This window comes from Mytilus trossulus, chromosome 14, assembly GCF_036588685.1.
Source record: "Mytilus trossulus isolate FHL-02 chromosome 14, PNRI_Mtr1.1.1.hap1, whole genome shotgun sequence".
Classification (NCBI taxonomy): Eukaryota; Metazoa; Mollusca; class Bivalvia; order Mytilida; family Mytilidae; genus Mytilus; species Mytilus trossulus.
The window spans coordinates 44,353,733-44,425,821 of NC_086386.1; the positions used below are offsets into that span (position 1 = coordinate 44,353,733).

The 72,089-nt window shown below is 32.6% G+C and overlaps 3 protein-coding genes across 4 annotated transcripts; all 3 read right to left on the bottom strand.

The window, feature by feature from the left end:
• Nucleotides 1-7,061: 7,061 nt before the first annotated feature.
• LOC134696206 (uncharacterized) lies at nt 7,062-15,322 on the bottom strand. Of its 2 annotated transcripts, XM_063557874.1 has the most exons (8): nt 15,134-15,322; nt 14,464-14,592; nt 10,577-10,756; nt 10,170-10,292; nt 9,237-9,462; nt 8,738-8,830; nt 7,807-7,902; nt 7,068-7,404 (listed from the first exon to the last, which is right to left on the bottom strand). In XM_063557874.1, exons 1-8 carry the CDS (start codon nt 15,298-15,300, stop codon nt 7,105-7,107), a joined length of 1,314 nt encoding a protein of 437 aa, XP_063413944.1. In that variant the 5' UTR covers nt 15,301-15,322; the 3' UTR covers nt 7,068-7,104. The 2 variants fall into 2 exon arrangements, with proteins under 2 accessions (XP_063413945.1, XP_063413944.1); XM_063557875.1 differs by lacking the exon at nt 10,170-10,292 and having other exon boundaries at nt 7,062-7,404.
• A 673-nt stretch (nt 15,323-15,995) lies between these two features.
• Nucleotides 15,996-16,721, bottom strand: LOC134697799 (uncharacterized). The gene has a single exon (XM_063560084.1). The coding sequence runs from the start codon at nt 16,719-16,721 to the stop codon at nt 15,996-15,998; it is 726 nt and encodes a 241-aa protein (XP_063416154.1).
• Nucleotides 16,722-24,238: 7,517 nt separating this feature from the next.
• LOC134697800 (uncharacterized) lies at nt 24,239-57,237 on the bottom strand. Its single transcript, XM_063560085.1, has 5 exons — nt 57,100-57,237; nt 27,956-28,181; nt 27,052-27,144; nt 25,548-25,643; nt 24,239-24,815 (listed from the first exon to the last, which is right to left on the bottom strand). The coding sequence occupies exons 1-5, from the start codon at nt 57,183-57,185 to the stop codon at nt 24,477-24,479; spliced, it is 840 nt and encodes a 279-aa protein (XP_063416155.1). The 5' UTR covers nt 57,186-57,237; the 3' UTR covers nt 24,239-24,476.
• Nucleotides 57,238-72,089: the final 14,852 nt, after the last annotated feature.

Below are 72,089 nucleotides of genomic sequence, written 5' to 3' on the forward strand. Positions count from 1 at the left end.
TTTGGAAAGGACCCCACCCAGAGAAGAAACTGTCATTACATGGTCCTCTTTGACAATCCGATCGATCGACAGCCCGTGGCCACCCTGGCACGACAGATGTACCCGGGTCGATCCGAACATTTCCTGCGACAATTCGACGAGGCCACGAGAAGACGACACGGTTATCTCCCCGTCGACGTCAAACCGGAGACCCCCGAGATGGAGAGACTGTACACGAACGTCCTGACGGGGGCGGGAGAGGAGGAGACGACCCAAACGGAAGAAACGACCACGAACGATCTGATAGCCTGCGAAGAATGCGGACTGGTCTTTGTACACCGCCGCGAACTGGAGGAGCATGCGTGTGGCAGGGAGGATGAGGAAAAGGTCTCCAAGGCGAGGAGGCTCGACAGCAGCGAGGATAACTCCGAATACGACACGGACGAAGACGCACTTCCCATGAGCAAAGCGGAACTAGAAGAAGCGATGGAAGGGTTACCGGTGGACGTACGTTGTGCCGAAGAGTTACCCGCAGACATCTCGCACCGACCGATGACCTATGTCGTCAACACGGATACCTGCGATGGACCGGGGAAGCATTGGGTGGCGTTTCACTTTCCATCCACGGGACCGGCAGAATTCTTCGATTCACTCGGACGTTCTCCGGAGTATTACCATCGTCGCTTCAGGAACGTGATCATCGCCAATGTACCTCAATACAGATTCAGTACGACTCAAGTGCAACCGGGATCATCCGATACGTGCGGACTCTATTGTGTACATTTCGTGAAGATGAGATATAGAAACATTAGCATGGAAGACATTGTGAAAGATTTTGCCCCTAGAGACTTGATTATTAACGACGACAAACTGCTTGCATTGTACGAATGAATGTAATAAATATATATGAAACTGACATCTGCGTTGGTATTTTTTTTCTATTTGCCCCGAACACGATACGATTAATCGGTGATTGACGTTCACACCATGAAGAGTTGCCTCCCTTTTTTGTACCAGAGTTCTTCGATACGATCACGTGACCTTGCCTCGAACGTTGAATTGTCACCCCACGAGAGAGATATATACAGAGTTGCTTCCCTTGTTTTGTACCAGAGTAAACGTTCCTCGATACGATCACGTCACCTGCTGTCCATATATGGTCATATATGTTTATTTTGATTTTTGAGTGAAAATATTTTTTTCCCCATATTTGGTCATGATTTCCAAATATGTTCATATGGTGTTTTGTCGATTCCATATACGATCATGTATGTTTATTTAGATTTTTGAGTGAACATAAGGTTTTTACCAAATTTGGTCATAATTTCCATAAATGGTCATAGGGTATTGTGGTCGCTTTCCATATATGGGATTCATCATATGGTTGTCCAAGAGTTATAATCCGACATCAAGTGCTTCCGTTTTGATATATAGCCCTTCAATTTCCTCGTTTCCTATATGGCTGGCGTGCATTCGGTATGACTCATGGTATTATCATGTAGTGAGTCATGCCCTGATCTTGCATCCTGATGATTCATGGTCGCACCACGTCATGACCAAATATGGCCGGCGTGCATTCGGTATGACTCATGAAATTGGCATAGTTTTACGTGAGTCATACTGTCCATATGACGTCAGCGCCTTAGCGCCTTGCGTTTTTATGGTGCCTCAAACGTCCCTCTCTCTACTACTAACAATAGTACACATGACACAACATAGAAAACTAAAGAATAAGGAAGACGTACCCCACCAAAAACTACGAGTGATCTCAGGTGCTCCTGACGGGTAGTCATATCATGTGGCACCCGTCGTGTTACTCATGTTATAACAAATCCGGTAAATAGTCTTATACGGAAGGTCACATGCATGAAAGGAAAGGGGATTGTAGAGATGATTATTACATGCAGCTTGTAAGGATTTGTCTTAACCATGGGTATGGATAAATGTATCATTCAATAGTATACTTCAACAGGTTATCTTCCTTTACGCAAGCTAGTTTTCAAAAACACGAAAATTTAGTGATACAGAGCTCGAGGCCAACAACCAAATTGAATGTAAATTGAATGCTTGTACGTTACATGGTATCTCATATCAGACATGAAATCGAATATTCAAGGGATGTTATGTAACCAATAGAACAACAGCATATTAAAAGTAATCAACAAATCAAGGAGTTTTATAAATGAACACCTCTTCGAACGTTTTTTACGTTAAGTATTGATAAAATATCAAAATAAAATAAAAACATACATCTGAAATACACATTTTCTGTGTATCCTGTTAGGAATCGTATTTGACTGTGTATAAGCTCAATAGTGTCCCTAATATAATTTACATTGCCTGTCAAGCAAATTGTATTTTTACTATTATATGTGTAACTATTTATTTGAACTAATAGCGTAATGTCTGGAAAAGGACAATTCATATATATTTTAAGACTAGCAAGTTGTCATACAATTGGGAAATATTTGTCGAATTATAAATATTTCAACAAGAGTAAGTTGCCGTACACTTGGCTTGATTGTTTTTTATAGAGATTCTTTAGAAAACAACTTTTTGATAGCGAATTTTAATTTTTATGAAGTCACACTACCATAACCTAACATTTGTCTGGAAAAGAATACGAAAATGGAATCTATGCAATAGAGTGATCGACTTATGGAACATAGCACACAATTTAGTCTGAGCGTGCTACATGGTGGCATACAGAATTGAAGCATTATATATCAGAATATCATTTCATAAGTGTAATCTCATAAAAAAAAACCTGAAGAAATGCTTCACATCAAAGTAATTTTTACCTTGTTTGCTTACTTTTTTCCTGTATTTCGCTTTGTTGGTACTCATTACCGATGGAGCTGATACTCAGTGTTGTCTAGATGTAAAATGAATCTACTTTTAATATATTATTAAGCGTATCGTCATTTAACCCTACATATCAATTACAAAATATTTGCATTGGCAATATCTAATCAATATTTTACCTTCATAACTTTTTTTTAACTGAAACTAGACTTTATGTACTGAAATTTAGTTGTTCTAAATCTGAATGTTTAATAGCAGGAACGCCCAATACCAAATAACAGAGATCAAGAAGATAAACCAGCCAAATCAGTAAAAATTATAATCAATCTAAATAAACTGAATATAGTATGGACAACCAACTGTCAAATGTATTTGATAGTGATATGTTTTGGTTGTTTTTTAATTTTACATTAATTATCCATTATTATATAAAACATATTAATTTGTATGCAGGTCACTTGATTAAGATTATTAATATACATATGATATGGACTATCTGTATACATATATTGACTTACTTGTAATTAGCCGAAAATCGCATTCTTCGATAACTGATGTATTTATCTTAACTAAATAGATAATCTCTACATTACTAACTGTCATAACGATGATAAACAAGTGTATGAATAATCTAAGGATTTGAATACACATATGATATGATAAGAAAGATATCTATGAAAAATATTTCCTCTTAATACGTAGATGCGATGTTGTATAAACTGCAAATGACTGTTTAACATTTCCAAGTAATCATTCATAATTTGGCTTAACCTATTTTTTTTTACCAGCCATACGATATCCTAAAATATGTACAAAAAGATATGCGAAGTTAACTTCATTGCAGAACATCTAGCAAAACAACAGCAATAAACTGTCGTTAGAATTATGTGTCTTGTGTATCATTGATAGTTATATCTTTAACGTCTAAATAACCTTCACATAGAAGGTTTTTTTTTAATTGGGTATAGTACTGAAAATGTGAACCCTCAAGGTGTATTAATGTATCCTAATCAATCACTGCATAGGCTCAATTTATCATACTTTTCCCCAAGACAATCACCGTTACGGTAGTGAAATTTGTAGTGACTTTTGTTTTGTACTATCCTTAATGTGTCTTCTCTACGTATTACCGTTTTTTTTTAATCTCAAACAAATTCAAGTAAGTCTCTATTTTTTTTCTGAATTAACAGACGTTTTCTAGAGCCAATATGTTGACCTGAATTCTGTACACTTAAATACAACTAACTTTATTATCTTGATTATGTATTCCTGTATATAAATAAACTCATACCGGGGCTAAATTTTGTATATAAGTTAAGTGTACAGTACAGACCAAAATATTTATTAAGTAAGTAACATTGTCCGTAGAATTCAATTTATTTATTGTAGAAAAATTAAAAATAAAAGGATACAAAACACTTTATTTTAACAGAGGGTAGATACAAACATGTGTTAAAACATCTTAACGTATGTATTTATGTGGCGACTAGTCATATTAGCTGATGTATGTTATATAATTTTTCACATTTGAATTGTCATCTAGGGATATCTCACGGCTTTCTATTCGGTATAAATTTTGTTTATTTTTGAATGCCGTACGATGACACTTAATAGAAAAAAATCAAATAATAAAAATACTGAACGATAAAAATTCAAAAAGAAAGTCCCTTATCAAAAAAACATGTGAAAAGCTCAACCACATCAATATAATGATAACAACTGTCATATTCCTGACTTGTTACAAGCATTTTCTCATGTCGAAAACGGTGGATTAAACCTGGTTTAAAAGTTTATTTAAAAAGCAGTTGGTTTCAAGTGGAAACCGGTCGTATTGGTAGTCAGGCCACTTTTTCACCTTTGATGAGAAAAACACATGTTACTTGCACAATTAAGTAGTGAAATGAAATATTTGTTGGAATTTAAAATAAATTCTGATCAAAACGTTGTTACTCTCAGAATTTGCAATTTCCTTGCATGAATCTTCAACTCCTTTTAATGTATCAATTATAAGCCAGCTGGTAAACTATTGTTAGCCATTTCCTTTGTTTTATATACTTATCGCTTTTTCAAATAGCATTGATGATGCATTTTGAATTTCAGAGGATGCAAAATATATGAGTGCGGTATTTCTCGCTGTGCTGAAGATCCGTTGGTTACCCTCGACTGTTTTCTGTTCTGTGGTCGGGTTGTTGTATCTTTGCCACATTCCTTATTTACATTCTCAATTTCATTTATGTAAATCTTAGTTCAACTTTGAATAATTCTATAATGATATATAAAAGAATTACTTTATGGCAATGAGACACACATTGACAGTGTATTAACGAGATTCCAAAAAGGGATTTAAGAAGGTCTTGCCGATCAAAACTTTAAACTGACGCGTTATGTCTACGTTATTTTAGATTCATCAATGGCACCCGAATCAAAAGCAGATGTAATGTCATAAAACATTAACTTCCAACAGTTCATAAAATGTTAAAATTTAAGAATTTCAACCAACAACTCCTTTTTTCTTCATCGTTACATATATATATATATATATAAGATGATAAGGTATTATGCCATAAGAAAACTCTCTATCGAAATCACAATTTGAAAAAAATAAACAATTATGCTAAATACAATACGGAGCCCCACAAATGACATGTTCAAAATGGGAAGAAATCAACGGTCTAATATATATATAAAAGAACGAGAAACACTTCCGAACCACATGTACACAAACAAATGACAACCTCTGAATATCAGATTCCTGATTTAGGATGGGTCCAAAAAATTGCAGCAGATTAAAATTTTGTACCAACTTTCGCCCTTTTCTGAAACAATAGTGTAATATCACAACATAAAAAAGACGAGCAATAGAATATCAATCAGCAATGGTTTAACTCAATCAATAGACATACTATCACAAATGAACTTCAACTAAACGATAAAATTTGACTTGACCAATGATTCAATGTAAATACAAAATCAATGAACTAAGGGGTCATATGTTCAACAATTTCAGAAAAAACAAAATGCTGCCAAATAGATTTATGTACACATGTAACTGAAAACAATTTTGTTGTAAGTTATACAGTATAATTGGAGAACGGAAATATATAGAAAATATTAAAAATATAGAGACGAGATATATTCATAATAAATAAAACATTCAATAACAAATTGTATCAATAGACATGAACACAGATACATAGACACTACGATCACCAGCCCAGTAGTCAATACTTTTGTGCTGACATGAATTACAATTGATATGGTCATATTGATAAATTAACTGTTAGAAAACTTTTGAAATTTTGAAATACTAAGGATTTTCTACATAAGGAATAGATTGGCTTCCCTGTGTTTGGCAAAATTTTTAGGAAATGCACTTCAACATCGAACTTTACATGGCCTTTTTAACCTTTTTTGGGATTCAAGCATCACTGATGAGTCTTTTGTATGCGAAACGTGCGTCTACCGTAAATTAAAAAAAAAATGGTATCTATGATGAGTTTATTTCAGCAAGCAACATCCAACCAATCAATAAATAAGTCAACTATACAATCATTCGACGATTTTCAGCAATTATTTGTTTTCAATGCTGTTCAACTTTATAATTTGGAATTGACAAAAACCCTAGCAAACATAAAACTTTCAAGATAAAGAGTTCAACTATACTTTTCAAACAAACTTAATAGCTATAGGCAGATGTTGTGTGAGTGTCAATGAGACGGCTCTTCATCCAAGGTCTGTTTATGTGGTTCATAAGTGTTTATCATTGCTGGTTGTTATATAGATTAAACCGTTTGTTTTCCCGTTTAAATGGTTTAACACTAGTAATTTATGGGGCCCGTTATAGCTTGCTGTTCGGTGTGAGCCAATGCTTCGTATTGGAGGCCGTACCTTAAACTATAATGGTTTACTTTTATAAATTGTTACTTGGATCGAGAATTGTCTCGTTGGCACTCATAACACATCTTACTATATCTGTTGATGGTACTTTTTCCGACAATGCTAGCAAGTTGTCCTGAATTAGAGCTCGGTTTTTTTTTCGATTTCAATTTTTGTTTTGAAGTTTTCCTTGAAATTGTAACAGACGTGTTCTGCTTTGATGTGGCCTTACTTTTTTTTATCATCAGCTGCCTAAAATCATTGATTGATTTTATTTTTCATATTGATGAGCATTCTTTAAAAATACTATTTTAATATTAGTCAATTTTTTTAATTTCTTAACAATATGTTTCAATAATTAATTCGGATTCGAATTTTCTTGACAATATTCATTAAAAATGTATATTCTTAGATTTCCTTTAAAGTATTAATTTTATTCTAATGTTAATTGTAGGCTTGCACAACTCCTTTATATAGTAAGGATCCATTTTCGTGTAAAAAGAGTGCTGGCCATACAATATATCCAACTTTATTACCACTTTTGACAAACTCTTTGTATTCATTCTTGTTAAATGTTTCCCCTGGTAGAAGTTTTTGATGTAAAAACATCATTGGCTCTTGAATACACATAAACCAACATAGGTGGACACATTTGTTAAAGAATGTTGTTTTTATAAGATGTTGCATTAATGTATCACTTTTGTTGCAGTATTCCCATTCCTTCAACACATTTCCACATAGTTTCTGAAAACGAAAAGAAATATTACTTTTTTCATGAATATCACACATAATATATTTTAAAAAAAATTGCAATATGTTTATCCCGTGAAATATATACATGATATAGTCAAAATCGCTGAATAACATCATCATTGTGACCTTTTATCACATTTATATGAACATTACATTGTGAACGCATTTAGGCTTACCTTAATTTTCAGAAAGAGACACCTTTAGTTTTGACTTTGTTGATTGTCATCATATCAACGTATTTTTCTTTCTCCTTGTATTGAGTGTAGCATTTACTTCGGTACCAAGCCAGGCCATGTATATTATGCCATATAACGACAGACTCGAGACACATAATTCAATTTGAGTGATTTAACTGATTAAACAAGTGTTTAAGTGCACAAGCATATCCCTTACCTGTTTCGATATCAATTGCTGTGCAAATTCCTCTCCATTCTGTTTTCTGAAAAGGAGAACTTCTTTGCATCCAGGTACATTTACTCCGTCCTTTTCCTGCAGAAAGGAAAAAACAACAAGTAAAACTGTGAGCTACGCCGATATATTTCAGTTAACATGAGGATGTTGAGTGATTGGTCTGAAAGCCCGTCACACAGTAAAGCTAACTTATATAAACCTTGAAACCAAATTTCAGAAATATTTGATTTGCAGTTCCTGAGAAAAATGTGACGAAAGTTTTAAATTGCCTTTCATATGTGAAATGATACAGGTTTTCGGACAACAAGATGTTTTAAGGGAAGAATTTGAAAATGTGTCACACAGTGTAGCTGACTAGTATACACACTGAAACCAAATTTTCAAAATCCTTGTATTGTTGTTACAGAGAAAACTAGGAGGGAATGTGTAGGATGATACAAATGTTAGGTAAACAGAAAGTTGTATAGAAATGAGTCTGAAAACGCATCACATGGTATAACTTACTTTTATAAACCCTGAAACCAAATTTCGGAAATCCTTGTCAAACAGATTACGAGAAAAATGCGACATGACTATTCATGGGACGGATAAACTGACGGATGGATATACAAACAGAGGTAAAACAGTACACTCCCTTTTTTAAGGATAATTTATTTTAGAATTCATATACAGAAACATACTATGCGTCAATTATAAGTTTTGTGCAGTCACGAGTTGAAGATTTATTGATATTCTAATCCTTCTGCTATCTCGTAATGTTTTTCTTACATTGCCATCAACTTAAACAGGTACAACAAATTAAAAGGATCTACATCATATATCTTTTTTTTTTTCCTTTTTAAATTTTCCTAGGAGTTCAGTTTCTGGTGATTTTACTTTTTTTGTATCTTTGATCAATTGTTTACATACATACCGATTCCGTATCAAGAAACAGGTTTTCTCCTATAGACTTCCGTATGGTCCTGATTTGATTTTCTGACATCATCTTGCATTCTTTGTAGCAGCACTTAAAAACAAGAACCATGGCAAAGAGCAATGTTTAAATTGACTATTTTCTTTTATCAATATTGATCAGTTATAGAAATTTGATAGACAATTACACAATCCTTATAGGTGACAATAGGATATGAGGCGTTCTCGTTGTTGAATGACGTACGGTTGCCTATAAATGTGTACATCTACTTTATTTAAACTTTGGTGTATAGTTGAAGTAGTCTCATTAGCAATCATGCAACACCATCTTGGTTTCATACAGTAGGGATAAAACATATTTAAGTCATTACAGATTTAGGGAAGGGATGTTTGTTTTGTCTAGCAGTTGTCATTTATGACTGTTGTTTAATATAGATAAATGTATGATATACAATAAAATGCAATCAATAAGTCTGAACTAACGACGTGGAATTACTTACCAACAACAGTCTGTACAAATGATGTATAACTATTTCTTCAAGCTCAGAGTGCTCTAAAGTTTCAAACTGGGGTTTAATTACGTCAGTACATTCCATGCAATCTGTCCATTCATTGTCATACAGCTCGCCGTACTTTTCACTTATTTTCATTGAACGGTTTGGGTCACCTAGGTCAGTTATTGATGGATTTCCTTTCGTTAATTTTTCTCCGGCTATACTACTTAATCTAAATAGCAATAAAAAACGATGATGCTGAAATTCCAATTTAAATTTTTTATTTTATTTTTTATCCTTCAAATCGTAACTTACTTACAAATTGGAAGATTTTGGGTTCGATATTAATCTATATAATCTATTTAGTATCTAGCTGTTTTACACGCATACATTTATCAGATTCTGAAATAAACGAACCTTAATATCATATTTTGAAAATATGTCCAAGAGATTAGAATAAGTAAACTAACACTCAGCTATCATAATTTGGCACAACTTTTTGGATCCTCAATGCTCTTTACCTTAGTACTTGTTTGGCGTTATGACTATTTCGATATGATGAGCGTCACTGATGAGTCTTATGTAGACGAAACGCGCGTCTGGCGTACTAAATAATAATGGTGGTACCTTTGATATTTTGCAATAAACTCGTTTTATTGTGCTAATTTTTCAACTATATCTTGTCGTTTGGTGCTAAATCTATATTTTGTTTTATTCTTTTGTACACAAATAAGTTCTTCAGTTTTCTTGTTTGAAATGTGTTACATTTGTCGGGTTGGCTGACTATTCAGTATTTGATTTGCTCATTATTGAAGAACACTGACCTACTGTAATAGTTGTTAAGCTCTGCGACATTTGATCTATGATGGAGCGTTGTAATATTTCATTCGTATCTATTGTAATTTTATATACCCAAAATCAGCTACGATATTTTGTTACCGTGTTTGTAATTCCTCTTTTTCATTGATAATAGATTTGATTATATTGTCTTTTTCTGTACCCAAACCTCGTAGTTGGTCGATTTGATTTTCTAAATGGGAGATCCTCTGAACACTTTTCAGCCTGCAATTTTAATAATCAACTGTAAACAATCATAACAGCATATATACATGTATAAGAAAGCGAGATTAAAATGTGAAATAATAAACCAGCTTTTCAGTAGTAGTTTCATTTTGATATTTGTTTATATTATTGTTTTAAATTTTGTTCAACATTTTTCTCTTTTTAGTGAGTGTGTTGTTATATCCCACATTGATGTGACGATAATTGTTTGAACATTATAGTTTTCTAGAAAAGTCACTTGGATGCAATACAGATTAGCACGAACAAAATGTTTCAATATTTACCTGTTTCGTAGGTCATCTCTTTCCATGCATACTTTCTTGTATTGCTCGTTGTTTTGCGCCATGATTTTTTGAAGGTCAATTATATCCTGCTGCAATTTTGATGTTTTGGAACCACCTAGCCCACTTACAAGACCTCGTTTGTTATCATCTTTAACTTTGGCCGACACTTCATATCTCTGACTACAAAAATCTAACTTTTAATCATATATGTTTGTAGGACTCAAATCTATGGCGGGATCCAAATCTATGGCAGATTCCTAATCTATGGAAAATGTGACGTTACAAACAACTCAAATCTATGGCATATTTTTGTTTTCAACAAATCTATGGCAGATCTTTAAATTGCGTCGCAATGGAACAACGCAATACTACATGGTCGCCGCCACAAACAATTACGAAGCTCATAGATTTGAACACGATCATAGATTAAGGTAAAATCCTGCGGATGGTTTAAAGGTAGATGTGACATATTATTCGGAGGAGGGTCCATATGTGCTGTACCAGACAAAGTCTGCAACAAGCTAGGGCACCACTTTTTGCGGTACCGGATTATGTAACTAGAGGCTCAAACGGCCTGTGTCGCTCACCTTGGTATATGTGAATTAAACAAAGGAAGCAGACAGTTCATGACAAAATTGTGTTTAAGTGATTGTGATGTGTTTGTACATCTTACTTTACTGAACATTCTTGCTGCTTACAATTATCTCTATCTATAATAAAATTGTCCGTGTAGTTTCAGTGGGAAATGTTAGTAAAAATTTACAAATTTTATGAAAATTGTTAAAAATTGATTATAAAGGACAATAACTTCTTAGGGGGTCAATTGACCATTTTGGTCATTTTGACTTATTTTTGAGTCTTAAATTGCTGTACAATATTGCTGTTTACAGTTTATCTCTATCTATAATAATATTCAAGATAATAACCCAAAACAGCAAAATTTCCTTAAAATTACCAATTTAGGGGCAGCAACCTAACAACGAGTTGTCCGATTCATCTAACAATTTTAGGGCAGATAGATCTTGAAAAGATAAACAATTTTACCCCTTGTCAGATTTGCTCTAAATGCTTTGGTTTTTGAGTTATAAGCCAAAAACTGCATTTTACCCCTTTGTTCTATTTAAATCTAAAAATGATTCTGGCTATGTTTGGTAAAATTTGGCCCAGTAGTTTCAGAGGATAAGATTTTTGTAAAAGTTAACTAAGATTTACGAAAAATTGTTAAAAATTGACTATAAAGGGCAATAACTCCTAAAGGGGTCAACTGACTATTTTGTTACTTTTGACTTATTTGTAAATCTTACTTTGTTGAACATTTTTGCTGTTTACAGTTAATCTCTATCCATAATAATATTCAAGATAATATCCAAAAACAGCAAAATTTCCTTAAAATAACCAATTCAAGGGCAGCAACTCAACAACGGGTTGTCCCATTCATCTTAAAATTACAGGGCAGATAGATCTTGACCAGGTAAACAATCTTACCCATTCTCAGATTTGCTCTAAATGCTTTGGTTTTTGAGTAATAAACAAAAAATGCATTTAACCTCCATGTTCTATTTTAAGCCGTGGCGGCCATCTTGGTTGGTTGGCGGGGTTAAAAAAAGCACAATTTTTAAACTAGATACATCAATAATGATTGTGGCCAAGTTTGGATTATTTGGCCCGGTTGTTTCATAGGAGAAGATATTTGTAAAAGATCATGGAGATTTACGAAAAAATGGTTAAGAATTGACTATAAAGGGCAATAACTCCTAAAGGGGTCAACTGACCATTTCGGTCATTTGACTTATTTGTAAATCTTACTTTGCTGAACATTATTGCTGTTTACAGTTTATCTCCATCTATAATAATATTCAAGATAATAACCAAAAACAGTTAAATTTCCTCAAAATAACCAATTTAGGGGCAGCAACCGAACAATGGGTTGTCTGATTCATCTAAACATTTCAGGGCAGATAGATCTTGATCTGATAAACAATTTTACCCCGTTAGATTTGCTCTAAATGCTTTGGTTATTTTAGTTATAAGCCAAAAACTGCATTTTATCCCTATGTTCTATTTTTAGCCATGGCGGCCATCTTGGTTGGTTGGCCGGGTAAAAAAAACATAAATTGTAAACTAGATACATCAATGATGATTGTGGCCAAGTTTGGTTCAATTTTGCACAGTAGTTTCAGAGGATAAGATTTTTGTAAAAGTTAACGACGCCGGACGCCGGACGCCAAGTGATGAGAAAAGCTCACTTGGCCTTTAAGGCCAGGTGAGCTAAAAAGGAGTTACGGTAAATATTTTACTATCTACAGCTGGCTAATTTTATCATGTAAAAAGATAAAATTAATGGATATCTATTTGATTTAAATTGTCCAAAAAAAAAGATGTATTAACGATAAGATAAATGGGATCAAATAGAGATACCAATATTATATTAAAAAAAAAATGTAAGGGGCACAACATTTCAACCCTGAGGTCTGTATTGAGGAATTCATCATTTATAAATTAAAAAAATATTTGGTTACCATCACGATTTGGTTAACCATTATTTCACAAATGTTTATAGAGATGTCGTACATTTCGGCTGTTTTCAGACAAGTCATTGATCATATATGTACTGCATTGTTTTTCATTTGCTCAAATTTTACATAGATTTGGGAGCAACAAAAATCCGCCATAGATTAAGAAATTACAAAACTTGCCATAGATTAGGATTGTTAAAAATCTGCCATAGATTTGGAATGCCATGACGTCACATTTGCCATAGATTATGAATCTGCCATAGATTTGGACCCCGCCATAGATTTGAGTTTATTTAGTTAACATTGTATGTTCCTTTAACTACTATTTTCTATCTATCAATAACGTATAAACATTGCAAGTTATTACCGCATTATGTATTGTTATTGTTAATCTTGAAATACGACTTAACTAAAATACATTTCTTTGCATCTTATCTAAAACACTTTGTCAAAGTACAAGAGGAATAATTTAACAATTTGTCATTGTCCATTTTTATCCACTATTGTAACTATTTCTTTTTGTTTTCTTAATATATATTTCCGGAACAGAGGGTTAAAGATGGAATTTACTAGATTGAGCCTGAGCTAACTGTGATTTATATACGTCTTGTGTATGCAAAAATAGGATTGTGTGTCATGACGTTGGTTAAAATTACCTTTAAGACAAAGCTTTCTCGATTGTAATAATTAAGTACTTTGTTGAAATTTATTTATCTTAATATCTTAATGAATTATATATATAATTGGTTAAACGTTAAAGACGAAAATATTTTTTTATATAATTCAAATACTAATGAGCAGACATTAATTTTTCAAAATAAGAAGGCAGATATAGGCCACAATTCTACAACAAAATCATTGTTGTGCCATCTTACCAATGTTTGGTAGCAATTTTTCTTGGTTATTTTTTGAGAAGACCACAATGAACAACGGGTGTTTACTGCGATGCGTTTGTGATTTCTATCATTGTATGGAAGAGTTGTTTACTTATGTCCTATTATCAAATTTCTGCTGTGATTCACTTTTTTTACATTAGCATGACGAAACGACGGTAGAACTGGACATGAAAAATAATTTCTAATGTCAAAATTTCTTCAACACAAACCTTGTATCTGGATTAAGGAAGCAATTTAGCTGTTTTTTCACAATATACCTCAATCATAGACAATATGTAATATCAAAGTGACCTTGGTTAAGGCGATACATCTTTGGGTTGTTAGATTCTTATAAATCATCAGAGCTCGACACAGACCTTGATTTTGTTTTCTCTTTTTTATGGGTAGCATATTCTTATCCTTTTAACTGGGTGTACATTAGACTAAACATGATAAATTATATACTGATAAGCTAAGGTACAAAATACTCACTCACATAATTTTGTCTTTATCATTTAATGACTTAATATGCTCTTTTCTTTCCTTTTCCCTTTCTTGTGTCTCTTGGGTTGTCCATTTTACGACTGAATCAATCTTATGTTTTAAATCCTGATTAGCCTTTATTCTGTAAAAGTTCAGGTTGCGATGAAATGCATATTGCTCGTTAAAAAGAACAGTTTTTATCATAGTTCACAACATTGATATATTTCACAGCTCTTTGTAGTAAGAGGTTCAAATAAATAAGGGTATAGGAAGTAAGTTTTGAAAATTTTGCGTATCGTTTTTAAACTATCATTGCAAATTAAAATGAGACCAGTGTGCTTACTGATGTAATCAGCTCTTTGGTCGGGTTGTTGTCTCTTTGACATATTCCCCATTTCCATTCTCAATTTTATCAAAATATTTAAAGATGTTTATGCATATAAGAATCTTAGACATTTACATGATTTTCATTCATTTGGTTTGTTTTAAATAACACCAATTATCAACCATACGATCGTGGTTTTATTCACATTACTTTTTATGTTAAATATCATCCGAGTAAAAATGGTACTTTTAACTCCATCAAAACAGGGGAAAAAAAACAATAAACAAAATAAAAAAACAAGAACTAATTCGTTTTATTACATTTTGTATGTAACTGTTCGACTTAATCATACACTTACAATTCGTTTTTAAGTTTTATAGCAAAGTTCCACAGAAGTTCAACTTTTTCAGTAGTAGAATCAATATCCCGGTCATTCATACGTGGTAATTTAACTGGATCAACAGGCGACACTTGATTATTTATCTGCTCAATTGACAAGGGTAATCTCTGCAGAAGTTCCTTCATCTGAAAAATCGCCTGTTGATTTTCCCTTCAAAACAAAATAACATTTTGAAATAAATTATAAATTTTGACAGCAGTGATCTACCTTTGTTTAAATGTCGTACATTGATTAAGAATAAACAAATCAAGGAAACAAACAAAACTGATAAAATCGCATAAACACATAAAGGAGCGGGACCGGATGTGTGGATATGGTAAATGTCTGTTGCTATTCAAACATCACCTTTCATGAAACGGTTTCGACATTAAAGTCGTCATTTGAAAATGCCATAGCAACTGTCGTGATGAACCATTTACACACAAAGACCAGTAACAGTTAAAAACTTGGATGGATATTTCCTTTTTTAGGAAAATGTTTGTCAAATCACAATTTTCCTGTTTGAAATGACAGGTTTCGCTGTTAATTTTCCTTTGTTGTTAACATTTTCAAATTGCATAAAACAAAAATACAAACTTTTTCTTCAATGATATTTGACATTCGGTCTAGGACCTTCTTGTTGTTTCTGAATGTCTCAGATATTTTTCATTCCTACTATTCTGTCGGGAATTGCAAGTTGATTGATTCGATGCGTCTTACGAGGGATTCAGACATGTGGTCACAATATTTGGGTTAACGATTAGTCGACTGATTTGCAAATTTGTTGACTCTAAATTTATTATTTATGTTTAAGTTTCAGTAAGAAATGAGATATGTTTTCTTACTTGCTATCTTGATTATTGCTATTATACCTTATAAATGGATCTAGTAATTGACGTGTTATGTCTGATCCGATTACAACCGCCTTGTCGTCTTCTTCTCTTTCTTTCTTTAGGAGTTCTTGTTTTTCTATAATAGATTTTGGATTTGACCATCTTGATAAAAATATAATTGCATTTTTTTCATGTTTGACCGATTGTAAAGTAGTCCTTGCTTGCCTCATTGCAGGCAATATGACTTTAGATGCCGTACATTTCTCGTCTACTGTCAATTGCAATCTTTCCATGTTATGCAGTAATGTTGCCTTTGTTCTTGTTACACATTCTTGTATTTTTTGTTCTTCCAAGTCTATCTGCTTTACCAATAGCTTATATTCAGTTTGCTTATTAGTGTCATAATTAATGGCACTCTGCTCTTGGTCTATCCTTATTTTCAGTTCTTCTATGGAACTTTGAATATCACCATGGATGTTATGGACAGCCTCACATATTGGTAATATATTGTGTTTCAAATGGTTTCCAACAACACACTTCTCACAGGTAAGATGAAAACAGTCGAAACAGTATTTATCCACATGTTTATTATGATCTTTACAAAAATGAAACTTATCTTTCATAAATAAAATACAGGAATCCTTGTGAGAAACAATACATTTCTGGCATCCCTTGAATAAACATTTTTCACATTGTTCATATTTACCCACACCACCACAGAAGATGCACTTCATACTCATCAATTCGAACAAAAAGTAAAAGATCAAAATGATTATATTCAACGTAGTAAGATAAACATGATAAAGGAAGTAGACGACAAATATGTCATTTCTAGTATCATGTGATCATACGTAAATATAGAATTAGTAGTTTCCTTTTAACTCAATATAGTATTCAGTAAATATCCTTGTTCTTACAATGAATTAATTCCTCGGTTTCGAAATTCTATCCGAATATGCTTTTTGTTTTACAAAAATTATCAGCAATAAGAAATATAAGATCCACAGATGTAGATCATAAAGTTTTATCTTGCATTGAATATTGACCCTTAAATGACGATTTGTAGATACCTGTATCAACAAAATATTGAGACTGCTACTCTAATATACATCTAAATAGGTGAATTTTCATAAAAACTATAAAAACATCTCAAATGTTAGAGTTTTTAAACATTAGATCATATTGCAAACAAAATCGGCCCTGATCATTTTGGAGCGTGTTCATTTTGTTTCTTCTGTTTCATGTTTGTCTTCTTTTAGTCTATCTATGAGATTTGAACATTGGTGAACTACTTTTGACTTGATTTGACAAATTTTCGCATGTTTGCCTTTCATTTTGAAAATCATATTATGCATACATCATAGTCATCAATTTATGTTCAAAATTTTAACGAAAAACAAGTATGTCACCCATCAACAAACGACCGTTTTGTTCACACATGGTGTTCAATAGAATGTAATTTTATGCGACTGTCCCATTTTTGAGATTTGATGATTTCAGCTTTCCAATTGTGAACTTTCTATTTCTAAGTAGCAACGTTCCAGCAGCAACTGCATACGGTGTATATATCCCCCAATCGATACTATATTCCCGTGCTTGCATTTTCTATCACGATATTCTTGATAGAGGGTTGCTCCTCACAAGGAAGCTATTTAACCAAGAGTTACAAATGATGAAGTTGAAATCATCCCTTCGTAAAATTTACGAACGCCATCACGAGTTGGTTGACTGTTACGGAATAACCGTTTCACAAATGATATCGGATATGTTTCTTACGTCGTAACTACAATCCCCTTCCCTTTCATGAATGTGATCTACTGAATAAGACTATTTACCGGATTTGTTTTCACATCAGCAAAACGACGGGTGTCACACGTGGAGCAGGATCTGCTTACTCTTCTGGAGCACCTGAAACCACCCCTTGTTTTGGTTGGATTCGTGTTGCTTTTTCTTTAGTTTTCTATTTTGTGTCATGTATACTATTATTTGTCTGTTTGTCTTTTTCCTTTTTAGCCATGACGTTGTCAGTTCATTTTCGATTTTTGAGTTGGACTCTGGTATCTGGTATTTTTCGTTCCTCTTTCATACAAGTAATAGCTTAAGCTAGCTTTAAAACCAGACTTATTCTATCGTTTTTTACTAAAAAAAAACATCTGTACCCAGTCAGTTTGATATGCCATTATTAATTCATTTGTCTGTTAAAACACATTTTATTCAGTAGTTTTAATTGGCCATGTTACTTTCTTAAAGTAAAAATGAACTTTATATAAGTTATATTCTGCTACTTTTGTCTTCATTTAGTCTGTTGTGTTTCGTTCCAACCTGATGATAAGCCATTTTTAACTGATTTTTCTCTGTTCGAGGAAAATGGCGAATCACCCACTGACAACGAGATTTCCTAGCCACATTCTTTTAGGGTCTGTCTACATTCAGGATACTGTAATTAGGTTGTTGTCGTAGGTGGCTGTCTGTCGTGTGTTTTATATAACTGAAGACAGTACAGTGAACTACATTTCTGTACATACACGTCAATTATTATATAATAGTTGTCTTATAATACATCTGGTTAACAGGAGTATTCTACTTATGATATAATAAAAAAAAAAAGTAAAAAAAAAAAAAGTAAAATCAAATTGATTTATTATTATTTTCTTCTGTATGTAATTATATGATTAATTGAACAAGATGCAACTTTTGTTTTATATTAGTTATACCTTGACAGCCTCATTGCAACTAAAGTGTGTTTATCTAAAACGAATTTGAATCCCAACTTTCTTGATTCTATCAAGCATTAAACAAACTGTTATATATGTTTTGTTGTGGAATAAAAAGTAAGGGATCATAATACAACAAAAAATAAAATCTTACTTAGTTGCATCAAAATTTTACGTATAGATAAAATAATCTTCGTTGATGATGAATCTTGTTTTCAGATTTTTTCTCTGATCATATATCCGATATAACGTGTGATGCTTAGAGACGACTCGACACGGAACTAAGACACATATGTCTCAAAATTAATTTATTTATCTTATAGCATTTTGGATGTCTGCAATTCGAAAATCATAAAGGATGCGAAAAACAAATGAATTTTAGTCACCACAATATAGCCAATTTAGCGTTCTGTTAAATAAAAAATATCGCTTTACACAACCTAAAATTTATTATTTAAACAAGATGGAAAACGGGGTCTTTTATCAGCATATTTCACCGAATGGTTTATCCTTTGATTATCTGCAAACTGGTGATTCATTATTATCCATTAGACAAAAATTAATCCACTTTTGCTTGAAGGCAAATACTTTATTTTATCAGAGCTAAATGAAATAATCAAAATTATAAAGTCTTAAATTCCTAAAAGATACAACAACAAAAACAATGTATAGGAAGAATATCAAAGCAATATTGCAATAAAAAATAAAAAAAACAATGAGTCATCACTTGAATAAGATTCTTTGATTTCAGGTTAATATGTAATTTTATCAAATTGAATCTACTAGTATAAGAAAGGTGTAGATCAACAGTACTCGGTATATATCAGGGATAGGGTCGATTACTTAAAAATGTAATCGATTAAATTACAATTACTTTGCTTATTTTATTTTATCGATTACATTCCAATTACACCTAAATTCAAATGTAGTTGACTACATTAGAATAATTTTCTTTAAACTAAACATGATTACTATAGATTACTTATGATTACATTGTATATTGTAATATTAAAGACTTCCTTATAAACTTTGTATAATTATGATAGAGCTAATGTTTGTGATTTTTTTTTAAATTTCCTTGATTTATTCATCTTCTTAAGAAAACTAGGAGCAGTGTTACATGTTTAGTGTTTGATATCATAGGCAAGTGTCTGTTTCTGTGTAAAATAAAAAATATATAACATTGTTTTCTAAAAAATACTAGCTAACTGCCAAATTCACATAAAAAACCCTGATCAAATACATGAAAAATCAGTTAAGTATAGTTTTAGTGTCTGTGTGGATATAAATGACAGATGCATATAAAAATGCATGTTTTTATAGGTGTAAATCACTACTTCCATTTATTTTTACAAACAATAGGTGAGCTTGGGTATTACATTTTGGTTATTTAATTGTCTTTATTGCAATATCAATAAATGTATTAGTAGTTTATTTTCATTATGAATATAATTGTTTAAAAAATTTCAATAGTTGAGACAGTCAGAAAGCACACATTAAAACACTTATGGAAATCATTTTATTTTTAAATGTAAGAATAATAAAATTTGGTTTTTAATCACATCAATGTCAAATTAGAACTAAATCTGTTATGCTATTGAATTTCTATGAATTTAAATCAAAAGTTTAGGAGTGTTTCAACCAGAACACAAAATGCATTTAATGAAACATTAAGAAAGATAAGTTCCTCAAGTAAACGGTTTACAACATGAATCCCACAATGTGACATCTTCACTCTTAATCATTGCTCATACCTAACTTGGTTGAACTAAACATGTTATACAGTTATGTTACATAGATGATGCGATTAATCACATTGAACAAAGATTCATTATAGTGAATACTAGTTTGATAATTTTTCATTCATGCTACACATCTTCTTATTTTTATATTGTCTATCAAATACTTTTTTCATATTCAAAATTTGTAATCAACAAAGTAATCATATGAATGTAATAGTTAAATAATATAAAAGTAATCATAATAATACCTGTTTTTTTAGACTGTACTCGATTGCATTACGATTACTTGCAATCAGAAATTGAATGATTATTGTTCAAATGAGATTATATTGCAAAATTTAATCGAGTACAGCTGATTTCGATTATTCCATGCCTTCTCGGTATCAATTTAAGGATTTCCAAATTAAATTGTTAATGTGCTTTCAAATGTCAATTTTTTAGGCTCAATTTCATATCAAATGACTTCTATAATCTTAATATTTCCTTGGTATATCTTATGTTGAACATGTAAATATTCAGATTTTGTACCTTATAAAAAATAATTATTCAAACAGTTACAGACTTTCTTTAATGGTTGTTACAGACAAATAGGTTAACATACGTCATTATTTTTATTTTCATACGGTCGGTTTCTACATATCCGACGTAGCCAATTTATATTGATTGGGATAAAAGGTGTCTTAAGATATAAACTACGCCATATCTAATGACATCGTGAAATTGAGACTGTTCTACACAAAAAATTTCTAATCACCATCACAAGTGTTTGCATAGAAGTATATTCTAAAAATAAAAAGGCATTACATTTTACAAATGATTATTACATTAAAAATAAAATACATGTAGTACTGTTCTAATGATAATAAACAGGAATTACATCTTGCTTGTACATTCAAACTTATATGAAATTATTGACACAAAACAAACATTATAACTATGTTTTCTAAAAAAACAACAGTAGAAATATCATCGGTAGAAAAAATAAAGTATTTATAAGTGAGTTGAACTCAAAGAATCAGTTTTAAACATTACAAAGAAAATATCGTGCACCTTTCATGTATCAAAAAATATACAGGTACACTTTTTTGAACTAACAAACAAATAAACGAGAGAATATGAGCAAAACAAGTAATCCAAACTTTACAGATTCCGAATAGTATACTACTCTGAAAATGTGGAAAAGCAAACACATGACTATTAACAAAATCTCCCAAATTTGCAACACAAAGTTATATAATGAAGGTTTGAGATACAATTAAACACAAAAAAATATATATCTTAAAGAAAAGCTGCGACTGTCTTTCGACTATAATAAGACCAAATTGGTCTCCTAAATTTAAGATAATAAAAAGGATGCATTCGACGTTGTGACATGTTCAATTAACATACTTCAGCACAACGAAATTTCTTAAGATTGTTTAAGGAAATATCCTTGTCCTAAGACTGCATCTATAATTAGGTCCCTGGTTGGTGAAACTAGACAATCATTACAGATTTTTATACGGCTATAACTAATTAAAAGATTATTTTCAATAAAAAATAAACACAATTTTGAACTAACTATGATAAAATATATGTTTTAGAGGGGTGAGATGACATTTCATCATACATGTAGAATAGTTTGGCTGATCAACTTAACCAGTATCGATAAAATACCAAAATTCCAAAAGTTATTATTTGCTTTAAACTGTGATTACTATTAAATCAGTGTTTTTGTGTGTTGTCCTTTTGTTAGTTGTTTTGTTGTATTATTTTTGCTTTAAAACATATTCAGGTCATCATAACTGTTTGAGAATATTTCTATGCAATAAAATAGTGATTTTAAAGATTTTAATCATTAATATCTGGTAAAAAGAACTTAATGTAAAGAAATCATTCAGTGTTAATCCTGTCTATCATCACCTAAGTCTTTTTTTTTTTCGTTTTTCTTTTTTCTTTTTTCTTTGTTTTTAATTCTTTTTTTTTCTGCTCAGTTTAATTCATATGTTTGCAGTAAGATATGATAACAATGAAAAAATGTAGTAATGCAATAAAATATGCAAAGTGAATTCAGTGATTTAATTACATATTGCTATCAAAAAATATGTTTATAATATAAGCCATATTGTCAATGAATAGACAAGGAATTTATAAAGTCAGAGGTACGATCGACCAATTTCTTCTGAATTTATTTATCACAAAGGCCATTTTCCAGACTTAGCCCAATCTTCACCAAAATTTCCAGTATTACGGTGTATATGAGCAATTGTAAAGGTTGTTGCCACCATGTTGTGTATTTATCAACTTTTAACCAGATTAATAACTTGAGATTGATCAAAACTGGAATCGGGAGATATATGCAGACTTGTACGGCTGATAAAAGATGGAGTTTATAAGATAGAGAAATATCAATAGGTCATTCAAAACTGGCGTGAATCAGATGTGGATACTTAAACATTCCAAAGATCTTTTAGAGTACATACAATCTAACTCTCTTTTATCTTGTAACAGTATTAAAACATTTGACTTTTCTACTCTTTACACTAGTATTCCACATTCCAAACTAAAAGACAAATTAAAAGAGTTGGTATTACTTTGCTTCATAAAAAAGAATGGCAAACGTAGATACAAGTATCTGGTCTTAGAGAGGGATAAGTTCTACTTTGTTAAGAATCACTCTGATTCAAACAAAAAATTCTCTGAAACCGATATTACCAAGATGCTTGATTTCTTGATTGACAACATATTTTTAACGTTCGGAGGACGTGTTTTTCAACAGAATGTCGGCATCCCAATGGGAACAAACTGTGCCCCTCTACTTGCTGACTTGTTTCTTTATTATTATGAGGCTGACTTCATGCAGGAACTTCTTAGGAAGAAAGATAAGAAGTTAGCAATATCCTTTAACTCTACTTTCCGCTATATAGATGACATTCTTTCACTAAACAATTCAAAATTTGGTGACTATGTGGAACGCATCTATCCCATCGAATTGGAGATAAAGGATACTACAGATACAGTTAAGTCGGCTTCATATCTTGACTTACATCTAGAAATTGTCAATGAGGGTCGGTTGAAGACAAAACTTTACGACAAAAGAGATGATTTCAGATTTCCAATTGCGAACTTTCCATTTCTAAGTAGCAACATTCCAGCAGCACCTGCATACGGGGTATATATCGCCCAATTGATACGATATTCCTGTGCTTGCATTTCCTATCATGATTTTCTTGATAGAGGGTTACTGCTCACAAGGAAGCTATTAAACCAAGAGTTCCAAATGGTGAAGTTGAAATCATCCCTTCGTTAATTTTACGGACGACATCACGAGTTGGTTGACCGTTATGGAATAACCGTTTCACAAATGATATCGGATATGTTCCTTGCGTCGTAACTACAATCCCCTTCCGTTTCATGAATGTGACCTACCGAATTAGACTATTTACGGGATTTGTAATCACATAAGCAACACGACGGGTGCCACATGTGGATCAGAATCTGCCTACCCTTCCGGAACACCTGAGATCACCCCTAGTGTTTGGTGGGGTTCGTGTTGTTTATTCTTTAGTTTTCTATGTTGTGTCATGTGTACTATTGTTTGTCTGTTTGTCCTTTTAATTTTTAGCCATGGCGTTGTCAGTTTGTTTTAGATTTATGAGTTTGACTGTCCCTTTGGTATCTTTCGTCCTTCTTTTAAAGTAAAAAATTACTAACAATATTGTCATGATGATTAAATGCTTGATTGATTAATTGTTGGATGATAAACGGCATGTGGTAAAGGTCAAAATTAAATTCAATGAAAAGACAAATAACAGTTCATGAAACCCTAAACAGAAAAACAAAGTCCAATGGTTTTTTTAACAACTTTCTTACTTTGCTCGGTGAATTTTGAAAAGCCTGTGTTAAGAAACTTAAATACATTTGTCAAAATAATCATGGGAAGTAGTAATTAAATATTTTAAATATGTATATTCCCTAATCAATACTAATAAATATATTATCACAGTCTGCTGATGTGCATTATCACATTGCATAAATAAAAAAACCTTCAACTTCAAACACTTGTTCCTTCCATGTTGTCATCATCATCTTTCTTCCAGTAGGCTTGCACAACACCTTTGTAAAGTAAAGGTCCGCCTTTGTGTAAAAACAACGCTGGCCATACAACATAAGCAACACTATCTCCGCTCTTGACAAATTCCTTGTATGTATTTTTATCAATTGGCGTGCATGGAATTGGATCGTCATCTAAATACATAACGGGGTCTTGAATCACCATACACCAACAAAGGTAGACACACTTTTCAAAGAACGTTGATTCCATTAAAATCTGCATCACATTTCCGTTTTTGTTGATGTAATCCCAGTCATCAATTGTATTATTGCACAGCACCTTAATTAATTAAATCTTGATAATAAATATTTTACATACTTAAATAATTGTGTTATCTCAACTTTCAATTACATTTAGTTGTGAAAATTGGTCGCATTTGTCTTTACTTGTTCATGCCTTACTAATATTTTTGACAGTATAAGAAAAATTATTTCGGAGTTTTCCTTAAAAGATACTTGTGTAGTTATGTAACATTATATATATTATTATGAATAAACATAAAATGCTATTTTTGTAGTAGTAAAGACTGTTTGTAACAATAATTCATTTATTCAGATATTTGTACCAATGTTAATCTTACTGGATATTTACAACGAATATTCAGTGATAAATTTAACAGGGATATTTGATGGAATGCTATTCACCAACGTTGATTATAAAACAGCAATACGAACAATAAAGAATCAATCTGGAAAAATATATATAATCAAACTATTTCCAAACAGAGCAAAAACAAACATTTTTCTTAAAGATTTAATCTACCTATATTGAAGATTATAGGTTAATCTAATCTTAAGTCTTAGAACCAGCTTCTAGATAATTTATAATATGAATTTATATATTGTTTTTAATAAGATATGTTACATTTACTGAGTTTCGGAAACAAATGATTTAATTTATTTTAATTACAATATTTGAATTTTGAAACAGGGATATACTGTCAGATAGAAATGACACAAAAAAAAGATTCCAGAAAGCAGCACAACCATTTCTAAACATATTTTTGGTTACCTTATTTTGAACTAAGAACTTTGCGAAGTCTTCAGATTTTGTTCTTCTCAGAACCGATGCTTCCTTGCACACGGTTAAACTTTTAATCTCTTCTTTCTGTATTGGAAATTGCAGTTAGTAAGAAAACCAAATGTCTATTTTTCTACCGAATTATATATTAAGTAAGTTACTTTCAAGGAGGGATTTGCCTACCCGTTTTGGAAAAGTTAAAATTGTCATGTCAGTCTTAGTATAAAGTCTTGTAAATTTACATAAAAGAAGAAGAGGATACTAATACAAAAATACAAAAAACATTAGGAATGAGCAATGCAATTGCAACAACTATGTATAAATCTTTTATTGTTTTGTCTGTATATTCATATTTCTTATTTCTGAATTTTTTAACTAGTTAACGTTTTCCTCGTATCACTATTCATAAATCATTTTATCATTTTATTATAGAGAGGACAAAATATGCAAATATGCTTACATCTTGAAAAATATGGACGTGTTTGTCCATGACCTTTATCTTGATTTGACTGAAATTCCACCGTATGATTTTTTTACGACTGGGAAAAACAGAGTGCAGATGACAAGCTCTCTGTTAGTTATGATTTAGCACTACATTTGGTGAATTCATGTTATCTATGGTTAAAATCCCACTACTATACGCTTGTAGTCAAATAATTATATTTTTTTATTTGGCGTATTAGAATATTTTTTAACCTGTTATCTTTTGATTGCTATTATTTGTTTGTTTCTCTGTCCTTTATTTTCTCTCATTTATCTGTTTATTTATTGTTACCTTGTCGTGTAATGTTTTCACTTTAATGTTATAATTAACACTGCCATTAAAGCGCGGGGTTTGGGATGCCACAAACTAGGTTCTACCCAACATTTTTTTTTCATAAAATGCCCTGTACCAAGTCAGGAAACTGGCCATTGTTACATTATAGTTCGTTTCTCTGTGTGTTACATTCAAGTGTTGTGTCTCTGTTGTGTCATAGTACTCTTATATTTGATACGTTTCCCTCAGTTTTAGTTTGTTACCCGGATTTGTTTTTTTTTATATCGATTTATGTATTTTGAACAGCGGTATACTAATGTTGCCTTTATTTATGGGATAGTCAATATCAGTTTTTAAAGAGAAGCTATTGAACGAAATTATATTTAGGAAGAAAGGTCCATTCTTTCTTATCTTATTTTCTTTTTAAACTATTATCTTAACTTAGATTTTTCGAAAAACTAAGAATTTTTCGACCCAGGAATAAAATACCTTATCTGAATTTGACAAAAATCTTTTGAACTTTTATGTTCTCATTGATTTTCAAAATTTATTTGTCTTTTAAAATAATGATGTAATGCGTCACCGCTTATTCTTTTAATCTGAATACTAAACATGCGTCTGTCGTACAAAACTTTAAGCCTTCTATCTTTGAAAAATTCAATTAGGCCAATCCTTGATAACAGATCATTGACACAGAAGCAGACGACTTATAGTCTGAATGATAATAAATGAACATACCGATTCAAATGTCAAACACATCGTTTCTGCAAGTGCTTTACCAAGTGTTTGTATCTGGTCTTCAGCTTTCCATAAACATTCACCATAGCAACACTAAAAAATTCATAGTGATATATTACTTTAAAACATTGTTCGTGATTTGTTAGTTCATTTTTTCTTTCTTTTAATAAAACAATACAGAATTTACAAAAGATATTTTCATATGATTTAATTACAGTTTTTAAATGGAAATTTCACAAATATGTACATAACAATTGTATTGTCAGTGGCAAATTACTTTATTATGACTTCATAAGATACATAAATGTAGCAGCGATTGCAGAAACCACATCTTTTAAATATTAGCTCACTCACTCCTCAACTTATGTTCCGGACAAATGAATCAAGGATTCGTCATGTTACATCTTTAATCTTTTTTGTAATGTTTGAAATGTGTGTACTGCTGTTAATCTTTTCATCATTTCAATTTTTGTCATGGCTTTATAACTTTATTTGAATTATGGTTTGTAAATTTCTCCTTCTTATGTTCTCTTTTTTTTTAATGATTTACAGCATGTGGGGATCAATCACATACATTGTCAATCTAATGTTTTTCAAATGATTACCATCTAAATTTTCAACCTCGATATTTTACAATGGATTATCTATCATGCCACCAGATTTGGATTTTCCATTTTCTATATATTTTGGAATTTACCTTTTTCAAACAATATACAACTTTTGACATCGTTTCAGGATCATTTGACTCCGAAGTTATAGTAGAAAATATTATTCCATATTTCTCTGTGTGATTAACATATAAATCGTATCACTACTATGGATTAATATTTGACATTAATGGAAACTTCTGGGTGAACTTTGTACTTTCAATGCATACTTTTTTTTTTAATATTTGACATATCACCTTTAAAAGTCTTTGAAGGTGTCGAATAATTATTTCCTCTGTTTCATTATCTTTCATATCAGGATAATATTCCTTGACAATTTTTATATTTTCCATCGCATCTGTCCATTCGTTGTCATAAAGCTCACCATACTTTTCGCCAATTTTCATTGGGCGATTCGGATCACCAAGGTCTGTGATAGATGGGTTTCCCTTTGTTAATTTTTCACCTGCGACACTGCTCAACCTTTATAATGGACAACATGTGTAAAAATTTATGCGTTTAAAAAAATCACTATAATTCACAACTTTGTATTGTTTTTAACTGTATGAACACATTCTATAGACTACAAACATCAAGACGTGCGATCGTCTACTTTTATTCTTCAGAAAAGGAATGCAATTACTTCAAAACTTTGTTATTATTTTGTAAGAATATTATTGTACAGTTTCATACAGTCATTACATATAACAGCATTCGAATCGTCTACCTTATTGCATATAATTTATGAAATAACCGCTCGTATCGCATTAGAGGCGTCAGAAGCTTGTCAATGTCATATGATAAAAGTCAATACTCATAGTTAAAACCCGTATCCGAGGAAATAAATGACGAGGTAGATCACACTTAACACTTTCCAGTAAAGCGAGGAAAGAAATTATTATTCTTAACAGACCTTGTACTCACTTTCCTCTCAAATATATTTCAATGGTGTGCATATTTGGTTTCATGTGATTCGTCCATACATATTTTCAAGATGAGATTTATTTATGAACTGTAATCTAAGATATTTAATTGTTTTCACCTGTATCTCTTTTCATGATAGTAAATCCTGCGACCGCAAAATATGTCGAAAACAAGACATCACTTCATAAGGTAAACATAAAATATTCAAGAGGAGCGATAGATACCAGAGGGACAGTCAAACTCACAAAACGAAAACAATGCCATGGCAAAAAAAGCAAAAAAAGAAAATAGCAAAAACACAACAGTACACAAGGCACAACATAATAATCATGAAAGCAATAAAACTATAAAACAAAAAAGGGGGATCGAAAGATACCAGAGCAGAGGGACAGTCAAACTCATAGATCGAAAAAAAACCTGACAAAACCATAGTGAAAAAGAAATAGAACACAACTCACAACATGGAAATCTAAAGTCTAAGCAACACGAACCCAACCAAAAACCGGTCTGATAATTGTATAATTTACTGTCCTAATACTTTTGAAACTGATAAGTGGCATATATCTTTTGACTCTAAAATTTGATATAAATATTTGAACAACTAGACAAAATGTTATAGTCTTCTCATAATTCTATAATCAAAAGGTATAATAACCAAGAGAATATTAAACAAGAGGCTCTCAAGAGCCTGAATCGCTCACCTGTATTTTTTTTCTTAAATATTTCAACAATGATTAATTTTGCTTTTCAATATATATTAATGAGTGGCTTAAAAGTGTCATTTAAATGTTCATTGTTTCTGTCCTATTTTCTTTGAAAATAAAAAGATAATAAATGCATTTTACCCATACACACTTGTTTGCAAATCTTACTTTGCCGAATATTTTTACTGTTTACAGTTTATCTTTATCTTCAATAACATTCAAAATAATAACCAAAAACTGAAAAAGGAGTAGGTCCGGTAAGGACCGATTCTGGCCCAACATTTCAGGTTCATCTGACGAATAATTTTGACCACTTTTTTAACATCGAAGTGTCTATTTCATTTGAATCAATTAGTTTGTGTGAAAGATTTTAACTGATTTAATCATTAAAAACGTTCCGATTTAAGCTCAAATATGAAAACTCTACCAAATATGCCGGAAAATGCCACTTTTCAGATGTTTTTTGTCAAAAATGAAAAAGGCCGCATCCTTGTTCATCCTCGACCTTTATATATGTTATGTATTATCATAAAATACAACTTACATTTCAATATTAAGGATGAACACGAATGCGGCCACTTTCGTTTTACACGAAAAACGTCTAAAATTTAACTAAAATGCTAGAATTGTGAAGATTTCAGTAATTTAGCATGCCTTTATGATGCTAGTACCCGATATCTGTGCATTGTATTGTCAAAAACAGTCCATATTTATGTAGCGGAAGCAAATGTTCAATAAATAACTAAAATAAAATTGAGAATGGAAATGGGGAATGTGTCAAAGAGACAACAACCCGACCAAATAAAAAACAACAACAGAAGGTCACCAACAGGTCTTCAATGTAGCGAGAAATTCCCGCACCCGGAGGCGTCCTTCAGCTGGCCCCTAAACAAATATATACTAGTTCAGTGATAATGAACGCAATACTAATTTCCAAATTGTACACAAGAAACTAATATAAAAATAATACAAGACTAACAAAGGCCAGAGGCTCCTGACTTAGTTTACCATGTTTACATTTTAACAATTTTGTAAAACTGCTATATTTTGGGAACAAAAAGGGGACTTACTGGAACTTCTCCTTTCCTTAAAGTAACCATTTAGGAGTCGCAACCCAACAATGGGTTGTTCGGTTTGTCTTAAAATTTAAGGGCTCATAGATCCGACCTTTTGAACATTTTTATTTCGTGTCAAATTTACTTTAAATGCTTTAGTTTTAGAGATATACGCCCAAAACCTGCATTTGACCCCTATGTTCTCTTTTAAGACATGGCGGCCATGTCTGTTGATGGATCAAAAAATTGAACACAATCCATAAACTAGATTCCTAAAGGATCATTCATTTTAAGTTAAGAAGTATTAGGCACAAAAGTTTCAGAAGACAAGATTTTAAATGTTAGCAAACTTGATGAACAAATTGTGTAAAATTTTCTTTTTAAGGGCAATAACTCCTGAAATGGTCAATTGACAATTTTGGTCATTAAACTTTTTTGTAGATCTTACTTTGCTGAACATTATTGCTGTTTACAGTTTATATCTATCTATAATAATATTCAAGATAATAACAAAACACTGAAAAATTTCCTTAAAACAACCAAATTAGTTGCAGCAACCCAACATTGGGTTGTTTGATCATCTAAAAATGACAGAGCTGATAGATCTTTAAAAACAATTTACCAATGTCAGATTTGCTGTAAAAGCTTTAGCTTCAGAGATAAAAGCCAAAAACTATATTTACCCCTATGTTCTATTTTTAGCTATGGCGGCCATGTTTGTCGATGGATCAAAACTTCGGATATAATGTATAAACTAGATACCCTAAGAAACATTCATTTCAAGTTTTAAGGTATTTGGTACAACTGTTTCAGAGAAGAAGATTTATAAATGCTAGCAAACTTGAAAACAAATTGTGTAAAATTGTCTTTAAAGGGAAATAACTCCTTAAGGGGTCAATTGACAATTTTGTCATTAAACTGTTAAGTAGATCTTACTTTGCTGCACATTATTGCTGTTTACACTTTATATCCATCTATTATAGTATTCAAGATAATAACAAAACTCAAAAATTTCCTTAAAATTATCAATTTAGTGGCAGCAATCCAACAATGAGTTGTTCGATTGGTCTAAATATTTCGGTGCTGATAGATCTTGATCACTGTCATAATTACTCTAAAAGCTTTAGGTTTAAAATAAAAGCAAAAATCTGTGATTGACCCTTATGTTCTTTTTTTTAGCCATGGCGGCCATGTTTGGCAATGGATACAATCTTCGGATACAATTTTCGAACAAGTTATCCTAAGGAACGTACATTTAGTCAAAGTTTAAATTTTTTTGGTCCATTAGTATCAGAGGAGAACATTTTTGAAATAGTTTACGACGACAGACAGACGACGACAGACGACGGACAACGACAGACGCCAAGTAATGGCATTAGCTCACATGGGTCCCTTCGGGTCCCGGTGAGTTAAACAATTAGACATAACAGGCATATAAAGACTTACAGCATATATAATATCGTAATAAAAAAGGCTTCCATTTCCAAAAAAATAAAGCTAAATTTGCTTTATTCACTGTTACAGAGTAAAAAAAATTAAAAAAATAAGTCTGCATGGAAATTATATCAATTGAGTCGACTCGTAACAGAGTAAAATTAAACTATCTATATGTATATTATTAATTATGTCGTATACTATTTCATATTACTGAGGGAGTCTCATGAAGTAAAACCTGCTACGTCGATAGATTATGCGTTTCCTGCTATGCGAAAAATAGATCAACCCAGAAGAAAATTATCACTCAGTCAAAAAATCACTATTTAAAATAGGACACAATCGGTAAAATTACAGATTAGACGACTTTCATAATATCTTAAGATGTACGATCACAATGAATGAATGACCCGTTGCTGGTGGGTTGAGATACCGATGCACGCGGTCAACCAAACTCATGATGCTGATCGGAAAATTATTGTAGTGACATACTATTATCAAAATCGGAGGTGATGATATTATTGTAAATTAAAATAATTTAAAAGACTGGAAGATTTTGGAATAATCTAGAAATAAAGGCAACAGTAGTATACCGCTGTTCAAAACTCATAAATCCATGGACAAAAAACAAAATCGGGGCAACAAACCAAAACTGAGGGAAACGCATTAAATATAAGAGGAGAACAACGACACAACACCGAAACGCAACAGCACACAGAAACGGACCAAGCAACAGACAATACACCACGAGAATAACAAATATAACATCAAAACCAAATACATGAATATGGGATAGACAAGTACCGTGCCACGTCTTATCTCAAAAATAAGAGAAAACAGAAACGAACAATATTATAACAATGGCCATCTTCCTGACTTGGTACAGGACACTTTTAAAGGGGAATAAAAGTGGTGGGTTGAACCTGGTTTCAAGGTATGCCAAACCTCGCACTTTAATGGCACATTTAAATATAACATTGAAATGAAAACAAAAAAATACAGGACTACAATACATATAAAAAGCAGAACATATTAGACAAAGAAAAGCATGATTAATAGATAACCAAAAGCATCAGGTTTAAAATTCAATACGCCAAAAACGCGTCTAGTCCACACGAGACTCACCAGTGACGAAAAAAATACAAAATTGTACAGCACTGAAGATCAAAAGTTGAAAAGGTTTTGCCAAATACGGCATTGTTTGTATGCCCAGGATAAGAACATTCATATTATATAAAACAATTCACACTATTGCAAACAGTAAATTTTAACAAATGAATATGAAAGAGATATACATAATGAAACTGAAGTAAAAACTAATTACAGAAAACTAAACCCGAATACATAACGCCCAGATATACAAGATCGAAAATAAAAAAGTACAAAGTTGTTCAGCACTGAAGATCAAAAGTTGAAAAGGTTTTGCTAAATACGGCATTGTTTTATGCCCGGGATAAGAACACTATTATATAGAACGATTCATGCTATTGCAAACAGTAAATTTTAACAAATGAATGTGAAAGATATATTCATAATGAAACTAAAGTATTAACTTATTACAGAAAACTAAATCCGAATACATGATGCCAAGTTCAATACAGCATAGACACACCAGAATCAGTCCTGGCGTTAACGCAATTTAAAAAATGACGTCACATACGATGGCGAAAAGGCAAACGTTATGCTACATTTGAATTTATAAAATTTAGAAACAGCATGACGTCACACAAAAATCCTGGTACTTTTGATAACTATGAAAAACTATAATTTAAAAGTGAGCTAGAATTAGGATTGCTTTAAGATTATATTAAAACTAAATACTGATAATTCATTAAAACAAAATGCATATTGCAATACTTATTAATAGCAATTAACTGTAATATATATATGTCCAGTTTGTTATGAATCCAACTTCAAACGTAATTAATCGTACAAAATTAAATATAATTAATAAAGGCGGTGATTAATTTTTCTATCCGTAACACCTAAATATAATAAAAAGACGTCAACACATTTGACAAAATGAGAAGATGAGAATTACAGATATAACATTAAACATAGAAGCCATATCTGCTTGACACCAATAGTTGGATATACTCCATTACAATATTTCTGAATGCCATCTTTCACTGCAGTAAGAACTTCAGAAAGATGTTCAGTCAAAAAACTTAATGATCCAGCTATCGCTCTTTGTACAATTTGTTAGATGACCAGGTATTCACTTTAAAAATTTATATCATATATTTTGGTCGGTGAGACATAAATCTATGTCCGGAAGCGGCACTTTTAACTTTTTTCTTTCATTGCTTTATCATTGACAAGTTTATGTTCTCAAAAACTATTTACAAATAACAAAGATTTTATAAGACTGTAACAGATGGCTTATAATTAGGCTATTGGTACTTTACGGAACGGAACGGAACGGAACGGAACGGAACAGAATTTCATTTAAGGTATCCAAAGGGGGCATTTATCAAAATTTCGAAAAATCTTTAAAACAAAACAAACTTTAATATTTCTGTGTTTTACGGTTTTCCATATACAAATAACACAAATGTACTATAATCTCATCTTCACAGGTGAAATGTGCAATAATGTATAACATCGGGAACTATTCTGTAAATGAATATGTCGGATTGTCCTGATAAATTATCATGAAATTAACGCATTTGCAAGTCATGCATTATGATATCTAGACTGACCTCACGTCGTCCTTTCCGACGATGATTAGAAACATTGGTTCTGATTTTAACTTTTTAAATTTATTATTCCGTTCCGTTCCGTTCCGCAAAGTACCAATTGCTCTGAGGAATTGGTATTTAACGGAATCGAACGGAACCAGACATTTATAATGTAATAAAAGCAGTATGATATAAAAAAAAAATGTGTCTGACACCCCTTTTTGCACGAGAAATAAGTGTTTTAGATAGCATTCCCGACCAGATAAATAATTAAGAATTTAAAACAAAGGCAGCTTAGACAAAAAGTCTTACTCCTTCCATTGGTAATTATATTTTTTAAAAGAGGCCTTCCACCTTTCGTGCCGACGAGGATTAGAAACAGTAATCAAGTTGAATCTGATTTAAACTTTTTAATTTATTATTCCGTTCCGTTCCGTTCCGCAAAGTACCAATTGCTCTGAGGAATTTGTATTTAACGGAATCGAACGGAACCAGACATTTATAATGTAATAAAAGCAGTATGATAAAAAAAAATGTGTCTGACACCCCTTTTTGCAGAAGAAATAAGTGTTTTAGATAGCATTCCCGACCAGATAAATAATTAAGAATTTAACACAAAGGCCGGATAGACAAAAAGTCTTACTTCTTCCATTGGTAATTATATTTTTTAAAAGAGGCCTTCCACCTATCGTTCCGACGATGATTAGAAACAGTTATCAAGTTGAATCTGATTTAAACTTTTTAATTTATTATTCCGTTCCGTTCCGTTCCGCAAAGTACCAATTGCTCTGAGGAATTGGTATTTAACGGAATCGAACGGAACCAGACATTTATAATGAAATAAAAGTAGTATGATAAAAAAAAATGTGTCTGACACCCCTTTTTGCAGAAGAAATAAGTGTTTTAGATAGCATTCCCGACCAGATAAATAATTAAGAATTTAAAACAAAGGCAGCTTAGACAAAAACAAAAAATCTAACTCCTTCCATTGGTAATTATATTTTTTAAAAGAGGCCTTCCACCTCTCGTGCCGACGAGAATTAGAAACAGTAATCAAGTTGAATCTGATTTAAACTTTTTAATTTATTATTCCGTTCCGTTCCGTTCCGCAAAGTACCAATTGCTCTGAGGAATTGGTATTTAACGGAATCGAACGGAACCAGACATTTATAATGTAATAAAAGCAGTATGATAAAAAAAAATGTGTCTGACACCCCTTTTTGCAGAAGAAATAAGTGTTTTAGATAGCATTCCCGACCAGATAAAGAATTAAGAATTTAACACAAAGGCCGGATAGACAAAAAGTCTTACTTCTTCCATTGGTAATTATATTTTTTAAAAGAGGCCTTCCACCTTTCGTTCCGACGAGGATTAGAAACAGTGATCAAGTTGAATCTGATTTAAACTTTTTAATTTATTATTCCGTTCCGTTCCGCAAAGTACCAATTGCTCTGAGGAATTGGTATTTAACGGAATCGAACGGAACCAGACATTTATAATGTAATAAAAGCAGTATGATAAAAAAAAAATGTGTCTGACACCCCTTTTTGCAGAAGAAATAAGTGTTTTAGATAGCATTCCCGACCAGATAAATAATTAAGAATTTAACACAAAGGCCGGATAGACAAAAAGTCTTACTTCTTCCATTGGTAATTATATTTTTTAAAAGAGGCCTTCCACCTTTCGTTCCGACGAGGATTAGAAACAGTGATCAAGTTGAATCTGATTTAAACTTTTTAATTTATTATTCCGTTCCGTTCCGTTCCGTAAAGTACCAATTGCTCTGAGGAATTGGTATTTAACGGAATCGAACGGAACCAGACATTTATAATGTAGTAAAAGCAGTATGATAAAAAAAAATGTGTCTGACACCCCTTTTTGCAGAAGAAATAAGTGTTTTAGATAGCATTCCCGACCAGATAAATAATTAAGAATTTAAAATAAAGGCAGCTTAGACAAAAAGTCTTACTCCTTCCATTGGTAATTATATTTTTTAAAAGAGGCCTTCCACCTCTCGTGCCGACGAGGATTAGAAACAGTAATCAAGTTGAATCTGATTTAAACTTTTTAATTTATTATTCCGTTCCGTTCCGTTCCGCAAAGTACCAATTGCTCTGAGGAATTGGTATTTAACGGAATCGAACGGAACCAGACATTTATAATGTAATAAAAGCAGTATGATAAAAAAAAAATGTGTCTGACACCCCTTTTTGCAGAAGAAATAAGTGTTTTAGATAGCATTCCCGACCAGATAAATAATTAAGAATTTAAAACAAAGGCAGCTTAGACAAAAACAAAAAATCTTACTCCTTCCATTGGTAATTATATTTTTTAAAAGAGGCCTTCCACCTCTCGTGCCGACGAGGATTAGAAACAGTAATCAAGTTGAATCTGATTTAAACTTTTTAATTTATTATTCCGTTCCGTTCCGTTCCGCAAAGTACCAATTGCTCTGAGGAATTGGTATTTAACGGAATCGAACGGAAACAGACATCTATAATGTAATAAAAGCAGTATGATAAAAAAAATGTCTGACACCTCTTTTTGCATGAGTGGGATGTGTTTTAGATAGCATTTTCGACTTGATCAATAATAAAAAATTTAACACAAAGGCAGGTTACACAAAAAGTCTTTCTCCTTCCATCGGTAATTATGTTTTAAAAAAGAGGCCTCCAACAGCCCGTTCCGACGATGATTAGAGACAGTGATCAAGTTGAATCTGATTTAAACTTTTTAATTTATTATTCCGTTCCGTTCCGCAAAGTACCAATTGCTCTGAGGAATTGGTATTTAACGGAATCGAACGGAAACCGACATCTATAATGTAATAAAAGCAGTATGATAAAAACAAGTCAGACCCTTCTTTTTTGAATGAGTGGTAAGTGTTTTAGATAGCATTTCGACTTGATCAATATTTAAATAAACAGCTGCGCCATGAGCGCATGATACGCCCGTCGTCTTGTGAAAAAACATAAATCTTTTTTGAATAACACAGGGTTGTACAGGATGTCATGCTTAGTATATCCTGACTCCTTCCTTATTCCCGCTCAATAGGAAGATTCATCATTGTACAAGATGTATTTGGAAACCCGACGCAACATTAGCCTGTTAAGTCTTAAGCAATAGAGATACAGCGCAACATGTGAAAAAAAACCTCTTTTTTTACAAAAAACTCAATAACTCGAAAATATAAAAATGAATCATCACCAAAAAGTATACAGATCTTTAGATTAATATAATGAAGTGTGTAAAGTTTTAAGCAATAATCATAAATCGTTTTTTGAGATATGGTGCGACATGTAAACCCCCCCCCCCCCCCCCGCTTTTTTTTTTTTACAAAATACTCAATAACTCAAAAATGAAATTTTGAATCATCACCAAAACGTATACAGATCTTAAGATTAATATAACAAAGACATGTGTAAAGTTTTAAGCAATAATCATAAATTGTTTTTGAGATATGGTGCGACATGTAAACCCCCCCCTTTTTTTTTACAAAATACTCAATAACTCAAAAATGAAATTTTGAATCATCACCAAAACGTATACAGATCTTAAAATTAATATAACAAAGACATGTGTAAAGTTTTAAGTAATAATCATAAATCGTTTTTGAGATATGGTGCGACATGTGAAAAAAACACACCCCTGTTTTAGTTACAAAGTGCCGTAACTCAAAAAGTTGTAATCTTATTTTCACAAAAAAAAAAACTCCCCCTTTTTTACAAAATACTCAATAACTCAAAAATTAAATTTTGAATCATCACCAAAAAGTATACAGATATTAAGATTAATATAACTAAGAAGTATTTAAAGTTTAAAGCCATAATCAAGAATCGTTTTTGAGATACGGTGCGACATGTGAAAAAAACACACCCCTGTTTTAGTTACAAAGTGTCGTAACTCAAAAAGTTGTAATCTTATTTTCACAAAAGAGTATACAGATCATTTGACCATCATAAGAAACAACTATGTTAAGTTTCATGAAATTTGGATAAGTCGTTCTCAAGTTACGGTGCGACATGTTTACACCGGACAGACGGACAGACGGGCGGACGGACGGACGGACACTGGACATTTGTATACCATAATACGTCCCGTCAAAATTGACGGACGTATAAAAAATAACACAAAGACAGGTTAGACAAAAGGTCTTTCTACTTCCATTGGTAATTATAAATTAAAAAAGGGGCCTTCCGAAGATGATTAGAAACAGTGATCAAAACTTGACAGACAAAAGATTGACGTGCGAGTTTAACACAATGTAATGTGATGCCTGAAACACTTCTCAAGCAATGTGGGTCCTATTTGGCCCCACAAATAGCAGAGATCTACAAAAAGCTTGGCTGTGACAAAGAGACGTCTGCAGTAGTCAAACTTTATTTATAGAACGAACAACATAAAAACAAGTACACAATCCCGAACCTAATAACCGTTACACTATCCCCCTTTTCTTTATAAACAGACAGTTCTCAATAAGAATATCTCTTATTTTTTTGCACAAATGTTTTTGTCAATCTTTGAAACGTAAGGGTTGGTTTATTTTGCGTCCATATCGACTGATTTTAGGTGGGTGCTTTTCTTTTGTCATCTGATGATTCCCAGGTAAGTCTGGAGCCTGTGTCCTCGACTCACTGGAATCTGAACTGTCATCCATCTTGGGTGAAATCTTTGGATTAAAGGCATCATTGAGAGACCCTATCTTCTTGGTTACGTTTGCATGGGTCTTACTACTACTTGAGACTGGACTCAGTGTCCCCGAATCACGTGATATAATCTCCTTCTGTTCTGATTCATCATCTTGTTTGGTTGAATTCTTGCCCGAATCTAAACTTTGTATCGTCTGTTCTAATGAACATATGATATAGTCTTCAAATAGTGAATTCTCTTTCTTTGAACTATCAGATTTATCGTCGTTAGCCGCATCATAAGCATCTGAAATTTCGACAACAAATTCTTGCGATAGCTTAATATTCTTGTTCTCAAACCCACCTGAGTCTGGAGCCTGTGTCCTCGGCTCATGTGGCACATTTGAACCAATCGCACTTACCTCGTCCATGTCTGAAACATTATCTTTTTCAAGATTATCCTGTAGGCGAGTTTCCACTAAAACCGACCCAGTGTTGTTATTGTCTTGTAAGGAAGCTGGGTCTAAAACATCAACAATACTTTCTTTTAGACTTTCAACTCCTCCATATACATCTGTCTCGTCCATGGGCTTTAAAGTATCTTAAGTGGGTTCCATTTCAGCCGTCACTCTTGATATTTGGCAATCATTTTCTGTTCGATACCGTCCTGGTATCAGCTCATTATTTATCAGCAGATCACCTCATTTGGCCATTATGATACCATCTACTTCTTTCAGTAAGTCTATTCCAATCAAAATATCATCTCTTATGGGGGCAATGCATACTTTCCAAATTATCTCCTTTTTACCCAGTTGAAGCTTTGCAACAATATTCATGTCAGCCTCCATTTCTTTCCCATTTTCTGCATTCAATAAGCAAGCTTTTATACCGGTAGTACCGCTCAAACCAATACAATTTGCAAAGGATCTTGAAAGTACCGTTACATCTGCTCCTGTATCAACAATAGCATCGACCTTATTGCCATTGACTTGAATTGGAATGAGTAAATCTTGTCCTCTGCCAATTTGATAATATATCTCCTTTCACAATCAGCACCAGTATCTTGTCTTCTCATAGGGCTGGGGGATCGTGATCTTTTTGGACAATCACGTTTGAAATGGCTTTTATCGCCACAAAAATAACATCCCACTGACTGTGCTGTCAAGGTAGCTGGTTTTGAATCATGCAGCATGGCCCTTTCTAAAATATCTCTTAGTGCTTTGATTTCATTCTGTAATGTTTGATTATCTGGTTTCCGAAATGAATTTACCAACTGCCTAACGCTGTCCATCCCTTCATATTGGTCAGTACTCTTTTCCTCTTCATCTTTCCACGTAACGCGTCTGGTCCTTTGTTTTGTATTATAATCAACATCCCTGCCCAACGTAGCATGATAATTGTGTTGTAGTTGTACAACAATATCTAGTGCTGAAGATACAGTCTAAGGTTGGTGGTTTAAAGCTTCATATGCTATTTTGGCGTTCTTGTGGCCCTTCAAAAAGTGTTCCGCTGCAAGTTCCTCATGTAACTCGATACTACTTGTTGGGTATGCTCTTGAGACTAATCGTCTTACTTCTTCAGCAAACTCTTCATTCTTTTCATTGTGTTGTCTTAAATCAGATAGTTTTTTTCGTGCAGTGGATGGGGGCTCTTTTCGGTTGTACCTGTTTTCCATGTGACGCGAATTGGATTCAAAAGTATCTCTTTCCTGTCGAGGAATTGCGGTCATAAATTTACTCGCCTGTCCTCGCAGGCATTCAATGAACCTATCTAACTTTTCCTCCTCTGTCCATTCGTTTCTCCTAGCTTCCCTGTTGAATGGGATAATAAACCCCTCATAATCATCCTTCCCGTCGAATGTTGGAAGTTTTTGGTGCGGAACGTCACTATTTGGTACTTTTTGTCTTGTCTGCTGTGTATTGTTACTACTGTGCATAGCTTCAATATCACTAGAAAACGAAGGTTGTATGTTTCTTATCAAATCTTGTCTATTATTTGTGTTCATAGAACTCGACCTAGACTCCCATCTTTCTATAGTGCTTAATAACGGTTTAAAAGGGGGGAGTGTTGTGGAATCCCTTGGTGTTGATGACAATGGTGTGTGTGAATTAGCATTTAGTCTGGGACTGTTCCCGCGACCAAACTGCAAACTCCCGTTCTGTCTGTCATCATCTAAATTCTGTGTTGTTGTATCCCTTTGTGTTGATGACAATGGTGTGTGTGAATTTGCATTTGGTCAGGGACTGTTCCCGCGACCAAACTGCAAACTTCCGGTCTGTATGTCATCATCTGTATTCTGAGACGATGGCCTGGGACTGTTCCCTCGACCGAACTGCAAATATCCTATTGGTTGATTATCTAAACCAAATGAAGGTGGTCTGGGACTGTTCCCACGACCGAACTGTAAAACCGATTTCGGCTTGCTATCTTGACCGAACAGAGATTGTCTGTGACTGTTCTCTTGGTCAACCTGAAAACTGTCAACTGGTTTGTTTTCACCTAACTTAGGGTCTAGGTGTTCATTATTTCCATCATATAATCCATACTTTGGACAAATAGAAGACCCAGAAAAATCGTCAACTGTGTAACCGGAGGTATTAGTTCCTGTGCTCTTAATGTCGGATTTCGATGTCTCCCGGTTCTGCAAAAACGTATTGTTCAATTCTTCTATACTTCTACTTTGTTGGTAGAGTAGCTGCATTGTATTGGCAGAAACCTCATCCTGTTTTCTAAACATATGTCATGGTGTCAGCCAAGGTTCCCATGTCGTTCCCCATTCTTTCTAACACGTTAAGCATTTTTATGCCCAACTGATCAGCATTTGGCGGGGAATCGTCGCTGACTTTTCGATCAGAACCCGTCTCTACTACTGTATCGTCATTCATGTTTATTATTAAATTGCAATTTATAAAAGATTGTAATTTTCAATCCTGTGGATCGACGTGTACTGAAAATGATTCCCTATCTAACCAATACTCTTGGCATATGTCAAGTGGTAATCTTCTAAACCACTTTTGTGCCCATATTCTTTTAGGATGAAGCCCGTCTCTTAGCAGGTGAAAATTAATATTTTGTCTGTTGTGTGATGACGAGTGGAATAGACCTGAGATAGTTGTGTAGAACAGTTTCACTCATAAGTCCTTTATTTTCTAAATTCGATCTGTAATACTTAAAAAACACGTATTACATGAAACAGTCTAAAATATGCAAATTATTATGATACAAAATGCAAATCTTGACTAAAAAAAAATAAAAAATAAAAAATAAAAATGTTTTTGTATGTCCGGTAATTTGGTGACGAGGTCGGAGCCACCGGAATTATTTTTTTTCAAATGCAAATTTTCGTCAGCTAAATTTTTTTGTAAAATTAAAACAATTTTCAGTATTTAAAGTATAAAAATCATACGATCTCATCGGAATAATTATGTTTGGGTTGTGATTGACGGGGATCCGCTTCTGGATCGCCCAATCGTCGACTCACGTGGTTTTCCAAACTGGCAACTTTCCGATGAATTTCCAAACTTCTCAGTCGAATAAATTCACAATAGTCGACACTTCTGACACCAGTGTGATGCCTGAAACATTTCTCAAGCAACGTGGGTCCTATTTGGCACCACAAATAGCAGAGATCTACAAAAAGCTTGGCTGTGACAAAAAGACGTCTGCAGTACTCAAACTTTATTTATAGAACGAACAACATAAAAACAAGTACACAATCCCGAACCCAATAACCGTTACAGTAATTAAAAAATTGACACTGTCATAGTTTAAGTACACTTGTATTTCAACATCAAAAGCTTATGTCATTCGCACTGTATATTGTCAAAGTTACGGACTTCTAATTTAATAAAAGGTTGATTTTGATATTTTCATTTGTAACCACTGTAATGACACCGGGTATAATTGACGAGAGCTTTGTTTTTATTCAAGACATTTTTTTTCATTTTTTTTTTTAACTTAAATACACATGCATGATATTCATTAGCACAATTTAAAACTTACATTCAAATGAATTCCAAGAGGATCAACATTACTATAGACATACAAATGTAGCAACTCATTCCGAACTTTATATAATTAACGACAACATTTTTTTGCCCATTTCATCATTTTTTTTCCCGAAAATTTTAAAATATAATAAGGAATGGATGGATTTTGGGTAACCTGCATTTGTGTTAAATTATTTATTAATGATCAGGTCGAGAATGCTATATAAAACCATTACCACTCATTCAAAAAAAGAAGTGTCAGCCTTTTTTTATCATACTGATTTGATTACATTTGTAGATGTCTGTTTCCGTTCGATTCCGTTAAATACCAATTCCTCAGACCAATTAGTACTTTGCGGAACGTGCAATGTGAAAAATGCCCGGCAGGCATGGCTTTTTATCAGGAATTTAATGTAAAAAAACTCATCAAAATCGGACTTGAAATAAAAAACAAATATATTTTTTCAGCCCCCCCCCCCCCCATTGGCCCCCTTTATCTCGGGTCCCATAAGAGCAATATAAATCCGTAGGCAGTCTACAAATAGAAAATTTAAATGGAATATAAAGAACAGGTTTTTATTACATTATAGATGTCGGTTTCCGTTCGATTCCGTTAAATACCAATTCCTCAGAGCAATTGGTACTTTGCGGAACGGAACGGAACGGAATAATAAATTAAAAAGTTTAAATCAGATTCAACTTGATCACTGTCTCTAATCATCGTCGGAACGGGCTGTTGGAGGCCTCTTTTTTAAAATATAATTACCGATGGAAGGAGAAAGACTTTTTGTGTAACCTGCCTTTGTGTTAAATTTTTTATTATTGATCAAGTCGAAAATGCTATCTAAAACACATCCCACTCATGCAAAAAGAGGTGTCAGACAATTTTTTTATCATACTGCTTTTATTACATTATAGATGTCTGTTTCCGTTCGATTCCGTTAAATACCAATTCCTCAGAGCAATTGGTACTTTGCGGAACGGAACGGAACGGAATAATAAATTAAAAAGTTTAAATCAGATTCAACTTGATTACTGTTTCTTATTCTCGTCGGCACGAGAGGTGGAAGGCCTCTTTTAAAAAATATAATTACCAATGGAAGGAGTAAGATTTTTTGTTTTTGTCTAAGCTGCCTTTGTTTTAAATTCTTAATTATTTATCTGGTCGGGAATGCTATCTAAAACACTTATTTCTTCTGCAAAAAGGGGTGTCAGACACATTTTTTTTTATCATACTGCTTTTATTACATTATAAATGTCTGGTTCCGTTCGATTCCGTTAAATACCAATTCCTCAGAGCAATTGGTACTTTGCGGAACGGAACGGAACGGAATAATAAATTAAAAAGTTTAAATCAGATTCAACTTGATCACTGTTTCTAATCCTCGTCGGAACGAAAGGTGGAAGGCCTCTTTTAAAAAATATAGTTACCAATGGAAGAAGTAAGACTTTTTGCCTATCCGGCCTTTGTGTTAAATTCTTAATTATTTATCTGGTCGGGAATGCTATCTAAAACACTTATTTCTTCTGCAAAAAGGGGTGTCAGACACATTTTTTTTATCATACTGCTTTTATTACATTATAAATGTCTGGTTCCGTTCGATTCCGTTAAATACCAATTCCTCAGAGCAATTGGTACTTTGCGGAACGGAACGGAACGGAATAATAAATTAAAAAGTTTAAATCAGATTCAACTTGATTACTGTTTCTAATTCTCGTCGGCACGAGAGGTGGAAGGCCTCTTTTAAAAAATATAATTACCAATGGAAGGGGTAAGATTTTTTGTTTTTGTCTAAGCTGCCTTTGTTTTAAATTCTTAATTATTTATCTGGTCGGGAATGCTATCTAAAACACTTATTTCTTCTGCAAAAAGGGGTGTCAGACACATTTTTTTTATCATACTACTTTTATTTCATTATAAATGTCTGGTTCCGTTCGATTCCGTTAAATACCAATTCCTCAGAGCAATTGGTACTTTGCGGAACGGAACGGAACGGAACGGAACAGAATAATAAATTAAAAAGTTTAAATCAGATTCAACTTGATTACTGTTTCTAATCCTCGTCGGCACGAGAGGTGGAAGGCCTCTTTTAAAAATATAATTACCAATGGAAGGAGTAAGATTTTTTGTTTTTGTCTAAGCTGCCTTTGTTTTAAATTCTTAATTATTTATCTGGTCGGGAATGCTATCTAAAACACTTATTTCTTCTGCAAAAAGGGGTGTCAGACACATTTTTTTTTTTATCATACTGCTTTTATTACATTATAAATGTCTGGTTCCGTTCGATTCCGTTAAATACCAATTCCTCAGAGCAATTGGTACTTTGAGGAACGGAACGGAACGGAATAATAAATTAAAAAGTTTAAATCAGATTCAACTTGATCACTGTTTCTAATCCTCGTCGGAACGAAAGGTGGAGGGCCTCTTTTAAAAAATATAATTACCAATGGAAGAAGTAAGACTTTTTGTCTATCCGGCCTTTGTGTTAAATTCTTAATTATTTATCTGGTCGGGAATGCTATCTAAAACACTTATTTCTTCTGCAAAAAGGGGTGTCAGACACATTTTTTTATCATACTGCTTTTATTACATTATAAATGTCTGGTTCCGTTCGATTCCGTTAAATACCAATTCCTCAGAGCAATTGGTACTTTGCGGAACGGAACGGAACGGAATAATAAATTAAAAAGTTTAAATCAGATTCAACTTGATCACTGTTTCTAATCCTCGTCGGAACGAAAGGTGGAAGGCCTCTTTTAAAAAATATAATTACCAATGGAAGAAGTAAGACTTTTTGTCTATCCGGCCTTTGTGTTAAATTCTTAATTATTTATCTGGTCGGGAATGCTATCTAAAACACTTATTTCTTCTGCAAAAAGGGGTGTCAGACACATTTTTTTTTATCATACTGCTTTTATTACATTATAAATTTCTGGTTCCGTTCGATTCCGTTAAATACCAATTCCTCAGAGCAATTGGTACTTTGCGGAACGGAACGGAACGGAATAATAAATTAAAAAGTTTAAATCAGATTCAACTTGATTACTGTTTCTAATCCTCGTCGGCACGAGAGGTGGAAGGCCTCTTTTAAAAAATACAATTACCAATGGAAGAAGTAAGACTTTTTGTCTAAGCTGCCTTTATTTTAAATTCTTAATTATTTATCTGGTCGGGAATGCTATCTAAAACACTTATTTCTTCTGCAAAAAGGGGTGTCAGACACATTTTTTTTTATCATACTGCTTTTATTACATTATAAATGTCTGGTTCCGTTCGATTCCGTTAAATACCAATTCCTCAGAGCAATTGGTACTTTACGGAACGGAACGGAACGGAATAATAAATTAAAAAGTTTAAATCAGATTCAACTTGATCACTGTTTCTAATCCTCGTCGGAACGAAAGGTGGAAGGCCTCTTTTAAAAAATACAATTACCAATGGAAGAAGTAAGACTTTTTGCCTATCCGGCCTTTGTGTTAAATTCTTAATTATTTATCTGGTCGGGAATGCTATCTAAAACACTTATTTCTTCTGCAAAAAGGGGTGTCAGACACATTTTTTTTATCATACTGCTTTTATTACATTATAAATGTCTGGTTCCGTTCGATTCCGTTAAATACCAATTCCTCAGAGCAATTGGTACTTTGCGGAACGGAACGGAACGGAATAATAAATTAAAAAGTTTAAATCAGATTCAACTTGATCACTGTTTCTAATCCTCGTCGGAACGAAAGGTGGAAGGCCTCTTTTAAAAAATATAATTACCAATGGAAGAAGTAAGACTTTTTGTCTATCCGGCCTTTGTGTTAAATTCTTAATTATTTATCTGGTCGGGAATGCTATCTAAAACACTTATTTCTTCTGCAAAAAGGGGTGTCAGACACATTTTTTTATCATACTGCTTTTATTACATTATAAATGTCTGGTTCCGTTCGATTCCGTTAAATACCAATTCCTCAGAGCAATTGGTACTTTGCGGACGGAACGGAACGGAATAATAAATTAAAAAGTTTAAATCAGATTCAACTTGATCACTGTTTCTAATCCTCGTCGGAACGAAAGGTGGAAGGCCTCTTTTAAAAAATATAATTACCAATGGAAGAAGTAAGACTTTTTGTCTATCCGGCCTTTGTGTTAAATTCTTAATTATTTATCTGGTCGGGAATGCTATCTAAAACACTTATTTCTTCTGCAAAAAGGGGTGTCAGACACATTTTTTTTGATCATACTGCTTTTATTACATTATAAATGTCTGGTTCCGTTCGATTCCGTTAAATACCAATTCCTCAGAGCAATTGGTACTTTGCGGAACGGAACGGAACGGAATAATAAATTAAAAAGTTTAAATCAGATTCAACTTGATTACTGTTTCTAATTCTCGTCGGCACGAGAGGTGGAAGGCCTCTTTTAAAAAATATAATTACCAATGGAAGGAGTAAGATTTTTTGTTTTTGTCTAAGCTGCCTTTGTTTTAAATTCTTAATTATTTATCTGGTCGGGAATGCTATCTAAAACACTTATTTCTTCTGCAAAAAAGGGTGTCAGACACATTTTTTTTTATCATACTACTTTTATTTCATTATAAATGTCTGGTTCCGTTCGATTCCGTTAAATACCAATTCCTCAGAGCAATTGGTACTTTGCGGAACGGAACGGAACGGAATAATAAATTAAAAAGTTTAAATCAGATTCAACTTGATCACTGTTTCTAATCCTCGTCGGAACGAAAGGTGGAAGGCCTCTTTTAAAAAATACAATTACCAATGGAAGAAGTAAGACTTTTTGCCTATCCGGCCTTTGTGTTAAATTCTTAATTATTTATCTGGTCGGGAATGCTATCTAAAACACTTATTTCTTCTGCAAAAAGGGGTGTCAGACACATTTTTTTATCATACTGCTTTTATTACATTATAAATGTCTGGTTCCGTTCGATTCCGTTAAATACCAATTCCTCAGAGCAATTGGTACTTTGCGGAACGGAACGGAACGGAATAATAAATTAAAAAGTTTAAATCAGATTCAACTTGATCACTGTTTCTAATCCTCGTCGGAACGAAAGGTGGAAGGCCTCTTTTAAAAAATATAATTACCAATGGAAGAAGTAAGACTTTTTGTCTATCCGGCCTTTGTGTTAAATTCTTAATTATTTATCTGGTCGGGAATGCTATCTAAAACACTTATTTCTTCTGCAAAAAGGGGTGTCAGACACATTTTTTTATCATACTGCTTTTATTACATTATAAATGTCTGGTTCCGTTCGATTCCGTTAAATACCAATTCCTCAGAGCAATTGGTACTTTGCGGAACGGAACGGAACGGAATAATAAATTAAAAAGTTTAAATCAGATTCAACTTGATCACTGTTTCTAATCCTCGTCGGAACGAAAGGTGTAAGGCCTCTTTTAAAAAATATAATTACCAATGGAAGAAGTAAGACTTTTTGTCTATCCGGCCTTTGTGTTAAATTCTTAATTATTTATCTGGTCGGGAATGCTATCTAAAACACTTATTTCTTCTGCAAAAAGGGGTGTCAGACACATTTTTTTGATCATACTGCTTTTATTACATTATAAATGTCTGGTTCCGTTCGATTCCGTTAAATACCAATTCCTCAGAGCAATTGGTACTTTGCGGAACGGAACGGAACGGAATAATAAATTAAAAAGTTTAAATCAGATTCAACTTGATTACTGTTTCTAATTCTCGTCGGCACGAGAGGTGGAAGGCCTCTTTTAAAAAATATAATTACCAATGGAAGGAGTAAGATTTTTTGTTTTTGTCTAAGCTGCCTTTGTTTTAAATTCTTAATTATTTATCTGGTCGGGAATGCTATCTAAAACACTTATTTCTTCTGCAAAAAAGGGTGTCAGACACATTTTTTTTTATCATACTACTTTTATTTCATTATAAATGTCTGGTTCCGTTCGATTCCGTTAAATACCAATTCCTCAGAGCAATTGGTACTTTGCGGAACGGAACGGAACGGAATAATAAATTAAAAAGTTTAAATCAGATTCAACTTGATCACTGTTTCTAATCCTCGTCGGAACGAAAGGTGGAAGGCCTCTTTTAAAAAATACAATTACCAATGGAAGAAGTAAGACTTTTTGCCTATCCGGCCTTTGTGTTAAATTCTTAATTATTTATCTGGTCGGGAATGCTATCTAAAACACTTATTTCTTCTGCAAAAAGGGGTGTCAGACACATTTTTTTATCATACTGCTTTTATTACATTATAAATGTCTGGTTCCGTTCGATTCCGTTAAATACCAATTCCTCAGAGCAATTGGTACTTTGCGGAACGGAACGGAACGGAATAATAAATTAAAAAGTTTAAATCAGATTCAACTTGATCACTGTTTCTAATCCTCGTCGGAACGAAAGGTGGAAGGCCTCTTTTAAAAAATATAATTACCAATGGAAGAAGTAAGACTTTTTGTCTATCCGGCCTTTGTGTTAAATTCTTAATTATTTATCTGGTCGGGAATGCTATCTAAAACACTTATTTCTTCTGCAAAAAGGGGTGTCAGACACATTTTTTTATCATACTGCTTTTATTACATTATAAATGTCTGGTTCCGTTCGATTCCGTTAAATACCAATTCCTCAGAGCAATTGGTACTTTGCGGAACGGAACGGAACGGAATAATAAATTAAAAAGTTTAAATCAGATTCAACTTGATCACTGTTTCTAATCCTCGTCGGAACGAAAGGTGTAAGGCCTCTTTTAAAAAATATAATTACCAATGGAAGAAGTAAGACTTTTTGTCTATCCGGCCTTTGTGTTAAATTCTTAATTATTTATCTGGTCGGGAATGCTATCTAAAACACTTATTTCTTCTGCAAAAAGGGGTGTCAGACACATTTTTTTTTATCATACTGCTTTTATTACATTATAAATGTCTGGTTCCGTTCGATTCCGTTAAATACCAATTCCTCAGAGCAATTGGTACTTTGCGGAACGGAACGGAACGGAATAATAAATTAAAAAGTTTAAATCAGATTCAACTTGATTACTGTTTCTAATTCTCGTCGGCACGAGAGGTGGAAGGCCTCTTTTAAAAAATATAATTACCAATGGAAGGAGTAAGATTTTTTGTTTTTGTCTAAGCTGCCTTTGTTTTAAATTCTTAATTATTTATCTGGTCGGGAATGCTATCTAAAACACTTATTTCTTCTGCAAAAAGGGGTGTCAGACACATTTTTTTTTATCATACTACTTTTATTTCATTATAAATGTCTGGTTCCGTTCGATTCCGTTAAATACCAATTCCTCAGAGCAATTGGTACTTTGCGGAACGGAACGGAACGGAATAATAAATTAAAAAGTTTAAATCAGATTCAACTTGATCACTGTTTCTAATCATCGTCGGAACGAAAGGTGGAAGGCCTCTTTTAAAAAATATAATTACCAATGGAAGAAGTAAGACTTTTTGTCTATCCGGCCTTTGTGTTAAATTCTTAATTATTTATCTGGTCGGGAATGCTATCTAAAACACTTATTTCTTCTGCAAAAAGGGGTGTCAGACACATTTTTTTTTATCATACTGCTTTTATTACATTATAAATGTCTGGTTCCGTTCGATTCCGTTAAATACAAATTCCTCAGAGCAATTGGTACTTTGCGGAACGGAACGGAACGGAATAATAAATTAAAAAGTTTAAATCAGATTCAACTTCATTACTGTTTCTAATCCTCGTCGGCACGAGAGGTGGAAGGCCTCTTTAAAAAATATAATAACCAATGGAAGGAGTAAGATTTTTTGTTTTTGTCTAAGCTGCCTTTGTTTTAAATTCTTAATTATTTATCTGGTCGGGAATGCTATCTAAAACACTTATTTCTTCTGCAAAAAGGGGTGTCAGACACATTTGTTTTTATCATACTGCTTTTATTACATTATAAATGTCTGGTTCCGTTCGATTCCGTTAAATACCAATTCCTCAGAGCAATTGGTACTTTGCGGAACGGAACGGAACGGAATAATAAATTAAAAAGTTTAAATCAGATTCAACTTGATTACTGTTTCTAATTCTCGTCGGCACGAGAGGTGGAAGGCCTCTTTTAAAAAATATAATTACCAATGGAAGGAGTAAGATTTTTTGTTTTTGTCTAAGCTGCCTTTGTTTTAAATTCTTAATTATTTATCTGGTCGGGAATGCTATCTAAAACACTTATTTCTTCTGCAAAAAGGGGTGTCAGACACATTTTTTTTGATCATTCTACTTTTATTTCATTATAAATGTCTGGTTCCGTTCGATTCCGTTAAATACCAATTCCTCAGAGCAATTGGTACTTTGCGGAACGGAACGGAACGGAATAATAAATTAAAAAGTTTAAATCAGATTCAACTTGATCACTGTTTCTAATCATCGTCGGAACGAAAGGTGGAAGGCCTCTTTTAAAAAATATAATTACCAATGGAAGAAGTAAGACTTTTTGTCTATCCGGCCTTTGTGTTAAATTCTTAATTATTTATCTGGTCGGGAATGCTATCTAAAACACTTATTTCTTCTGCAAAAAGGGGTGTCAGACACATTTTTTTTTATCATACTGCTTTAATTACATTATAAATGTCTGGTTCCGTTCGATTCCGTTAAATACAAATTCCTCAGAGCAATTGGTACTTTGCGGAACGGAACGGAACGGAATAATAAATTAAAAAGTTTAAATCAGATTCAACTTGATTACTGTTTCTAATCCTCGTCGGCACGAGAGGTGGAAGGCCTCTTTTAAAAAATATAATTACCAATGGAAGGAGTAAGACTTTTTGTCTAAGCTGCCTTTATTTTAAATTCTTAATTATTTATCTGGTCGGGAATGCTATCTAAAACACTTATTTCTTCTGCAAAAAGGGGTGTCAGACAAATTTTTTTTTATCATACTGCTTTTATTACATTATAAATGTCTGGTTCCGTTCGATTCCGTTAAATACCAATTCCTCAGAGCAATTGGTACTTTACGGAACGGAACGGAACGGAATAATAAATTAAAAAGTTTAAATCAGATTCAACTTGATCACTGTTTCTAATCCTCGTCGGAACGAAAGATGGAAGGCCTCTTTTAAAAAATATAATTACCAATGGAAGAAGTAAGACTTTTTGCCTATCCGGCCTTTGTGTTAAATTCTTAATTATTTATCTGGTCGGGAATGCTATCTAAAACACTTATTTCTTCTGCAAAAAGGGGTGTCAGACACATTTTTTTATCATACTGCTTTTATTACATTATAAATGTCTGGTTCCGTTCGATTCCGTTAAATACCAATTCCTCAGAGCAATTGGTACTTTGCGGAACGGAACGGAACGGAATAATAAATTAAAAAGATTAAATCAGATTCAACTTGATCACTGTTTCTAATCCTCGTCGGAACGAAAGGTGGAAGGCCTCTTTTAAAAAATATAATTACCAATGGAAGAAGTAAGACTTTTTGTCTATCCGGCCTTTGTGTTAAATTTTTAATTATTTATCTGGTCGGGAATGCTATCTAAAACACTTATTTCTTCTGCAAAAAGGGGTGTCAGACACATTTTTTTTATCATACTGCTTTTATTACATTATAAATGTCTGGTTCCGTTCGATTCCGTTAAATACCAATTCCTCAGAGCAATTGGTACTTTGCGGAACGGAACGGAACGGAACGGAATAATAAATTAAAAAGTTTAAATCAGATTCAACTTGATAACTGTTTCTAATTCTCGTCGGCACGAGAGGTGGAAGGCCTCTTTTAAAAAATATAATTACCAATGGAAGGAGTAAGATTTTTTGTTTTTGTCTAAGCTGCCTTTGTTTTAAATTCTTAATTATTTATCTGGTCGGGAATGCTATCTAAAACACTTATTTCTTCTGCAAAAAGGGGTGTCAGACACATTTTTTTTATCATACTACTTTTATTTCATTATAAATGTCTGGTTCCGTTCGATTCCGTTAAATACCAATTCCTCAGAGCAATTGGTACTTTGCGGAACGGAACGGAACGGAATAATAAATTAAAAAGATTAAATCAGATTGAACTTGATCACTGTTTCTAATCCTCGTCGGAACGAAAGGTGGAAGGCCTCTTTTAAAAAATATAATTACCAATGGAAGAAGTAAGACTTTTTGTCTATCCGGCCTTTGTGTTAAATTCTTAATTATTTATCTGGTCGGGAATGCTATCTAAAACACTTATTTCTTCTGCAAAAAGGGGTGTCAGACACATTTTTTTTATCATACTGCTTTTATTACATTATAAATGTCTGGTTCCGTTCGATTCCGTTAAATACCAATTCCTCAGAGCAATTGGTACTTTGCGGAACGGAACGGAACGGAATAATAAATTAAAAAGTTTAAATCAGATTCAACTTGATTACTGTTTCTAATTCTCGTCGGCACGAGAGGTGGAAGGCCTCTTTTAAAAAATATAATTACCAATGGAAGGAGTAAGATTTTTTGTTTTTGTCTAAGCTGCCTTTGTTTTAAATTCTTAATTATTTATCTGGTCGGGAATGCTATCTAAAACACTTATTTCTTCTGCAAAAAGGGGTGTCAGACACATTTTTTTTATCATACTACTTTTATTTCATTATAAATGTCTGGTTCCGTTCGATTCCGTTAAATACCAATTCCTCAGAGCAATTGGTACTTTGCGGAACGGAACGGAACGGAATAATAAATTAAAAAGTTTAAATCAGATTCAACTTGATCACTGTTTCTAATCATCGTCGGAACGAAAGGTGGAAGGCCTCTTTTAAAAAATATAATTACCAATGGAAGAAGTAAGACTTTTTGTCTATCCGGCCTTTGTGTTAAATTCTTAATTATTTATCTGGTCGGGAATGCTATCTAAAACACTTATTTCTTCTGCAAAAAGGGGTGTCAGACACATTTTTTTATCATACTGCTTTTATTACATTATAAATGTCTGGTTCCGTTCGATTCCGTTAAATACCAATTCCTCAGAGCAATTGGTACTTTGCGGAACGGAACGGAACGGAATAATAAATTAAAAAGTTTAAATCAGATTCAACTTGATCACTGTTTCTAATCCTCGTCGGAACGAAAGTTGGAAGGCCTCTTTTAAAAAATATAATAACCAATGGAAGAAGTAAGACTTTTTGTCTATCCGGCCTTTGTGTTAAATTCTTAATTATTTATCTGGTCGGGAATGCTATCTAAAACACTTATTTCTTCTGCAAAAAAGGGTGTCAGACACATTTTTTTTTATCATACTGCTTTTATTACATTATAAATGTCTGGTTCCGTTCGATTCCGTTAAATACCAATTCCTCAGAGCAATTGGTACTTTACGGAACGGAACGGAACGGAATAATAAATTAAAAAGTTTAAATCAGATTCAACTTGATCACTGTTTCTAATCCTCGTCGGAACGAAAGGTGGAAGGCCTCTTTTAAAAAATATAATTACCAATGGAAGAAGTAAGACTTTTTGTCTATCCGGCCTTTGTGTTAAATTCTTAATTATTTATCTGGTCGGGAATGCTATCTAAAACACTTATTTCTTCTGCAAAAAGGGGTGTCAGACACATTTTTTTTATCATATTGCTTTTATTACATTATAAATGTCTGGTTCCGTTCGATTCCGTTAAATACCAATTCCTCAGAGCAATTGGTACTTTGCGGAACGGAACGGAATAATAAATTAAAAAGTTTAAATCAGATTCAACTTGATCACTGATTCTAATCCTCGTCGGAACGAAAGGTGGAAGGCCTCTTTTAAAAAATATAATTACCAATGGAAGAAGTAAGACTTTTTGTCTATCCGGCCTTTGTGTTAAATTCTTAATTCTTTATCTGGTCGGGAATGCTATCTAAAACACTTATTTCTTCTGCAAAAAGGGGTGTCAGACACATTTTTTTTTTATCATACTGCTTTTATTACATTATAAATGTCTGGTTCCGTTCGATTCCGTTAAATACCAATTCCTCAGAGCAATTGGTACTTTGCGGAACGGAACGGAACGGAATAATAAATTAAAAAGTTTAAATCAGATTCAACTTGATCACTGTTTCTAATCATCGTCGGAACGAAAGGTGGAAGGCCTCTTTTAAAAAATATAATTACCAATGGAAGAAGTAAGACTTTTTGTCTATCCGGCCTTTGTGTTAAATTCTTAATTATTTATCTGGTCGGGAATGCTATCTAAAACACTTATTTCTTCTGCAAAAAGGGGTGTCAGACACATTTTTTTATCATACTGCTTTTATTACATTATAAATGTCTGGTTCCGTTCGATTCCGTTAAATACCAATTCCTCAGAGCAATTGGTACTTTGCGGAACGGAACGGAACGGAATAATAAATTAAAAAGTTTAAATCAGATTCAACTTGATCACTGTTTCTAATCCTCGTCGGAACGAAAGGTGGAAGGCCTCTTTTAAAAAATATAATAACCAATGGAAGAAGTAAGACTTTTTGTCTATCCGGCCTTTGTGTTAAATTCTTAATTATTAATCTGGTCGGGAATGCTATCTAAAACACTTATTTCTTCTGCAAAAAGGGGTGTCAGATACATTTTTTTTTATCATACTGCTTTTATTACATTATAAATGTCTGGTTCCGTTCGATTCCGTTAAATACCAATTCCTCAGAGCAATTGGTACTTTGCGGAACGGAACGGAACGGAATAATAAATTAAAAAGTTTAAATCAGATTCAACTTGATTACTGTTTCTAATTCTCGTCGGCACGAGAGGTGGAAGGCCTCTTTTAAAAAATATAATTACCAATGGAAGGAGTAAGATTTTTTGTTTTTGTCTAAGCTGCCTTTGTTTTAAATTCTTAATTATTTATCTGGTCGGGAATGCTATCTAAAACACTTATTTCTTCTGCAAAAAGGGGTGTCAGACACATTTTTTTTTGATCATACTGCTTTTATTACATTATAAATGTCTGGTTCCGTTCGATTCCGTTAAATACCAATTCCTCAGAGCAATTGGTACTTTGCGGAACGGAACGGAACGGAATAATAAATTAAAAAGTTTAAATCAGATTCAACTTGATTACTGTTTCTAATCCTCGTCGGCACGAGAGGTGGAAGGCCTCTTTTAAAAAATATAATTACCAATGGAAGGAGTAAGACTTTTTGTCTATCCGGCCTTTGTGTTAAATTCTTAATTATTTATCTGGTCGGGAATGCTATCTAAAACACTTATTTCTCGTGCAAAAAGGGGTGTCAGACACATTTTTTTTTTTTTATATCATACTGCTTTTATTACATTATAAATGTCTGGTTCCGTTCGATTCCGTTAAATACCAATTCCTCAGAGCAATTGGTACTTTGCGGAACGGAACGGAACGGAATAACAAATTTAAAAAGTTAAAATCAGAACCAATGTTTCTAATCATCGTCGGAAAGGACGACGTGAGGTCAGTCTAGATATCATAATGCATGACTTGCAAATGCGTTAATTTCATGATAATTTATCAGGACAATCCGACATATTCATTTACAGAATAGTTCCCCGATGTTATACATTATTGCACATTTCACCTGTGAAGATGAGATTATAGTACATTTGTGTTATTTGTATATGGAAAACCGTAAAACACAGAAATATTAAAGTTTGTTTTGTTTTAAAGATTTTTCGAAATTTTGATAAATGCCCCCTTTGGATACCTTAAATGAAATTCTGTTCCGTTCCGTTCCGTTCCGTTCCGTTCCGTAAAGTACCAATAGCCTTATAATTATATATGTAAATGATTAATAAAAAGAAAAATGGGGGTTAATGGGGAAATTTTTTAAGGCATACAAAAACAATAGGATTTCAAAAATCTGACTGAAACTCCAAATCATGACAAGCGTATATCATAAAAGTTCATATTCGGAAATTCTATGATTCATCGAAATTAATTTTGATTTAATTTCAAACATAAAGAAGGTAAAAAGAGCTAAAGTGCTTTTTTGGTAGATTATATTTCGTCTCACCCCGGTTTAAACTGAAAAAAAACAATGAGAACATTACGGAGTTTAATAAATAAAACAAATACCTTGTTTGCAAATCGTCTTTCTCCCTTTTCATCACTCTTATTGTTTCTTCATGATCTGATATGATGCCTTTATGGTGCGTGTGCATCCTGTTTAATTCTGATATTGTGTTGTCCTTTTGACTAAGTTGGTGTTTTAATGACTGCCGCCTTAAAGGATAAGAAGATACGAATTAACCTGTTTATTACTCATAATTATTTTAATAAGATGACAGTGATTGTGTATTTTTAAACAATGATAATTCATCTTTTTAAGCAAATTTTCAGAAATTTTTTTTTTTGCTGTTAAATCTGGGTTGTTCTTTTTTTCAAGTTTGAAAAATGTGAACTAATCAATCTTCTCCTTACATTTTACGGTAATCGTTTGTTATTTAAGAATTTGTTCATACGTAATCATTAATGCAAAAAAAACTAAAACATAAAAAGGAGTTGTGGCATGTTTGGCAATGAGACAACTATCCATTAAAGTAAAATTTATTAGGCAATCGCACAGTCTCGTACAATCAGAAACCCAATAAACTCTGTTTCCATAAAGACATGTATGACGTATATTATTACTGGACCACTATACATTTTTTTGTTTAGGGGCCAGCTCAAGCACGCCTCCGGGTGCGAGTTTTCTTACCGCACGGAAGACCCATTTGTTGCCTTCGGATGTTATCTGCTCTTTGGTCGGGTTGTTCTCTTGTGACACGTTCCCCATTTCCATTCTCAATCTTATTTGTATATCATATATTATCTAATTTTTTTTTAATTAACTTGCTATTAAAATCCGTCATATACCTAGCTTGCAGATCGTCTTTTTCTTTATTTATAACTCTAATGGCTTCTTCCTTTTCTGATAACATGCGTTTCTGATTATTGACCATTCTATACAAATCTGTGATCTTGTTGTCCTTTTCATTAAGTTGATTTGAAAATGTTTGTTGCCTAAACAGTTAAAAAAAATTGTATATGCCTTTATTATATTTTCAAAAATCCGTTATTAAAGATAGTTAATACTTTTACTATATTTAGCTTGCAAAGTAAGTTAATGTAATGATAACGAAAATGACCGTACTGATAACATGTTAGATTGTTATCTAAATGCTGTTTACGACTATAAAGATGAAGTGTATTCTATAAAACTTGTTTTCTTTTATATGTTGTTTATTTGGGTTCTTTTTTATAATGGAACATTCTAAATCTGTTTTGCTCAAGCAAATGTATATGTAATTTTTCAATAAAATCGCATAAAAGAGGAATGGATCGTTTTCGTGTATTTATTTTGTCAATCAGGTAAAAACCATAAAAATGAATAACAATAGTCAGATTAAATTTAAAACAAACTGCTTATATAATTATCAAAGATAAACATTGAGATTGAATACAATTTTGATACTAAGAGTTATTAAAACACCAAATTTACCAAAAAATGCACTAGACATGCGTTTCTTCTATATTAAACTATAACTGTTATTTTTTTTCATTATATGAGAGGAATATTATCAACGAAATACATCCTTGCAAAAAATTAAACAACTTTTGTTTTGCAGACCTGCTGAAAGTACCTATGCTATATTCTAGACTAGATTTTCAGCATTCGTAAGGTCATTTGATGAGGTCATGCTATTTGTAAGGTGCAAAAAAGTCTCTGCACTCATAATCTTTCTGTTTGAACCGCGTCGTGGGTTCTACTATAGACATACATAATTGCAATCTTATGCACTATATAAAAAATTTCTTTGACAAAACCATGCATTAAATTACAATTACAGTAACATACAATTATCAAAGTATTGCATTGAATTACACATAACATTTTGTTAATTCGAGAAAAAGGTCTAAATATAAAGCAGATTTATCGATGTCGTTAGTATCTTTAATTTCAAGTTCACTTGGATATATGAAATGTAAGTGATCGCTGAATCTATTATTATTAAGAGACAGTACATCATCAATATACCGAAAGGTGAAATTAAAAGACTGGGCTAATTTCTTTTCTCTTTTTGTACAAGCCTTTGGATAAATTCTGATTCATATAAATATAAAAACAAATCGGCAAGCAGAGAAGCGCAATTGGTACCCATTGGGATTCCAATAGGCTGTTGGAAGACCAAACCTCAAAATACAACAAATCTGCTGTCAATCTTAAGGTCCAGCATGGCAGTGATATCCTCGTCTGTATATTTTCTCCTTGACTCTGTATAATTTGTGTCAAAAGAAGCTTAATTCCATGGAGCCCAAAACTAGATATTTAAAACGTCTAGTGCCCTTTTTGTTTAAGAAACATAAGCTGACGAGTTCTTTCAGTCGAGCTTTGAGTTAAGTATGTGGAATAGTGGAATAAAGAGTTGAAAAAACAAAGGGTGTAATGTTGTAACAATGTTTTAATAATTACACAAATGTTTGATTAAGTAATGCATAGATTTCCGATTGCATGTAAAGTAACAAAAGCTGCATAATACATAACCTGCAATTACTTGGGAAAATGAAAATTATTTTCATATGCATTACGATTACAAATATGCATTACCCAATGCCTGCCATTAATTTAATTCATTTTTTTTATTAAATAACCGTTATCAAAAGTGGTATTCATGTTGATGGAAACAAATTTGGTACTACAGTGTGACATTGATATATAACAACTCCTGGAAGAATTCCAGATTCTCTTAATATAGGAAGGATTTACAGAAGGCAACAGGTAACTACATACATAAACTGCATGTGACATATACTATTGGTATCAGCATCGGATTGGACCTGAACTTTACAACTACTGCTGATATTAATTATTTGGATAGCAAAAGGGTCTGGAATGTTCTCTTGGTTAAACAACATCACTGTTCTATATTAGTCATATTTAAATTGAATTCTTTGAATTAGTGTTTTAAGTCATGCCGGCTAAAAAAATCAACATATATTCTACTAATTTATTACAAATAACAATAATAACAATAGTATTGATGTGTTTCTTGTTTTTTCTTTGCACTGATAGATATAAAGGACAAGACGAATTATCAAACTTTATTATTGTCGACACATATTTAAACAATACAAGATTTAACAACAACAAAAACAAATAAACAGAGAATTACAAGAATGAACAACACATGGTCAAGACAATCTGACTTCATATAGTCACAAATGTTGCTATTTATTTTAATTTCTTTCCTTTATCTTAATCTTTTTGTTATTATGGGGCAATTCTAAAATGTATTTTCCTATTTGGATTGAATCAACAATTAAGCTTTTTTCAGTACGTTACGCGTCTATATTTCTATGTGAACTAACATTTTATACCAAAAATAGTTTTACTCATTTGCTTTATTTGATTATGACATACTTGCTATGATGTTCTCTTTCTTTTTCTTCCAGTGATCTCTTCATTTTTTCATAACTTTTTTCGTTTTCATCAAAAACCATTTGTATTGATTGCCTCCTGAATATATAACAATTTTAAAAAAGTTTAAATAGCAATTTTTCTGATACATTTTTTTTTTAATACAACACACTTCCTGCATTTTTAAAGATTTTACAAAACAGCATTACTTTTACCTTCTTGTTAAATCACATGCACATTTGATGACTATCCTACTATCACATTAACAAGGGAAAATTCTATCTGTTTATATAAGAAGCTATTGTTTTCACTATAGATAATATGTTTAACCCTTTCATGAAACGGGAAACTTTTGATAAATATATTAAAGAAGATGTGGTATAATTATCAAAGGTACCAGGATTATAATTTAGCACGCCAGACGCGTGTTTCGTCTTCATAAGACGCTCATATCAAAATATTTATAAAGGCAAACAAGTACAAAGTTAAAGAGCATTGAGGATTCAAAATTGCAAAAATTGTGCCAAATACAGCTACGATAATCTATGCCTGGGATAAGAAAATCCTTAGTTTTTCGAAAATTCAAAGTTTTGTAAACAGGAAATTTATAAAAATGACCACATTATTAATATTCATGTCAACACCAAAATGATGACTATTGGGCTTGTGATACCCTCGGGGAAGAAACGTCCACCAGCAGTGGCATCGACCCAGTGTTGTTAATAATTATCAAAGGTACCAGGATTATAATTAAGCACGCCAGACGCGCGTTTCGTCTACATAAGACTCATCAGTGACGCTCATATCAAAACATTTATAAAGCCAAACAAGTACAAAATTGAAGAGCATTGAGGATTCAAAATTGCAAAAATTGTGCCAAATACAGCTACGATAATCTATGCCTGGAATAAGAACATCCTTAGTTTTTCGAAAATTCAAAGTTTTGTAAACAGGAAATTTATAAAAATGACCACATTATTAATATTCATGTCAACACCAAAATGTTGACTATTGGGCTTGTGATACCCTCGGGGAAGAAACGTCCACCAGGAGTGGCATCGACCCAGTGTTGTTAATAATTATCAAAGGTACCAGGATTATAATTCAGCACGCCAGACGCGCGTTTCGTCTACATAAGACTCATCAGTGACGCTCATATCAAAACATTTATAAAGCCAAACAAGTACAAAATTGAAGAGCATTGAGGATCCAAAATTCAAAAAATTGTGCAAAATACAGCTAAGGTAATCTATGCCAGGGATAAGAAAATCCTTAGTTTTTCGAAAATTCAAAGTTTAGTAACAGGAAATTTATAAAAATGACCACATTATTAATATGCATGTCAACACCGAAATGATGACTACTGGGATGGTGATACCCTCGGGGACGAAACCAGTGGGGTATGATTGCCAATGAGAAAATTGTCACCAAGAGACGAAAATGACACAGACATTAGCAACTATAGGTCACCGTACGGCCTTCAACAATGAGCAAAGCCAATACCGCAAAGACAGCTATAAAGGCCCCGATATGACAATGTAAATCAATTCAAACGAGAAAACTAACGGTCTTATTTATATAAAACTGAACGAAAAGCAAGCATGTAACACATAAACAAGCGACAACCACTGAATTACAGGCTCTTGACTTGGGACAGGCAAATACATAAATAATGTGGCGGGGTTAAACATGTTAGCGGGATCCCAACCCTCCCCCAACCTGGGACAGTGTTATAACAGTACAACATAAGAACGAACTATAAAAATCAGTTGAAAAGGCTGAACTCATCAGATGGACAAAAATACAAGTGGACGTGGCCGGGTACTTGTGCATCCCGACAACAAAAAGACACTAGGAACAGATCTGAGAGTACTCGCAGTTATATGAAAGCTAGTTCAAAGCCACTAACAACTAGTAAAAAAATATGGATCTTAGACTAAACCATCAATCCGTACACATCAAAAATCTAATAGATTTGGTGTAAAAACGTCATAAACAGTCAGAGAAAAAACATGACCTTGTGCAATGCCAAGTTACAGGTGCACAACACTGTATGCTTTGTTTTGAGAGTTTGTAACGAAGATTAATCGAGAAAAAGGTTTTGGACTCAAACAATTTATAAATGATAATTTGTGCTTTCATATAAGTAATTAGCAGATGAGAAAAGTTGATTCTTTATGGTGCTTAGATTTACTTGTTTATATATGTCTTGCATACAATTATATCTATATAATTCTATAAAACACGTTTTAATATGTTAAGCATGCGATTTTTCTAATGAAAGAAAGTATGTATGCTTTCTCATTCTTTTTTAATACATTGGGCGTAACTAGAAGAAAATAACATGTGGGTATACATATGACTAACAATCGAAATCTGTAGAATAAATTCAAAAGTAAAGCGACTGGCAAAGTATCTTCACCTCCTCTTTGTTTTGTTTTTGTATCTAACTTTGACATGGTCGGTATTCAAATATCAAGCACTTATAAAACAAATGTTGGTCCTCGAACTCATAATAAGATAATGTTTGCTGGTAATTTGTACAGTTTACTACCGTTAATTGGTATCTGATGTTCACACTAAAAGCAATCAATTAAATACTATAGGTCAATGCACGTACTCCAACAATGAACATTTTTTTTTTTTTTTTTTTTTAAATTGCTAGCTGGATTTGTCTGTATCTAGGTGCACTGAATATCAGGTTTAATGTTTAACTATTTTAAGTTATATTCTTTATTTGTTATAATCATGCATTTCAGTCAGAAACGTTTTCTAAAAATAGTATTTTACCAAATGTGTCTACGAACTAATGGTATCATAAAAATGATACAATTATCAAAATGTTAAGATGATCATAGTAAAATTAAATATGACAATTCACAGAGTAATTACCATTCTTTTAACTCATCTCTGTCTTTGAAGATTTTCTTGTTCTCTTCTATCATTCTTTCTTTTTCGGTTTTTAACTGTTCTATCTGATTTTGTAATTTCTCTAATTCTTCATAATTTGTTGCGCCCTTCGTATTAATCATTTCTTCTTTCAAACGTATTTCCTCTTTTAATGTGTCAATGCTATATAACAGAAGAATGCAATATTTAAACTTATGTTAAAAAAAAAAATCACATTTCTACCTCCGTTTCCAAAAGCAAACGCACAATAAAAAAAACCTAGTTTTTCATTCTAGCTGAGACACATGTGCATAAAATACTAAACCAAAGTGTAACATAATTAAATTATAAGTTGTCAAAACTTGTGATTTAATTATGAATCCAAATGTCTTATTTTTCATGGCATATTTATATAGATATAGGAAGATGTGGTGTGAGTGCCAATGAGACAACTCTCCATCCAAACAACAATTCAAAAAGTAAACCATTATAGGTTAAAGTACGGCCTTCAACACGGAGCCTTGGCTCATACCGAACAACAAGCTATAAAAGGGCCCCAAAATTACTAGTGTAAAACCATTCAAACGGGAAAACCAACGGTCTAATCTATATAAACAAAACGAGAAACGAGAAACACGTATATATTACATAAACAAACGACAACTACTGTACATCAGATTCCTGACTTAGGACAGGTGCAAACATTTGCATACTTACCTAGCTTTAAGTTCGTCCCTCTCTTTGTAAACTGTTTGATAATCTTTTGTAATTCTATCCCTCTCTATCTCTAACTGATTGGACTGTTGCTGCAGTTTACATATTTCATCATTATGTGTTTCGTCACATGCTTTTGTCAATTCTGCTGTTGAACGTATTCCATCTTTGAATATTTGTCTATCACTTTAAGAAAATATCATTTGAGTCAGTTCATGTTGGTTATCAGCATGTCAATGTTTAAAAATACCTCAAACATCACACCGCAGATTCATTTAAATGTATTTCCCTGTTGATTATGTTTGTTGTTAAAAGATATCTTTTTTCTATCACTGTATACAAGACATGCATGGGGTAATGCAAATTTGTAATTGTAATGCATAGTAATGCATTACATTTTCCCAGGTAATTACAAGTTATATGTAATGCAACATTTTTTGCATTACATGTAATTGTAATTTAATGCATTACTTGTTACTTTTTTCACAGACTATATAAAGGCAACAGTTGTATACCGCTGTTCAAAACTCGTAAATCAATGGACAAAAGACAAAATCGGGGTAACAAACAAAAACTTAGGGAAACGCATCAAATATAAGAGAAGAACATATATATATCTGCCACAGATTGTTAGGGTTTCAGCGTAATCAGAATTTTAGAGTTCTTGATTCATTAAGAACATTGCCATTTGGATATTGCTTTATTTAATCTGAAAAAAAACACCATTACAATAGAAATGTTTTATTGTTGTCAAAACATCAATGAAGACCTTGTCATGATTAAATTATTAACAGAAAAATTACCATTGCCATAAACACTAATTAGTTTGTTTGACCATCAATGGTTTCACCATTTTGACAATTGGTCATAAACTAAGCTATTTAGTACCTATATAATAAGGAAAAACATGCCCAGTACATATTTTTGATTGGAATTAATTTAAGAAATTTACATTTATAAAAGTGAAGTTTACATTAGTTAAAAATGAATATCAAGCTTCATCTCTGTATTTTCTGTTTAGAGAAAACCCTTTTTATGCTTAAATGTAACTGTTGTATTGAACAAATTTTTAACTTGTTACTTATATTTATTATATATATGGACATAAGATGGAACAGTTCATATGCTGAAATCTTTTGTGACTTTTATGTTGTTTTTTAAAATGTTTGATTTGATTTCACCTAATAATAACATTTCCAAATGTAATGTGTAATTCAAATCGTTACCTTGCGAAAGTAATTGTTATATCATGCATTACTTTTATAAATGCATGTAAATGTAATATAATGCATTACTTTGATAAGTACATGTAATTGTAATTGTTATTCAATGCATGATTTTGCCAAAGTAATTGTAATATAATGCATGTCATTTCAATGTAATTCACCCTATGCTTGAAACAAGATTAGGTCAAAAATCTAAATAATTTTAAGATTCTCACTTATGGAGAGTCCAATATCAAGGGTTTAACCATTCTTTGTCATTGCACCTAGTTGTATATTTTATTTGGGCGATAATCACTTTTACTTGTTGGAGGGTTTCTGAGTTTACAAGAGTTTTCACAGCAAATGCAGACAGGTGTCGTTATAGAAGATCAACTCTTATAGGTAGTTAAGTGCCATTATGCGAACCCAATGTCGCATGTGTAAATTTTTACGGACAAAATATTGCAAGGAAACGATTAAAAGTGCCGTTTTCCAATCTATCAAGGACCATATCTTCTGAGCGGTGAACCAGGTGCTCCGCAGGGTGCAGCTTTATACGACCGCAGAGCTTGACCATGGACACAACAATTAAGCTTGATACAGCTCTGAATATGGATTGTGATCAAATTTTTGACATAATATACGTTTATGACACAATATAAATGTGGTCCAAGATCTTACAAATCCATTGCCCAATACTGTGATATTGACAAAAAAATAAGAACAAAAAATCCTCCCCAAAAAAACTCATTACATTACCCCCCCCCCCCTGTAGCAATTACCCTAAAATTCAATCCCAGCCATTCCTTTGAAGTATGGAATCTTGTAGTATAGTCTGGAAACTAGTAAACATGCTTCTTTTTGGACCCTTATTCCTACATGTTCTGAGCAAATAACCTTAAACTCAATCCAAGCCTCCCCATTGTTATATTGAACATTGTGGTACAGTTTCAGAGCTCCATACAATTACACACAAGTTATTGTCTGAAAACTAGAAAAATGCTTGGGTTTTTTGCCCTTTTTTGGCCCATAATTCCTTAACTAGTTGCCCCATAATCCCTAAAATGAATCACAACCTTCAACTTGTGGTTTTTAACATTGTGGTACAATTTCAGAGCAATTGAAATACTTGTACACAAGTTTTATCCTAAAACTAGAAAAATACTGTTGCTGTGCCCCATTTGGACCCCTAGTTCCTAACCGGTTAGGACCATCTCCAAAATCAATCCCAACCTTCCTTTTGTGGTATTGTGCCTTTTGATAAAATTTCATAAAGATCTAAACTTAAACTAAAGTTATTGTCCGTAACCATTGTGTCTTCGGACGACGACGCAACGCAGACGCAGACGACGACGGCATCATACCATTAAACGACGCAAAAAATAAATTTGTGGTCGTATAAAAAGGAACTATAAATAACGAACTTGACCTCAATTTGGTCAAAAGTCACATCATATTAAAATTTGAAAATCATAATAACATTAGTTGATACGTTATTCTACTGAAAGTGTTGGCAGACGCCTAACGCCTTGAAAAATTAAATAACATGTTCATGTCTATAAACACGAAAATCATTTGACAAATATACCAATAATCGGCAATTACTCGTATTAGCCTTCGACTGAAAATTCGCCGATTTGTGCAGTTAAGAGGAATACATAAACTTTAGTCAAATTGGTCCATTATATAATAGTGACGGTATTTGTACATAAATGACTAAAATAATGCAAATATTTCTATAATATTTCTATAAAAAAGTGAATCAGTAAAATGATTATTTCAAATAAATAACTTTATATTAACCAATTCTTCAACTCGTTCCTCTCTTTGCCAACATTATTGTACTCTTTTAAGAGGTTGTCGTTTTCTGTCTTCAACTGTTCTGTCTTGCTTTGAAGTTTCTTTATTTCTTCATTATTTGTTACATCATTTGCTTTTATCTTTTCTTCTTTCAAACGTATTTCGTCTTTCAATGCGCTTATACTTTATGACATAAAGAAAACAAGGTTTAATTACTATATCACTAATTCTTATTATTATGTCTTCAGTTTGTGTTTAAAACATACGCACTGTACACATGATTCATATCAATCCTAGTCGAGTCATGTGTGCACGATATGTTTGCCCTAAATTTCAAGTTCAACATTTTATTTCAAAACATTCAACCACAGTATGATATGCCAATCTAGGTTTCCATGCTATTTCATGAGAAAACAAATTTAAACAATAGCAGTTTATCAATTTTGAAAACTTATTAAACGATTAAGTATATGATGGTATAATGTTTAGTTCTGTGTACACGAAACCCAAGGTGTAACATGTCTAAAGTGCATCCTTTTTGTCAAAACTTATAATCTAATAACGAAATCAAAATTTCCAGATGTTCATGGCATATCTATACGCATACTTACCCAGCTTTAAGTTCGTCCCTCTCTTTGTAAACTGTTTGATAATCTTTTGTAATTCTATCTTTCTCCATCTCTACCTGGTTGGACTGATGCTGCAGTTTAATAATTTCATCATGTGCTCTTGCTATTTCTTCTGTTGCACGTTTTTCGTCTCTGCTTGAACTAGAATAAGTTTAATCAATTTTAGGCCAATGGTTTACAAATACTACATCGTAGAATTAAAAGCCAGCACAATATGATACGTTTTTTTTTTTATAGTTTCCACCTTGAAAATTTTGTAAAATATTTAAAAAATGAATTTAAAAATTAACACACGAGTTCGGGGAGTAATAAGTTATATGAAAAATTCGTAAGTAATAAAAAGGATTTAAACAGTATGACCCGGGAATTGCAATGAATAATTTTGTACGCTAAGTAACATTTTATCCTTTTAACGCGACATACTCTGTTTTATAAATTCCTTTTTCACTCGTATCAATCGCCATTGAAGACGACTATTCCTTTTTGTTTGTTTAGAATTTTTAATTATCGAATGTTTTTCTTGGCGTTTTTTGTTAGCATTTAGGGGAGGGGTTAGTTAGTTTCGGTTAATAAAAAAGTCACTTATGCTTTTATTTTAACATATTTGGAGACTATTTTATTCGCTACTATTTATTTACACTATTGTCATAATTTCCATGACATTTGGTCATTTAATAATAACCTCTCATGATACATTGCAAAATTTTACGTCATTCCTAAATACTAGTACTTAAACTAATGACAATAATGTACAAAATGTTGATTTTTTTTCGTACAAATATCAACGGATCAATCAGACTGTTTACCGATTTTTTAAGTCATCCAGCTCTCTGCAGACTTTAGCGTACTCTGTATTAATGTTGTCCCTTTCTTTCTCTAATTTGTTTACATGTTGTTGTAACTCTCTCGTGTTTTCATTGCTTTCTTTTTCTTGTGTTTCAATCATGTTTTCTACCGACAATATTTTGTTTTTAAACATGGTTCTACAATATAAGGATTACAAAATTAATAGAAACAACATTTAAAAATACACAATGACAAAGTTTCTATTACAAGCGTTCTAAATATTTAAAATTTAGCTGTCGAGAGTGGAAAATTATCGTATTCCACGAGATTTGGTGGTGGAATCTGTTTCTCTACTGATTTTTAGACAATATGCAACAATCTAAATCCTTCTTTCCGAACGACCAGTGTTCTTTATATGCGACGTCACAATGCATTTTTCAGATGAAAGCAAATAATTTGGCTTCATAATCGAATATTGACCAATGAAGAACTTAGACCAAACCAACCACAAGTTGATTATATAAAATTAATCAACGGGTCATGAGGAAACGAATAAATCGAGCAATAATTAGAGAAATACATCGGCGGGTCCAGGGGGCTGAGGGCCCGGGTCCCCCTTTCGGGGATCCGCCACTGAAATATATATAAAATACACGTGTTAATCATACTTACAAGCCTTTATGTAACTCAGACATCTGGTCCATAACAAATTGGACCATGTGTGGTATTGAATTTTCATCAACCTTGAAGTCACTCGCTTCCATAAGTTCCTTTGACCTCATGTCAAGTGCAGATCCGTAAAGATTTTTAATCGTGCTATGCATTTCAGACCTTTCAGTTACAAGTACACTGAAATTATTCCAATAAACTATATTTTTAACATTTTGAGATGACAGTGAATGTCAGAACGCATAATTGTTCAAGTGAAATGTAGAGAATCAATATCGTACCACATATCTAGAGTATCCAGACGATTGTTTTTATGAAATTGTTGCAGTAGACTATCTAACAATCTATTAGACTCAATCGTTCACCTCTCTTAACTTCAGTATGAATGAGCTAGTTTTTTGAAGACATCAAGTGTTTTTCCACAAAATGCAACATCTTGAACCACTCACTTATGACTCCGCTAATTATGGTATGTACTCTCAAGGTGAGCTTAAATTCACGACCCATTAAAACAACAAGGTTTGAATCATATCCGCTTCGAAAAACACAAAATAAACCTGTTTGTACTCAAAACTGTATTACATGATTATAATGTAAGATTCAAAATTAAACATTTAGTTTTCTTTCTTCGTATAGTTTCATCAGCGGCTCTTAGTGAACTTTTATTCTATCTGCTTTGCTTCTATGGCCATTACCAACTATTTCTTGCGACCTTACGAATTTGAAGAAAACATCAAAGGTACTATTACGATTTTCAAACGAAAAAAACTGACGAGACTTGTCCAATCAGAAGATAAATGGAAATCTTTACTAAATTTTTGCAAAGATTCCGATGTATCATTTATTTCTTTTTTGTAAAAAAAAACTCAATTCAATTTATATATTTTCACAACAACAAAAAATCAATGTCTGAAAGAAAGGCCAACATAGGGGAAACCATTACTGCTCCACAAAATCACTAAGTATCACAAATACACTTCTTCAATAAGCTCTTAGACAACTCGCATTTTTAAAAGACAACACTGTATTGTTTGTTGTTAATTGAATAACGTACATACTTGTTTGTTAAAGACAGTGCTTCACATTCTTCTTTTACTGCACGTACATCACTTTCTAGTTTTTCTTTTACACTTAAAAGCCAGGAGTCTGTGCTGTTAATGATTAATGGAATAAAATATAAACACACTCCGATTTACGATATATCTATTTTTTGTTTTGATTTGTCGAATAACGTTATATTTTTCATGTTTAACTTCATTGTAAAACCTGAAGACAATAAAAAAAAAAACGGAAACCGGAGCACCCTGAGAGAACCACGTAGTTTTGGGAGTTAACTCGAAATCCTAGTAACTACGATTGGAGCCCCCTGCACCTGCCACTAGTGGGAATCGAACATCAGTTTTAACATCCTAGTTATACATGTATTCAGTAATTGAACTGCTAATGCCCCTATGGTGAGTACATTTCTTTCCGTTGTTAGATTTGAGAAAACAGACTTAGTGGATTATATTGTTGAACTATTGTGTCCTGGAATTTTCTTTTTCTTTTTCCTTTTTATTGTCAATACCAATGCATTTCTCTAAAAGATGACACAAGACCAAGTACTTCATTTGGTACATGCATTTTAATTCTGAGATTCACTCACGGTATATATGTTTTTGGTGGTGGGATATCGTAATATTTATGGTAATTTGGGGATTTTGGTGTTCATTATAAATTTGTTAAAATTGATTCAATTTATGTACACCTTTGCAATTATGAGCGTGATGTATTTTGAAGTGACTGGACTATTAGCCTCTTTTTTTTTTTTTCTCGATGCTATGCTTTGAGTAATTTTGTGATGACGTTTAAGACAAATAAATGTTAAATATGTTTTAAATATCAACTCGTTAGTTCTGACCACTATATGTATAACACCTGCAGCTGTAAAAAATCAAGTAAATAAGATATTGTAAGAGGGTGGTCAGATAATAATCCTATGTAAATTTTTACATGATTGTATGTTCTTAGGGGGAAATCTGTTAACTTCGTCGAGTTAGCAGTGAAAATTGTGGTTTTCTTATACATACCTCTTTGTCTTCAACAACTCTTCCATTTCTGCTTTCAGTTTCATCACTTCCTTTTCAAGTTTTGCACTATGATCTTGTGACCTTAAAGGAGTAAATGAAAAGTACTTAGAATTCAGATTGATTCAGGTTGTCTTACTTGCAAATATCATACGAATAACTTTGTTACCGGTCATTGAGGAACAGCACTGTTTGGCTTTATTTCAAGGGTAAACGGCATGCCAGACAGAAGGCCTGAATTGACGTGCGACCTTTTGTTTTTCCATCTTGAACGGTCGTCTTTATTTATCGCAGCGCTTAAAGTTATCTTTCTATAAACGTTTTGCTTTTATTTTTCAACTTTTGATTCTGACTGCTTTCTTGATTCCTTGAAATTTGACTTTTTTTGTGGTAAACAATAGTCAATAAGTTTTTTTCTTTAAAGAGGCATAAGCTGTCAAATTCCTGTTCACCGATTTGACTCAAAATCTCATATTTTATTTATTACATACTAAAACGTAGATTTAAATTTCAATAAATGTAAAAAAAAACAAAAAAAACAATAAATTAACGATGCAAGGACTCGATGATTAATATTAGTATTTCGTGTATACTATAGTCTATTACATATACAGATTCATGGATCTACAATCTGTCGATACCTGTATCTTGGCATTGCACAAGGTCATGTTTTTCTCTGACTTAAACTTTGTCAAAATAAACGTTCAGTGGATAACATAATCTGCTATAAGAGCTCCCCTTCAATGTCAGTTCCCGTAATTTATACCAATCACTTCTCGGTTAAAATGTCTAGTATACTACCAGACATTTTTTTTCAAATTCTAAAAGAGTTAATATACCACTACTATTTAAACATATGTTGTGCTAGTTCATAACAAGTTCCTCAATAAGTCATAAGAAGTGAAACAAT

Excerpts from the sequence above, each read along its gene's own strand:
- LOC134696206 (XM_063557874.1), bottom strand. The coding sequence starts at position 15,300 with ATGAAGGAACTTCTGCAGAGATTACCCTTGTCAATTGAGCAGATAAAT. Across the intron at positions 14,593-15,133 it reads ATAAAACTTAAAAACGAATT|AATAAAGGCTAATCAGGATT; the intron begins GTAAGTGTATGA and ends GAACTTTTACAG. Across the intron at positions 10,293-10,576 it reads AGAGATGACCTACGAAACAG|GCTGAAAAGTGTTCAGAGGA; the intron begins GTAAATATTGAA and ends TTAAAATTGCAG.
- LOC134697800 (XM_063560085.1), bottom strand. The coding sequence starts at position 57,185 with ATGCACACGCACCATAAAGGCATCATATCAGATCATGAAGAAACAATA. Across the intron at positions 25,644-27,051 it reads TGTGTTTGACATTTGAATCG|AAAGAAGAGATTAAAAGTTT; the intron begins GTATGTTCATTT and ends TTTCCAATACAG. Across the intron at positions 24,816-25,547 it reads AGTTCTTAGTTCAAAATAAG|GTGCTGTGCAATAATACAAT; the intron begins GTAACCAAAAAT and ends TAATTAATTAAG.
- LOC134697799 (XM_063560084.1), bottom strand. The coding sequence starts at position 16,721 with ATGAAGTGCATCTTCTGTGGTGGTGTGGGTAAATATGAACAATGTGAA.